This window comes from Miscanthus floridulus, chromosome 5, assembly GCF_019320115.1.
Source record: "Miscanthus floridulus cultivar M001 chromosome 5, ASM1932011v1, whole genome shotgun sequence".
NCBI classification, from domain to species: Eukaryota; Viridiplantae; Streptophyta; class Magnoliopsida; order Poales; family Poaceae; genus Miscanthus; species Miscanthus floridulus.
In genome coordinates this window covers 130,845,385-130,917,473 of record NC_089584.1, presented here as the reverse complement: position 1 = coordinate 130,917,473, position 72,089 = coordinate 130,845,385, and the positions used below count along the sequence as shown (strand labels likewise).

At 47.3% G+C, this 72,089-nt stretch overlaps 2 protein-coding genes and 1 pseudogene across 2 annotated transcripts; 2 read left to right on the top strand and 1 right to left on the bottom strand.

Moving 5' to 3' along the window:
* Positions 1-21,129: 21,129 nt before the first annotated feature.
* On the bottom strand, positions 21,130-27,259 carry LOC136455355 (uncharacterized; annotated as a pseudogene).
* A 14,951-nt stretch (positions 27,260-42,210) lies between these two features.
* On the top strand, positions 42,211-44,091 carry LOC136453613 (uncharacterized). Its single transcript, XM_066454172.1, has 4 exons — positions 42,211-42,568; positions 42,700-42,911; positions 43,013-43,289; positions 43,397-44,091. The coding sequence occupies exons 1-4, from the start codon at positions 42,311-42,313 to the stop codon at positions 43,739-43,741; spliced, it is 1,092 nt and encodes a 363-aa protein (XP_066310269.1). The 5' UTR covers positions 42,211-42,310; the 3' UTR covers positions 43,742-44,091.
* A 2,476-nt stretch (positions 44,092-46,567) lies between these two features.
* LOC136453612 (bZIP transcription factor ABI5 homolog) lies at positions 46,568-51,845 on the top strand. Its single transcript, XM_066454171.1, has 5 exons — positions 46,568-46,706; positions 49,873-50,992; positions 51,082-51,153; positions 51,283-51,312; positions 51,483-51,845. The coding sequence occupies exons 2-5, from the start codon at positions 49,958-49,960 to the stop codon at positions 51,573-51,575; spliced, it is 1,230 nt and encodes a 409-aa protein (XP_066310268.1). The 5' UTR covers positions 46,568-46,706; positions 49,873-49,957; the 3' UTR covers positions 51,576-51,845.
* Positions 51,846-72,089: the final 20,244 nt, after the last annotated feature.

Here is a 72,089-nt window from a genome sequence, read left to right as displayed (position 1 = left end):
AAGTCACTAAGGGCAGCCACAACGGCTCGGCCAAGTCGCCAGCTAACCTGGGCACGAGATCAAATAAAAAAAGGGGAATATCAAGTTGTGCAGCATGCATAGAAGAGAGATGCGGGAATGGGTTTTCTTGGGAGACGTGCGAGTCTAGAGCTTCAGTCCTCGCCAACGAATTCATTTTTTCAACTCTGTTTCTTCCGGATAGTATGAAAAAAGTGTTGTTTGCTAGTAGCTATTTGATAGTTTGTTGGGGACGCTCTAATTACTTTGGCACTATCCACCACGGGTCTTTGCCACCAAATAGGGGCTCCTATCCTCATAGGCTCAAACACGGTGCCTAAACGGCTCTACACCAATTTTGAAGGTGTTAGACACTAAAATTTGGCAAGTTTACACTAGAAAGAACAGGGTGTGGCAGATGACGTAAAAAAGAAGAAAATCTCTAATAATGACCGTGATTTGAAAGCCGATAAAATATATACGGTGAAATTATTGATACTTGTCCGCAGCAAAAGAACAGACAGCTGGCATCACCGGTACCTATCAGAGTTCTGATGTGCCTATATTATCGTATCTGTTACATACATGTATACGTGACGCATTATTGTGCAACCGGCAAGGCAAATAGGAAAGGATGAGGGCCCAAGTAATATACGAGCTATCATAGGCAAGTAAATAAAGGAAAGAGTCACATGCATGTGGAGTTGGACGTGGATGCTAGCAAGATTAAAGCAAAGGAGATATACATGCACACATAACACCAGACTTGCATGTTCAGCTATCAAAAGTGTCCATGCACGTACGGCCAGTTAACATATTGGCCACGTTTATTCCTATTTGCTCCAGTTGATATATAGATATAGGAAGCAAGAAGCGGACAGGAAAGAGAGAGTTTGGTTTCAATACTTGAGGAAGGAAATACTTTAATATTGTTTGGTCGGGCTACACAAAGAAATTAAATATATCTTTGGATGGATCATACTAGGAAGATGGGGCCAGCATGTATAAGCGCAGATGATTAGAATAATGAAAGCAAGTTGCCGCACCAGAAGGAGTCCAGGTTGATCACGTATTTGGATTGGTCTTTTTCACGGACGGGTCGGAGAAAGCTTCGTCGGCAAGGACTCTACGTAAGAGAAATTAAAGTCTATGTATTTTAATATTTTCTTTTATTTAGATATTATTGTCAGACAAGTTACTTGCAAGCTTATCAGGGGGGTCGTTCGTCTAGGATATAAATATGTACCTCTAGCTATTGTAATGGGGACATCACACATCAATCAAAATTAGTGTTTACTTTTTTGGCTTCACGCTAACCCTTAGGAGTAGGAGTAATGTAGATCTCGATGAGTTCTTCAGCAAATAGGGCTGCATCGATCCGGTCGATCTCTAGCTTGTCTGTAAGTATCGTCATGGCTTATACATTTATTTGTAAAGCTGCATCGGCCCGGCCGACCTCTTACAAGCTCTAGTATAAGTTAGTTATCGATCCTTATTTAGTTCAAGTACGGCTGCATCGGTTAAGTTCGACCTCCACTGCTCGAATTAGATCAAGGTCAAGTTATTGGCTCTACCTAAGGGTAGCATCCTTCGGGTAGATTCATTAAGTTACTGATCTTGCTGATGTTCTTGTTGTCATTAGTATCAGTAATATAAATCTGCCCGATCGAGATCGATCTAGATCGTCCACACATCTTTTTAGTCCATCGTTTATTTTGACACATTGCGATGGTTCTTACTTTAAACGATAGATTATGTTTTATCTGTCGTTCTACTTCGATCTTGATTGTGCATAGTACGCGGCTAAGGCATGTCTGATCTTGAGAAGGTTTACTAGCTAGTTGAATCTGGTCTATAGCTCGTTATTATGGCTGTAACGATCCCATCGATCCCCATTGTTGGCACTTTAAATCGAAGTATGCTAGTTGGTAGATTTGCTTTCGACCATGCGTGACCTTGGTTGTTTGCTATGCCTGCATCGGCTAAATAGCCGATTGCCTATACTTTAACACTTATAGTATGTTTTCATGATTTTGTTAAATGTGAATAGATCTGTTTACTTTAAAGGTTTAATTTGTTATCTTTATTATGGCTATCATTGATCCGGTCAAACCCCACTGTTAAAGATAATAGATTAGATTTAATGAGTTTATAAATCTGTTCATATTAAATAGTCAATTGTTCACATGCTATAATCCCTTTTCTACCTGAATCGGCTATTTTAACCGATTCGCCTGTGCTTTCACACATATAGCATATTTTTCATGAACCTGTCAATAGATAGATGGTTTTATGGATTCTTTGACTTTAATTTGTTATCATTATCATAGCTGCATCGATCCGGTTAAACCTCACTGTTGATGGTAATAGATTAGATTTAGTGTGTTTGTAGATTCATTTGTACTAGACAGTCGATTTGTTCGTATGTTATATGCTTTCTCGTTAAACTTATTAGCTCAATGCTTTACATTGGTTATATCCATCTGCTGATGATGTTTCTTTATATTACTTATATTTGGGTGTATAGTACTTATTCTGTCTGGATTAATCAATCATAATAAATCGCTATGACCCATGAGTATCGGTTATTTTGAATTCGTACTATCATCATAGATATTAGCCGATAATCTTCAATTCAGCGATCCTTGCTTTACTGATATGCTGGATATCGACTATTTAGTCGATAGCCCCATTGAATCGGCTATCTAGCCATATATCGGAACTGTTTGGTGCAACACCGGCATATTCCACCTTAAATTATTGATCTTTTTCTCCTATTCAATTGCAGGGTCAAATTGACTGGCACGCCTTCGGTCCCGAAACCGACCGATCCTGTGTTTGAAGCCAAGCGGATCTTCAGCCTTGCTCCATCAAGCAGATCTTTCTGGCTTGTTGTGTGTTGATCACATCGTCATATTTTTGTGTCAACACACTTTTTGGCACGCCCGGTGGGACCACATCATTTGATCAGAAGTCAGCCGGATTAATTAATTCAATTTATTGTTTGAGCTGAACCTACGGAACTTTTCTGAGAACATCATCCATATTGCTAAGATTTGCCACCACATAAGGCTTGCAAGTCAACCTTCTATACGTGTCATCTGCATAGGGCTGGTTTTGGCATGTGTCAACACGTTGACACTCTAGGTGATAAGCTCAAGAAGATTAAAAGCTGCTGCTCCTGCACCCCACCGCTCAAAGAATTATTGTATTGTTCGGTTAAGCTTACATGGAAATAGCTAGATAGATAATCAAGAAGCATCACATGGAAGGGTACCAAAGTACTGTGTTGCCAAAATCAAAATTAAATACATCGGCTGATTCTTGGAGGCATCGGCTGAGAAAAGGATGAGCCATTGCAATTATTTTGATCGTCGCCGCATCTGGCGAGAGGACGATTACATTCATTATTTCAAGACCAACGCCCAAATCTTATTTTGCGTCGGCTGAATTTAAATCAGCAGTTTCAAGGCCGATGCTAATCTTGGTATTGGTTGAACCGTGAAGGAAAGTGGACATCGTAGACAGAACCAATAACATGTAAAAACCTGCACGGCAAAACACGGGATGGGCTATTTTATTTACGGCAAGCCCAATGGTATGACTCTATTATCGGCTTGTCGTATGTGCATGACAGACAGCCGATTGATAGAAGAAAATTTCGTGACATCCATCGGCTCAGAATGGAAAATTAAGGCATCAAACTACTCAGGACATCAAGCCGATGGTTGTATTGAGATTAGATTGAGTTTTCCTCCATTGATTATTATCATCTGTTGTTCGACCAGGCATATTATTCGTGGAGCTAATTTATATAGAGATGAGCCGTGCAAATTCAAGGGGCCACATGATCTCGGAAACAGGATAATGGCCAGCTCCATTGTGGCCTAAATCTTGGGCTGGTGGTGGCAATTTCAGAATTAAGATACTTGGAGTAAAGCATGTTGTCTGGCTAGAATATTTTATCAAGGTTGCAAACGTCAGCAATCCAACGCTATCCTCATTAATCGAGGAAACGGTTACCTTACCAGAAACCAAGTGTTCGGGCTGCCACCGCCGATGGAAGGCGATCAGCAAGGACTGCTCAAAGGCCGATGGAATCAAAGCAAGCATCATAAAAATCGGTGTATATGCGGTGCTATCTTATCCGTGCACAAGACAGCTTGCAAGCGTCTCGGAGTCCAGTCGGAGACATATAATGACAACAAGGAAGCCAAGTCCGTTAGCGTGTATGTACATGTCATGCAAGGAGATTTCAAGGAAGATACAGGCATGCATATGACTGCAACTGTTCGGCTAGATAGCAACTGTTCGGCTAGATAGAGCCGATGAAGTCCAGTCAATTATTTCTGGACTCCAATTCTTTCGACACTTTGGCGTGCCCTGCTAGCCTGGTTGTAAACTTCTTTAACCAGTTCACCTGCCCCGTTGCCTCATAACACGCTACAAACTCGGCATACATTATGGACGATGTAGTGACAGTTTGCTTTGAGCTTTTCCATGAAATAGCTCCCCCTGCGAGAGTGAATACATATCCAGACGTAGATTTTCTATTATCTCTCGCATAATCAGAATCTGAATATCCCACTATATGGAGTGAATCAGATCTTCTATACGTTATCATGAGGCCTTTCGTTCCTTGCAAATAACGCAAGACTTTCTTTATCAATTTCCAGTGTTCTATTCTAGGATTGTTCTGGAATCTACCAAGTAACCCGGTAACAAATGCTAAGTCAGGGCGCGTGTATACTTGAGCATATTGCAAGCTTCCGACAGCTGAAGCATATGGAACCACTTTCATTTGATTGATCTCATATTGGTTCCTGGGGCATTGAAAATCCCCATATCTGTCGTCCTTGACTATAGGAGCAGGTGAGGGACTACATTTGTGCATACTGAATTTCTTTAAGATCTTTTCAATGTATGCCTTTTGTGACAGTCCTAATACCCATTTACTTCTATCTCGGTGAATCTCGATCCCTAGAACGAACGAAGCTTCACCAAGATCTTTCATATCAAACTTTGAGGACAAAAACTTCTTTGTCTCCAGTAGTAGACTGACATCACTACTAGCAAGTAAGATATCATCCACATACAGGACAAGGAAGATGAACTTCCCATTCTTAAACTTTGTATAGACACAATTGTCCTCTACATTATCTTTAAACCCAAAATTCTTTATTGTCTGATCAAACTTCAAGTACCACTGTCTTAAAGCTTGTTTTAATCTATAAATGAATTTCTTTAAGCGGCATCCCATTCTTTCTTTTCCTTCTATGACAAAGCCTTTCGGTTGTGCCATGTAAACATTTTCCTCCAAGTCTTCGTTGAGAAATGCCGTCTTTACATCCATCTGATGTAATTCTAGATCGTAATATGCCACTAATGCCATTATGATTCTGAAGGAATCCTTACATGAGACTGGAGAAAAGGTCTCATTGTAATCAATCTCTTCTCTTTGCGTAAAGCCTTTTGCCACAAGTCGGGCTTTATATCTCTCTATATTTCCTTGAGAGTCAAGCTTTGTCTTGTAGACCCATTTACAGCCTACCGTTTTGGCTCCTTTAAGAATTATCTCTAAATCTCAAACTTTATTGGCATTCATTGATTTCATTTCATCTTTCATGGTCTCAAGCCACTTTGATGAATGATCACTTCTCATGGCTTCTTCAAATAAGGTGGGATTATCCTCCATTTGAAATTTCTCAGTATTATACACTTCATAATCAGTAAAAATAGCTGATTTTCTAACTCTTTGAGACCTTCTAGGGGCCTCCACATTTGGCATATCTTCTATTTGAGGCTGTTGTTTGCTCCCCCTCATTTGTGGCAATAGGTTCCTCATCATTATTCATTGTTGCCACAGGCGGGATAACAACAAGTGCTGGCACCACAGTGTCTTGCACTATTGGTGTAGCAACAGCAGTCAGCAGGCAGTGAGAAAAATGGCTCATGAATCATCGGAGTGGGTGCATATACCCGCTTCTCTTTAAGGTTAATTTCTCGAGCCACCATGCTCTCCCTCATCATTTCATCCTCTAGGAAGACAGCGTGTCTCGTTTCTACAAACTTTGTATGTCTATCTGGACAGTAGAAATGAAAACATTTTGACTTTTCTGAGTAAACAATGAAATGGCAACGTACTGTTTTGGGATCTAGCTTCCCAATGTTTGGGTTAAATACTTTAGCCTCAATAGGGCTCCCCCACACACGCAAGTGGTTAAGTGAGGATACTCTTCCTGTCCACAACTCATATGGTGTTTGGGCACCGATTTACTTGGTACTCTATTGAGAATATGAATGGCGGTTTTTAACGCCTCCATCCATAGGCTCAATGGTAAGGTGGAGTAACTTATCATACTGCGCACCATATCCATCAGGGTACGATTATGTCTTTCAGCTACTCCATTCTGTTGAGGTTCACCCGATGTTGAATACTGGGCTACTATACCATTCTCTTGTAAAAACCTTGCCAAAGGTCCTGGAACTTGGCCATATGAGGTATGCCGACCGTAGTACTCCCCTCCACGATCGGACCTGACTATCTTAATCTTTAAGTTATATTGGTTTTCAACTTCTGCCTTAAATATCTTAAATTTATCCAATGCTTCTGTTCTTTCTTTGATTGGATAAATATAGGCATAACGGGAGTAATCATCTATGAATGTTATGAACAAATCATAACCATCCACACTCTTTACAGGAAATGGACCACAGATGTCTGTGTGAATAATCTATAGAATTCATGTGCTTCGTTTGGCATCTTTCTTAATTTTCTTTACATACTTTCCTTTTATACAATCTCTGCATTGTTCTAAATCTGAGAGCTCTAATGGAGGAAGAATATCATTCTTAACTAGTCTTTCTATTCTCCTCCTCGAAATATGGTCTAAACGATAGTGCCATAATTTTGACAACGCATTGTGAGCTCTCTTTTGTTTTCTGTTTACATCCGCAGACGAGGATACATTCACATTGTCGCACGCAACGTTCCCATCATCGCATACAACATTCACATCATCACGTAGTGATAACAAATAAAGCTCATTCTGTATGATAGCAAGATCAACACATGCATCATTATATGTTATCTTACATTTGCCATTTCCAAAATGGTAATCATAACCATCGTTGTCCAAACATAAAACACTAATCAAATTCCTTTGTAGGGAGGGAACATAAAGAACATCTCTAAGTATGAGTTTGAAACCATCAGCAAGCTCTAGAGAAAGATCGCCAATAGCTCCAACTTCTGCTTGGACTCTATTTGCGACTTTAATGTGTCTTTCGCTTCTTTACGTAGTCCTCGTCGAACGAAATCCCTGTAAAGAATTAGCAACATGAACAGTTGCACCTGAGTCAATCCACCAAGTAGACTTTGAATACTGTATATACAGGGATTCATTTATGAACGTAGTAATGTTCTCACCTTTCTTTGCCATAATCATCTTTAGATAATCAAGACAATCTTTCTTATAATGTCCCATCTTCTTGCAGTGGAGACATTGATCTTTATCCACTGTGAACTTATTTTGCTGAGGCTGATGCAGCATGGGACCTTTTCTCTTTGACTTTGAAGAGGAGTTAGCATTATTATTCTTTTTCTTATTATCTTTCGGATAATTAATAGTGCCACCTTTGGCAGCTTTTATTCTCTCATCTTGCACACACATAGCCATGAGCCTCTCCATATCCCATTTCTCGGGATGTATGTTATAGTTGACAACAAAAGTGTCAAACTCTTTTCGCAAGGAAGTAAAAATTAGATGGATAAGTAACTCATCCTTGAGAGCCAGATCCATTGGTTTTAGCTTGGATGCCAAATGGTTCATCCTCAGTATGTGCTCTCTTATGCCACCATTACATGAGTATCTCTCTGTCACCAGCTGCTTTATCAGCTGGGTAGCATATGTCTTTGAAGAGTCAGTGAACTAACTCTTTATTCTTTCGAGATACTCAGTGATGGTGTCACACTCTGGGATTGAGCCCATAATAACAGGCTCAATCGTGTTCTTTATCACTGCCAAATACTTCTTGTTGGCAGTAATCTACTTCCTATGCTCAAGGTCATAGGATATTCTTTGGGATATAAAATCCCTCTCTCTGGTTGCCCAAGCGGCATTAGCCTCGTTTGTCTCCTACACCGGTCCCACAGACTCTGTGGGACACGGTGTGGTGACTACCCAGTCCACCTTGGCGAGGATAAAAGCTAGGTCGATCTTTTTCTTCCACTCAATGTAGTTATCACCTTTTAGAGTGGGGATTTCTTTGATACAACTCATCAAGTTGTATCCGCCTGAAAATACAATTCAAATAATGTGAGAACATAAATGATAACAACAACAATTGCATACCTTAGTTCAATGTTGGTCAAAATTAAAACATACAATTGTTCTCTACATTAATTCTATATCACCGTTGGGCAGAAAATAGAATTGATGCAAGACAAAACATCATAATATTGCCATTAATCAGCGTTGGTCAGAATAATAACAATATTATAATCAATTAAAATATATCTATTTTTCAAAATTAAATTCTTCCGTTGGTTCGAATTTAATAATGAAAATAACATATTTACATACGCAGCGGAAAATCATTCAATTTGATGAATTTTACCCACAGGAAAAAATACTTTTCTATTTTCTTTTGAGCCAATTTCTATTTTCAATTTTCTGGAAAAAAAGAAAAGACGAAAATTGGGCTCATTCTTTACGGTTTCGGCCCAAAACCGACAAAAACCGGCTCGGCCCATCACTGCACGCGCGCGCAGGCCGCACCCAGGCCGCAACCTCGGCCTGGGCCGACAAAGCTCCACGCGCCCGCCTGGGCCGCGACGCTGGCCCGGACGATCTCGACCGTCCGTCTGCATGCGACGGCTGTGCGCGCATCTTGCTCGGATAAAACACCGTCATGGTCGCCCGAGTAGAAACCCTAGGTCATTTTCATTCGCTCTCTCTCTCTCTCTCTCTCTCTCTCTCTCTCTCTCTCTCTCTCTTCGCCTCACTGCTCTCTCTTCTTTCCTCAGTACAGCCGCAGCTGTCACCGAGCGAGCGAGCGGGTGAATCAGTAGAGCAGCGAGCCCCGACGCCGTCGCTGGCCCCCTCGCCGGCGTGCGCGTTCCCCAGTGGGTGAGTGCGCCGCCGTCAAGCGGCCTGGCCACGGCGCCCCTATGGCTAGATTCCGGCGAGCAGTGCCCTCGGCCGGCCCTTTCTTTTCCCCGCGCGCCGGCGTGCATGACGGCGAGGTAAGCCACCCCTTTCCCCTCTTCCCCTTTCGGTTTCTTTGGTTCTTGTGCTCGGATTTTATCTGATTTGGAGATTAGGGTTAGGGTTTGGGGATGATGTTTCACTGTTTTCTTTTTCCCGAATTTATTTCGAGTTTTAGGGTTCTATTTTGACATGAAAACGAGCTATGCTTCTTTAACCCAGTTAGGGTTATGGTTCATCCGAACCCTTTTCTATTATGATTTACTTAACCCAGTTAGGGTAAGGGTTCATCCGAACCCTCTTCTTTTCTCAGATATGAAAGGATCGAAGTTAGGGTTCAACCGAACCCTTTGTTGGCCGAAGCCCCCTTCTTCTTTTAGATCCGCACTGGATTTCCTTTTTGATAAGCTAGATCTATTCCTAAATGTGGCTTTGATACCATTGTTGTACTGTTGTAACACTAGGATTCATAGATCTAGCCTTTGACTGTTCTATTCGGTATTAAAAGATGAAGCAGTAGATCCTAACAAGTCCTAGTACATCTAGACAGAGAGATGGAGACAGAGAGATAGAGCGATAGGGGTTCGAACCTGAGACCGCAGGGGTGGAAGATCCAGTGGCCTCCATCAGGTTCGTCGATGCAGTCTGCGCACGGGCAGCGATGGTCGGGGAAGATATTGGTGTAGTTGCCGTCGTCGGAGCGGGGCGGCGCGGCTGGTGGCTTCCCGTCACTGGCTGCGCCCCTCTTGATCGGATTAGGGTTTGAGTGTCGGTGGAGAGGTCGGTTCAGGTCAACCTCGTGATTAGAGCCGCCGGCCCCCACCTCTTTATATAGCGCAGGGTGACAGGGGCCCTCCAGCCATGGTGGGCTGGGCGCCCCCGATCAGGGCGCAAATCAAAGGCCCAACTAGGCCGTTGGGTCCAGTTAGGTTAGAGATCAATCTAACAATTCCTACATGCCAGAGTTCTGCATCAGTCTGAGCCAGCTGTTGATTTCACGCATATATGTCAGTATTCTCGTTGTTGCATCTGCTCGTGGATAGAGATTATAACAAGGAAAAATCAGATGTTCATGATCCTACCTCTAGATAGCCGATTATAATTCTAAAGCTCAGGGGACCAGCTCCTAATCGACTAAAACAGATGAATGGTCAGAAGTTCAAGAGGATTGAATCCAAACAAGTCATCGAAGATATCGGCTCATGAAAGCCAATTGCGAGATGCCGAGGAGGATCAATTTTGCAGTTATCAAGACTAAAAGAAAATAATTTTGTAGCATGAGTTCTCATAGTTCGATCTGGGGGGCCTGATTGCACGCATGGTGCGAAAAGCATCGGCTTATGACAACTGATTTTCAAGATACAAGACAGTTTCGAGTGGAAACCCACGAATCAGGCCCTAAGGCCGATTATGTTGGTAGTGCTTGCCACGCCTGCTAGAGGTTCAGAATTTCTTGTTAAATCTGTAAGTTTTTCTGCTGTCAGACCCTAATAGGAATCGAGTCTCTTGCTATCTTGCATCATCGGAAGTTGCGGAACCCAAATCGAGGAACGCTCGGCTGGAAAGTTCAAACACAAATTGCGAAAGCTGCCTGTCAACGTTGATTGGCTGCTCAGAAGCAGGAAGGTGATACTGAATAAAGAAGAGCAGCTGTGCTGAGAGTCATCCGTGATATGAATCTACGTTCAGTCAAGGGAGAAGCAAATTCTGTTGACTCCAAGTATCGGCTAAGTTATTACGTAGCAGGAGCCGATATTATTGACATATCGAGCGATTCATTATGATAGATCAGATTGTCCGGTCTAGAAACCCGAAGGCTTAGGCGTATTCTGGGCTTCATCTTTGGTCTGTACTTTCCAGAAGATATGGGGAGTCCAAATGAGTCACGTTTGCATATGCATGATCTTGATCGACCATGTAGACCCGATACAGCCATAATCGGCTATATGGAGCTGACGCAGTCTTCATCATCAAAGAAGAATATGGTAAAAGATTTGAGTCCTTGGCTGTAAGGCCGATGTGATATTTGTATCCATCGAGTATCAAACAACAAGAAGCTGCAGTGTGCTCATATACGTAAAGAAAAAAGAATAGCCGATAGGTCCTCCAATAAAGGGACTTTTAAGCAACAAAGGAAATATCGGCTCCAAATATTTTAAAAAATAATGCTCAGATGCATATTTAAATAGTGTTAACATGGTCGCCAAGAAACGAGAACCGAAGCATCATGGATTATGCCTTTGAGAGCGCGAGCATTGGATGACCTTCCACTGCTGATGAGTCAAGAAGATGCGTACAAGGAGGCTTGGCGGCAAATTCGATTGCATCACTGTGGAGCAGGCAATGAACGATACTCCTCCGGTGAAGTACTCTGGCCGATAACTTTTCATAAAGTAGAATCGGCCGCCGAGCCAATGAACCGTTTGGTCCCCAAGAGTGGGCGGACAAATATGAGGATTCGGTGTATCACTTCATGCTGGGCCATACTAGGCGCCGACAAGTTCTCACTGGAGTTCTTGCTTGACACGCTCGGCATCTCGTCGGAGCACGACTTGCTGGTGATGGCCGACCAAGTAGAGACTACCATGCATGTATGGCGACGCAGGGCTAGCAGTAGCCACAGCAAGCTACCGTGGAGCAAGATCAAGGAGCTCGCAGCCGACGACAACAACAAGGACATGGTGCTGACGGACAGAGCCGAGAACCTACTCTGCATTAGCTGTATTTTTCTCGTGGAGGCGTTGAACTTGAGGTCTCTAAGAAGAGCAAGAAAAGCGTCAGTGAGCCAAAGCAGTTCATCGGCCTCTTACTATTGTGCACTGTTCGTACCACCGTGGCACGACAAACAAGACTGGTGAGGCTGGATCAGACGGTGTCGGCATCAGTCACGGCACGGAAAGCTGATGAGGTCATGGTGGTGCAGCGAGTGTCCCACGGTGCAGTCCGGGCGAGCGTCACCAACAGGGGTCATTTGGCACTCGTGCAATCCTGAAGCGATCGAACGGCATCATCGACTCAATTGATTACCCCGTGCCTGTTCTGCTGACAGTCGATTCGATGCGATGTGAAAAACAATACATGGCAGGGTTACAGCTAATGGATCAAAGAAAAGCAAAAATGTCAACACACATCAGACCCCAAGGCCGATTGTACATATCGTGCTTGTCACGAGCTGGTCAAGGACATTATTGAAGGCAAGATGATTTGCATGCTGATGATGTCCATAACCATGAAGGAGATCTTCTGTGACATCATCAAGTCATTCAAGCGGGCCGTGTTCGAAGACGTGCATTTGAAACTCAACCAGTTCGGCCCCATCATCTAGGTCACCAACGTGAAGCAGCTATGACATGCCGGGGCACGAGTATTTCCCCTGCTAGAGAATACAAATAGCAATACGGAAAGAAATAAAGTATTAGGCATCCCTCTGTCGAAGTAACTGAGCTGATGACCTCCCTAGAAGTAGAATCGGCTCCTAGTCCAGGACCCGGCTTTTCAAGTTGATGAATTGTTTATTCCTAAAGCCGATGAAGTCTTGATATCATTCAGAGTCACATCGGCTGAATATTTTAGTCAAAGATTTTAAGGCTGATTTTAACCTTACCATTCGGCCAATAGTAGTCTGATACTGCTTCAGGATTTAGCATCATGAATCAGGATTCGTCCATTTATCCGGGCCACTGCCACCTCCGACTTCTTCGGCGACAACCAGGACCGCCACGAGCTGTAAGAACTCGTCGAGTAGGCCGCAAAGCATGCCGAGGTGACTAGGCTCAGAGTGGAGGTACGAACATGCAGATACGAGGTATATGCCCCTGTATGCTTGGCTCGCATATTTTATTCCTTGCTTTTTTTATACTTGTGAACAATTTAATATAGGAAAAGTATACCATCTAAATAGTTGATGAATAAGATATGGTATGATAAAAGGAATCTTGCTTCTTTTTGCAAAGTACTTGAAAAAATTTGGCGAAATAGCCATATTCGTCCTTAAACTTTCATCCAAAGCTCAAATTCGTCCCTCAACTATTAAAAGGGCCGGTTTAGTCCTTGAATTTGCAATTTTGGTTCGATCTCGTCCTCTGTCGGACGTCGTCTGCCATAGTAGCTCACTCCGTTAACACACTTTGAGACGAGACAACACACTTGCAGATTTTGGCAAGTCTCTAGACATATCAGCATGTGCTGCAACCCGTGGAGCATGAGTAAGCATGGCCTGTATCTCCAAATCCAAAGCCGTTGCCTCCTAGAGTGAAGAAAATGCGAGGGCGCCCACCCAAAAAATAGAAAGAAAGACCCTTCAGAACCAGTGAAATCGGGCACCAAGTCATGGAAAGTCGGTACTATAATTAGATTTCAAAAATCACTACATGATTATCCACAGGCCTACAACCACTTACAATGCAAAAGCACCAGTGGTATTGATAACCCTCTGCTCTGATCCGCTCTGAATCCGAATTTTATGAATATGGAGAAGTGTTTTTAATATCCATGCGGATACGGATAATCCGAACCCGATTATATGCGGATGCGGTGTAGGATATGGAATTGGCGAAATCCAACGGATATAGATTAACCGATAATTGAACGGGCGACGCTTATAATAGGATAATTGGAATATTTTAAGGAGACCAAGCGGCAAGAATACAAGTCAGCCTGGCCCATGACACAAGCATTATTATATTGAAGTCCACAAACAAAGCTCGTCAACTATAGGTTGGTACATTGAAATTACAGGAGATGAAAGAATTATCATCTACCAAAGTGGAGGACTAGTACACGGCAAAGAGTGAAGGTAAAGTTTTGCCAAATTAAGAATATTTATTTTCTACACACTTGTTTTATACTCTTAAATTTAAACTGAGAACTTGTATTAATTTTGCGAGCTCTTAAATCGAAGTGGTCGATTGATGGTGATTATTTCGTGTGGTATTGCCGCTTTATGACTTTGGTTAATGAATTGTTTCTCATCATAAAAAATAACACATAAGCACATATTATCCGACTTAAAAAAGTCCGCTTCCGCTCCATCACCGGTCCAAATCCGTATCATTTCCGACATCTAAAAAATCTGTATTCGCATCTGAATCCGTATAATATCTGATCCGCTCCGAATCTGATTAAAAAATGGATTAGGATATGGGGAAGCCATTATCGGCTCCGATCCGATCCGTTTTCATCCCTACCATGCATAAGTTTACATATTTCTTTTCGCAACCTTTGTCAATCACTGTACATATCATCCCATTGTCCATCTGAATGCAAATACAACCGTGTCAAGCTATGATTCATGGATGCGAAGTCTTCAATCACCTTTTTTGGTCTCCCAATGGAACTGTGCTGACGGAGTGATCTTCCGTGTGGAAGACGGAATCAGACAGAGGATGAAATCGGACTGAAATTGCAAATTCAAGGACTAAACCGACCATTTTGATAGTTGAAGGACGAATTTGAGCTTTGGATGAAAGTTTAAGGATGAATATGGCTATTTCGCTAAAAAATTTCTAGCAAAAATTCAAAATCAATAGCTTGTCTCTTCGATGATGCTGAATTTCCTACCAAGGCCATATGTTATCAAAAACTTTTCACATAAACTGCTTACTTTGTTGAGTTTTGTCAAGTCTTGTTGACCATTGTTGAGAAATTTATCATGCTCCTAAGATCAAGGTCACATACACGCCACATATGTGTTGCTTCTATACTAGAAGTACGCAAAGCATGCTTTTTATCCACCCCAAAATATTCTGCTCCTACACTGGGAGAAGGCAAAAATATGTTTGTTAGGTTTTATCAGAATAAATGCTCTAAGTTCTTGATAATATTCCTCTCAAAAATTTGTTGTAAAAAGAGACATGGGTTATGCAAAAATAAGGTCCAAAGTAAAAAAAAAGATATGAGAATAAAGATAGCCCATGTTCTCATAAAAAATATTCCACAAGAGATAAATATGTTTCAGATAGCATAGTAGAGTTAGGTTAGCCACCAAATATTCCACGCACATGCACATCTCGGTCTAAGAGTATAACACTTCTCTCCTTGAATCCGGAATTTGACTTTACAATATATGCAAGGTAAGTATGCTACATATTTTATCCCTATCTGAACTCCACATAAGCCTTTAGCAGTAGGATGAAAAGAGACAAAACAATGCCTTGGTAAGGAACTATACACATTAAGCGATCTGAGAGAATCATTTGAGGAGCACAGCTATGTTTTAATTTAAAAATCTTTAAAAAAAACAAGTTTTCTGAGCAGGAGAAGTAAGGATAACTAGATTCTAATCCGTTTCATTCATCAACCACCCAAGATAGTGTGATAGACACTTCAAAGTTCACAAGGGTAGATAAGGTTTAGAATAAGGTAATATTGCTGTCAGTAAATTCATCAGCTCCCTAATAGAAGACCATTGACTAAGAGTTATTGGATTATATTGATTTGACGTTGATCAGTAAGGAACTTTTCCAAGAAAGACTTCATCGGCTGTTGAAGAGCCGATTGCTCTAGTAAAGATTACTACTGCTGATGTCGAAATCACATTACAATAAATTTTGAAATTATCAAGACCAAGAAAGGAGGTGATTGATATGGAGCCGATGCAGCCATGAGTATTGCGGTCAGATATCATTGATTCAAGAAAGAAGACTATTGGACCAAAATAGTTCAAAGCATGGAAATTCATATTTTGAACTAGGGGGGCCTATGTTGACACCAAAATTTGGTAAGTTTACACAAAAAGAAAAGGGAGTGGCGAATGACGTAAAAAAAGAAGAAAATCTCCGATAATGACCGTGATTTGAAAGCCGATAGAATATATACGATGGAATTATTGATACTTGTCCGCAGCAAAAGAACAGACAGCTGGCGTCACATGTGCCTATCGAAGTTCTGATATGCCTATACTATCGTATCTGTTACATACATGTATACGTGATGCATTATTGGGCAACCGGCAAGGCAAATACATGACGCACTATAATACTTGTTCTGTCTGGATTAATCAATCATAATAAATCGCTATGACCCATGAGTATCGGTTATTTTAAATTCGTACTATCATCATTGATATTAGCCGATAATATTCAATTCAGCAATCCTTGCTTTACTGATATGCTGGAAATCGACTATTTAGTCGATAGCCCCATTGAATCGGCTATCTAGCCACGTATCGGAACTGTCTGGTGCAACACCGGCATGTTCCACCTTAAATTATTGATTTTTTTCTCCTTGTCAATTGCAGGGTCAAATTGACTGGCACGCCTTCGGTCCTGAAACCGACCGATCCTGTGTTTGAAATCAAACGGATCTCCAACCTTGTTCCATCAAGCAAATCTTTCCGACTTGCTATATGTTGATCACATTGTCATATTTTTGTATCAACGGGAGGATCCTTAAAAGTCGTTGGTGAGCCATATAAGGCCAAAGGCCTCAAGGTCCCGTCAGTCCAAACTTAAACAGACCACTCAACTCCTGCTTTGCTTGTATCTAGACTAGCTACTAACCTGATAGAGAGTAATAGAGATTTATTTAAATTCGGCTAAAATCTAATAGACAACTACTAGATTTACTTGATGGATTGGGTCCACTCCTTCTCCCAGCCAACGAGCTCGCCGGCCGGCGGCCGGAGGCAAAAGCTACGAGGGCCGGCCTGCTGGGACTGGGAGACGGCGTCTGATGCTGTGGTTAAATTTACATATAAAACAAATTTCACCGGTTTTGCTTTAATTCTCTGTCGGTGTGAAAAGGCAAAACGCCTTCGGTCAGCTGCTTCTTTCTTTGCTTTGCATTGCCTCCCCCTTCCGACATTCTTTAGTTAAAGTCGTTCTTCTCTCCGTCTTTAATCATTCTATCCGTGAGCCTTCGGTCACCTGGAGAAGAATGGATTGTTTGCATTCGAAGTCGCTAGTGCCGACGATATGCCTCCCCTGCAAGAAAAGTAGTTCTACTACTACTACCTTGTTCTACGCTGAGCCGTTCTAGCTTCTGTCAATCGAATATGCATCATCACCCTCCTAAATAACTTAGCTGTATATAGTGTTTGAGCTAGGTTCATTGCAGCCGGCAGCCACCCCATCGCGCTATTCGTTCCCCGACGTCAACATGACGTGCGCTCTGATGAGCTGTGGTGGTAAATATAATACAACAACAGGTGTCCAACATAAGTTGCTGTCATCATCCGTACGTGCATGCTAATCATTCATGTGAACACCCCGAAGATTTGTGTAGCTGGCTTGTTGCAAATGGTCACTCGATCGACACTTGAGAAAACGTCGCTGCGACTTACGCGTATGCACGATCAAAATGTTGCTTGCGGCCGCAATGCAGATGGATCGCCCAGAGCTAGCCCGCTCGTCGTTCCCACACGCACACGCACACGCACACGCGACGCGCCACGCCCCCGGGCCCCGGCCGCGCGCGCCCGTGCCATGCATCTGCTCCGCTTGCTATGTGAACCGGTGGGCGGCGCCCTGATGGACCCGTGTGGGCGCGTGGATTCGTTGATTAATTACCTCGGCGAGCCCGACCGAGTGGGAAATGGCCGGTGGTATGTGTGCCGGGACGACGACGACGACAATCCTTCGTGGTGGTTTATTCGCAGCTAGCGAGATGGCTAGATGCGGCATGTAGCGCATGAGCACCCACACGCAGCAGGCACGGCATATACACGCCCGGCGGCGCACCACCAGGCAGAGGATTACATCACCGGTCAGGCGGTCACCTTCGGCGCTCGCCCATGGCTTCCTTTTTGACATTCCGTGTAACCTGCTGCTGCCCGTGGGCCGTGGGTCCGCTACCTGGTGATCTCTTCCTCCTCTTCTTCTTCCTCTTTCTCATCCATGCATAAAACTTTAGGTAAAAGAGGGTACCTAGCAGTCTACTCAACACAGTAACCATCTAATATGCTGAAAACAATTTTTATTTGGGTAAAGTATATTTCAACCTCCAACTTATTATATGATGGTCTGCTCTGATTTAATTTCCAACCATAAACTACAAACCGAGTAATGGACATACTGTAGCGGTCAAAACCAAAAAAATTTGGTCCTCTTGCTGGTTTCCAAGACAACTTTCTATTTTTTTTAAATAAATTTAAAACTAATTTGTTGTCAAAAATTCATAAATGGTTTATTTAAAATAGAAAAATAAGAAATTAGTATAATTTTCTTCTCAAAATCTATATATAGTTATTTGAAACTTGTTTATTTTTGTTCCTATCTTTATTGCTCGTAGTCATGTTCATTATTTATTTAAAATCAAGCAAATCAAAACAACTCTAAATAGAGCACCGATAAATAAATAACTTTTTTAGAGAAAAATGGCAGTAGTTTCATATTTTTATTTAAAATGAATTATTTAGGGCTTTTTAGATAGCAAGCACGATTTTTATTTTTTAGAAAATAGAAAAATACCTTTCAAACTAGCCAGAGTTGGAGGGTTTCCATCATCCAATCTTGTAGTTCATGGTTAAAAATCAGACTATAACTTAGAGGTTGATGAAAACGTACTTTAACCGAGTTTATTTTATGGCTCCCCTAAAGCAACTTATAGCAGTGGTGGTGCCATAATGTGTTAGGAGCCTAGACAATCTTTATTATGCAAAAATATTTATCTAGTATATTATAAATCTTTTTTTTTATCGCCAAGGGCGAGCCCGGGCACTCACTTATAGAGTACTACCGGTAGGATTGATCGTGTGCTGGAGTTGCTCTGAAGCGTTAGACGGGCCCTGGATCCATTGTTGTCTCGTATGTATGCAAACGCAAACCATTTGGACTACGCGAGCACATTTTCAGGTAGTCAAGTACGCAAATTGGAATACGTACATGTACGTGCGTCACCCTTGTGCTTTATAAACCTTTCTTTTTCTCTGCTTGCATACCATGTCACTCGCGCCAAATGAAGGCTGGATGAAGTGAACACTTGCATTGGGGTCTCGATCGATCTAGAGAGGTGCGAGAGGTCCATGGCGCCACAAGAGAGTGCTCGGCTGAATTGGATTATTTACTGTTCGTGCTGAAAAATACTATTTATGCTGAAATATTGTGAGAGAAAAACACTGCTCCGGCTGAAAAAAAAAAAAACCTAACAAGCGGCTGACCAGCCAACTCGGTCGAGAGAAAAGCTAGCTCGCCCGTCACCTTGCCCTGCCCTCCCAGGGCCGGAGGCTTTAGAAATGTGGAGACGGAAAGCATATCTGGTAAAGGTTCAAAGCTAATCCTCGCCATAATTACTCTTATTAGCTGGTGAGACCGGCCGGGCCCACTTGATAAGGTTAAGAGCTGTGTCTGTGTGTGAGTGCGATCCTTGTCCAAGTTAACCTTTGATTTGATTTTGTCTGCGTCGTCTGCTGCTGACGCGATATGATATGGCCCCTGTGCGCGTGCATCCGTTGCTTTCCCGGTTGACTTGCGCCCGCGTGTAGCCTTCCGCGAAGAATGTTGAAAATTTTGCTAGCTAACGCCACATCAGAGGCCAAATTCGCGCGGCATGCTCACGACTGTATGTTGTATACAGTACAGGGGTAGTACTGATGTGCATGGTAGCTAGCAGCTGGCGATGCAGCGTCTACAGCACACTAGTGGTCCTTGAGTACTTCGTCCATTCAAATTATACATCATTCAAGCTTTTCTAAATATACATAACTTTTATTATTATTATTATTATTATTATTATTATTTAGACATAATCTATACCTAAATTTGTAGCAAAGATAATATATATTTAAAAAATTCAGAACAATCTGTAGTTTAGAACGAAGGGGCAGCCTGTTCGTTTGGCTGTGACTTGTCGTAAATGATCATAAATTTTCAGTCGGAATAGTATTTTTCTCTCACACAAACCAGCCAGCAGTACTTCTTCACGAACCAGCAACGATACGAATCAGCCAACCGAACAGATACATATTGGTTGCATGTACTTAGTGATCGAACCTACAACTCATTCATGGTACCTGCGTCTGTGTTTTTGCTATAGCCAATTTAAGTTTATAGTTTGACGCACACACATGTTTCAATTAGACTGTTAAAATGGGTAAGATGGCACATTTGGCACAGCTCCAGCTCTAAGAATTTCTAGGGGCTACTCATTCCTAGTTCCAAAAATTTTGGAGCAAGAGCAGTGGACACTTTGAAAGTTATATATTTTTAAATTAATTTATTTTATACTATAAAATGCAAGTCTAACACGTACCCACCTAGATAGTTGTGTTAAATAGGCACTATTCATACGTGTGTCAACTATAATGGGGTATTCGTTTAGAGCTTGGGGCACCAAAAATACTTGTATCATTTTTTGCGCATAACCCAAAGTACTTGTATTGTTCACTCTAGATAAGCCAAGAAAACCTCTATACTTAATATGCAGAGATGGCTCCTGCAATGCTTCAAGACCCAACAACAACAGTCAAATAAAACTATGGGCCACTGTGGTAGAGCTTCACTTCCCAATTATTGAGCTTCACTCCTCTAATAAAGTGGTTCTGGTGCGGGGCAAGGTAGGAAGTAGGTGAGGAGTAATTCTGGATGATTCCGGTGGTAATTAAATGAGGAGCAGTGGAGAGCATCAGGTTTTTTAGCTCCTAAATCATAGTGTAAATGGAGAAGTGATTCTTGTTAACTCCCTACCAGAATCTAGAGTAATAGCTAGCATTTTAACTGTTTGATGGGGCTCCATAGAATTTGCTACGAAGGAGTTTAGAGCAGAGCTCTACTATACCATACCAAACATGCCCTATATAGTATTAACCGATTTTCCTTATAAGCTCCGTGGTCAGTGAAGATACAATACAAATTTAACTTTCTGCAAACAATGTTTCAAGATTAAATATGTAAGTCACATGCAAAATGAACTAATATATCTATATAAATTGAAGTGATAGTTACCGAAAATTTGATAAACGTAACCAGTCAAACAATATACGCCAGTTAACAATTAACAATGCCTCAGTATCCAGTATCCAGTATCCTCATCTCGTACATTTGCATATTAGATTGCAGACTAAATTTAATTAGCCTGTGAAGCTGAGAAATTTTCTCCATTACAAGCTAGAGCGAGGTTACATGGGCACACAGAGGCCGGGTTGCACAGCCTGTAGCCCATGATACTGGCAGAAGAAAATTCAGCTACTTCACAGCTTAATTTGGCACGAGCCATCTTATTGAGCTACATATAGCTTTGCTTTAAATTGTTTCCTTGGAAATGCTATATGTACTTGTGCTTAATTAGTTACCTTGATCATCCTCGATCGCATGGGCTGGTTGCATGGTTCATTCGCAACTACGTACACGACGGTACGAGTAGCTAGGAACAAACCTGCATCAGCCTCAGCCTGCAGACCACCTTAATTATCTTATGGGTGGGGAGATAGATACACTTTTATCTAGCAGCTATAGCAGCCGACAGATCGACCTCACCGACTGTGGAAACGTACGGTGCGGTCCTTCGCGGCGGCGGCGGCGGCGGCGGGCTCGTCGACGGGGCCGTGGTCGGCGCCGAAGGAGCGGACGTGATCGTTGCGGGATCGCTTGTGCTTGAAGTCGGAGCCGCAGGCGCAGAACCAGCGCTTGCCGCAGTTCTTCTCGTGCGTGCGCCAGTCGCCCTTGACGGCGAAGGGCTTGGCGCAGCGGCGGCAGCGGAAGGGCTTGGCGCCGTGCTTGCGCTTGTAGTGCGTCTGCAGGGTGCGGAAGTCCTTGAGCGGCCGCGCGCGCGGGTGCGCCACGTTGTTCTTGCACCCCGCCGCGCAGCAGTAGCACGGCAGCTTCAGCAGCGCCAGCGTCTGCGTCCCCTTGAGCGACTCCGGGCCCTTGCGGTACTCGCGCCCGTGGCCCCACATGTGCATCTGGAATAGTACGTATACGTACGGAGTATAATGCATGCACATGTAGATTAATTAGTTGGAGTAGTAACAGAATGGAGATTTATGAACATTTTTTTGTGTGAATTGAGATTTATGAACCCATGCAAACAAAACAAGCAAAAGATTTATGAACATTTTGCTTGCTTTGTTTGCATGGGTGGATTGTAGTACATCGAATTACTTACTACTGTGCTTTTGTTTTGAAGAACTACTGTGTAATTAAGTCACTGTGTGTGCATGCAGAAATGGTGTATGGTTGGTTGTACTTGTATATATATGATGGTTCATGGTTTTGGAGGCAAGGTCAAGCATGAAATTGAGTTCGATCGATCGACTTCCAGTTTCCAATAAAATATCATGATCTGCATCACCTATACAAGCTTCTTGTTGCCGCATATCATATATGACGTAGAAATGAGTGTACTGCTGTCATTTCTAGCTTATACACAATAAAACTCATCAATTATTGACTCAATTCTTGCAAGTCCATGCGGACACAATAAAACTCATCAATTATTGACTCAATTCTTGCAAGTTCATGCGGGCGGGGCACTCTCAATTGCGACATGTCTTTTGTTGTTTTATCGAAACCAACACGATAGTCGATAGATAAGTAATTAACTAGAGTTACGGCAGGGAAACGCAAACAAAGTGCCGTAACAAATAAGATCCAAGTTCAATCCAGTATATAGGCAAATAAACATGGTAACATACCTGCATGTTGTTGTATCTGTTGAAGGTCTTGTTACAGACATGGCAGACAAACTGCACCGGGCCGATGAGGATCTGCGCCGGCGTCGGGATCCAGTACCGGCAGCCGGCGATCGGCAGGCCGCTCTCCTCACCCACCACGCCGAATTTCCCCACGCCGACGACGATGCTGTTTGATCCTTCCACCGACGCCGGCACCACCTCGTCATGCTCCTGCTGCTGATCCGCCCCCTCCGCCTTGCAGCTGCCATGCATATGCTTCCACTCCTCGCTCTCGTCCTCACCCTCCTGATCCACTTCGTCGTCTTCCTCCTCCTCCTCGTCACCCTTTTCTTCCATGATGGCATCCTCAATGCAGGATCCACCAACCGGCAAGCCGATGTTCAAATCCACGCCGGACTGCGCCAAATCGCTGGTCGCCCCGCCGCCGCCACCGCCGCCGCTCATGATCTCTTCTTTGACGGTGCACTGCTGCTCCTGCTCGTGATCATCGGCCCCTTTCCCCTCACCGAACCTGCTGAGCAGCGGCAGGCACGTCATGCTGCTCACTGCTTCCTGCACAACTCCACCGGCTGCTTGTCCCTCTTCACCAAGCACTGCTAGTACATGATGCCCGGACGCCTTCATCGAGGTCGATGACGACGACGAGCTAGGTGACGACCGCGACGACGATGGCGACGAGGAGCGCCGCGGCTTGAGCCACTGGAAGAAAGGCGAGCCGACGGCCTCACCTTCCATGGCGGCACAAGTCCGCGGCCACATGGATCCTGATCTATCACCGATCGACGACCCTTATTATATATAGCCACTACAAAGTAAGTGTGTTCTGGCTCTCTTGATCTTGGGGGTTTGGTGGAGTGGAGAAGATGGGAGAGGGAGGTGTAGCTAGCAACAACAACAGAGAAGCAGCAGCTTAATGTCAAGGCGTGCCTGTCACGGCCCTGCGGAAAACGAAGGGTCTGTGGCCACCAGTCCGTTGCCATATATATGCTCGAGTCTAACGCTTCTCGCTCTAAATACATATTGGTTGTACTTAGTGATCGAACCTACAACTCATTCATGGTACCTGCGTCTGTGTTTTTGCTATAGCCAATTTAAGTTTATAGTTTGACGCACACACATGTTTCAATTAGACTGTAAAAATGGGTAAGATTGCACATTTGGCACAGCTCCAGCTCTAAGAATTTCTAGGGCTACTCATTCCTAGTTCCAAAAATTTTGGAGCAAGAGCAGTGGACACTTAATTTGAAAGTTATATATATTTAAATTAATTTATTTTATACTATAAAATGCAAGTCTAACACGTACCCACCTAGATAGTTGTGTTAAATAGGCACTATGTATACGTGTGTCAACTATAATGGGGTATTCGTTTAGAGCTTGGGGCACCAAAAATACTTGTATCATTTTTTGCGCATAACCCAAAGTACTTGTATTGTTCACTCTAGATAAGCCAAGAAAACCTCTATACTTAATATGCAGAGATGGCTCCTGCAATGCTTCAAGACCCAACAACAACAGTCAAATAAAACTATGGGCCACTGTGGTAGAGCTTCACTTCCCAATTATTGAGCTTCACTCCTCTAATAAAGTGGTTCTGGTGCGGGGCAAGGTAGGAAGTAGGTGAGGAGTAATTCTGGATGATTCCGGTGGTAATTAAATGAGGAGCAGTGGAGAGCATCAGGTTTTTTAGCTCCTAAATCATAGTGTAAATGGAGAAGTGATTCTTGTTAACTCCCTACCAGAATCTAGAGTAATAGCTAGCATTTTAACCTGTTTGATGGGGCTCCATAGAATTGCTACGAAGGAGTTTAGAGCAGAGCTCTACTATACCATACCAAACATGCCCTATATAGTATTAACCGATTTTCCTTATAAGCTCCGTGGTCAGTGAAGATACAATACAAATTTAACTTTCTGCAAACAATGTTTCAAGATTAAATATGTAAGTCACATGCAAAATGAACTAATATATCTATATAAATTGAAGTGATAGTTAATTACCGAATATTTGATAAACGTAACCAGTCAAACAATATACGCCAGTTAACAATTAACAATGCCTCAGTATCCAGTATCCAGTATCCTCATCTCGTACATTTGCATATTAGATTGCAGACTAAATTTAATTAGCCTGTGAAGCTGAGAAATTTTATCCATTACAAGCTAGAGCGAGGTTACATGGGCACAGCAGAGGCCGGGTTGCACAGCCTGTAGCCCATGATACTGGCAGAAGAAAATTCAGCTACTTCACAGCTTAATTTGGCACGAGCCATCTTATTGAGCTACATATAGCTTTGCTTTAAATTGTTTCCTTGGAAATACTATATGTACTTGTGCTTAATTAGTTACCTTGATCATCCTCGATCGCATGGGCTGGTTGCATGGTTCATTCGCAACTACGTACACGACGGTACGAGTAGCTAGGAACAAACCTGCATCAGCCTCAGCCTGCAGACCACCTTAATTATCTTATGGGTGGGGAGATAGATACACTTCTATCTAGCAGCTATAGCAGCCGACAGATCGACCTCACCGACTGTGGAAACGTACGGTGCGGTCCTTCGCGGCGGCGGCGGCGGCGGGCTCGTCGACGGGGCCGTGGTCGGCGCCGAAGGAGCGGACGTGATCGTTGCGGGATCGCTTGTGCTTGAAGTCGGAGCCGCAGGCGCAGAACCAGCGCTTGCCGCAGTTCTTCTCGTGCGTGCGCCAGTCGCCCTTGACGGCGAAGGGCTTGGCGCAGCGGCGGCAGCGGAAGGGCTTGGCGCCAGTGCTTGCGCTTGTAGTGCGTCTGCAGGGTGCGGAAGTCCTTGAGCGGCCGCGCGCGCGGGTGCGCCACGTTGTTCTTGCACCCCGCCGCGCAGCAGTAGCACGGCAGCTTCAGCAGCGCCAGCGTCTGCGTCCCCTTGAGCGACTCCGGGCCCTTGCGGTACTCGCGCCCGTGGCCCCACATGTGCATCTGGAATAGTACGTATACGTACGGAGTATAATGCATGCACATGTAGATTAATTAGTTGGAGTAGTAACAGAATGGAGATTTATGAACATTTTTTTGTGTGAATTGAGATTTATGAACCCATGCAAACAAAACAAGCAAAAGATTTATGAACATTTTGCTTGTTTGTTTGCATGGGTGGATTGTAGTACATCGAATTACTTACTACTGTGCTTTTGTTTTGAAGAACTACTGTGTAATTAAGTCACTGTGTGTGCATGCAGAAATGGTGTATGATTGGTTGTACTTGTATATATATGATGGTTCATGGTTTTGGAGGCAAGGTCAAGCATGAAATTGAGTTCGATCGATCGACTTCCAGTTTCCAATAAAATATCATGATCTGCATCACCTATACAAGCTTCTTGTTGCCGCATATCATATATGACGTAGAAATGCGTGTGCTGCTGTCATTTCTAGCTTATACACAATAACACTCATCAATTATTGACTCAATTCTTGCAAGTTCATGCGGGCAGGGGCACTCTCAATTTGACGTGTCTTTTGTTGTTTTATCGAAACCAACACGATAGTCGATAGATAAGTAATTAACTAGAGTTACGGCAGGGAAACGCAAACAAAGTGCCGTAACAAATAAGATCCAAGTTCAATCCAGTATATAGGCAAATAAACATGGCAACATACCTGCATGTTGTTGTATCTGTTGAAGGTCTTGTTACAGACATGGCAGATAAACTGCACCGGGCCGATGAGGATCTGCGCCGGCGTCGGGATCCAGTACCGGCAGCCGGCGATCGGCAGGCCGCTCTCCTCACCCACCACGCCGAATTTCCCCACGCCGACGACGATGCTGTTTGATCCTTCCACCGACGCCGGCACCACCTCGTCATGCTCCTGCTGCTGATCCACCCCCTCCGCCTTGCAGCTGCCATGCATATGCTTCCACTCCTCGCTCTCGTCCTCACCCTCCTGATCCACTTCGTCGTCTTCCTCCTCCTCCTCGTCACCCTTTTCTTCCATGATGGCATCCTCAATGCAGGATCCACCAACCGGCAAGCCGATGTTCAAATCCACGCCGGACTGCGCCAAATCGCTGGTCGCCCCGCCGCCGCCACCGCCGCCGCTCATGATCTCTTCTTTGACGGTGCACTGCTGCTCCTGCTCGTGATCATCGGCCCCTTTCCCCTCACCGAGCCTGCTGAGCAGCGGCAGGCAAGTCATGCTGCTCACTGCTTCCTGCACAACTCCACCGGCTGCTTGTCCCTCTTCACCAAGCACTGCTAGTACATGATGCCCGGACGCCTTCATCGAGGTCGATGACGACGACGAGCTAGGTGACGACCGCGACGACGATGGCGACGAGGAGCGCCGCGGCTTGAGCCACTGGAAGAAAGGCGAGCCGACGGCCTCACCTTCCATGGCGGCACAAGTCCGCGGCCACATGGATCCTGATCTATCACCGATCGACGACCCTTATTATATATAGCCACTACAAAGTAAGTGTGTTCTGGCTCTCTTGATCTTGGGGGTTTGGTGGAGTGGAGAAGATGGGAGAGGGAGGTGTAGCTAGCAACAACAACAGAGAAGCAGCAGCTTAATGTCAAGGCGTGCCTGTCACGGCCCTGCGGAAAACGAAGGGTCTGTGGCCACCAGTCCGTTGCCATATATATGCTCGAGTCTAACGCTTCTCGCTCTAAGGCCGCGTTTAGTTGCGCCCGGAATTGGCGCCGCCGGATTTCCAGCGACACTGTAGTATACTGTAGTATTTTGTTTGTATTTGGTAATAATTGTCCAATTGTTGACTAATTAGGCTCAAAACGTTCGTCTCGCAAAGTACAACCAAACTGTGCAATTAGTTTTTGATTTCATCAACATTTAATACTCCATACATGTACCGCAAGTTTGATGTGATGGGGAATCTTCTTTTTGCATAGTGTCAAAGTTGAAAGTTGGGGGTGAACTAAACATGACCTAATGTTTACATGTGTGTCCCTCGCGGTTGAAGTTTGGAGGCTTTTCACACCCGAGGCAGGCAAAGAATCAGGAAACCTGCGTCAGATAGCGCGTGGTGGTGTGAATGAACTCCGATCAAGCGCAGGCATATAGCAACACCAATACATATGTAGTGCACCTTGTTGATAAATTTGTGTGCGAATGCATGCTGAGTGCTGCATATACTGATCAAAACCAGCTTGGGACTGATGGTCCCTGGCCTTGCATGCCGCCGTGCATCAGGACTGAAGGCCCGGCGAAGGCGGTCAATTGTTGCGATTAGTGGACTAGTGAAGGTGTATAGTCGTCGGCCAGTGCAGAGGACCTGAGGTATTGAGTTTAGGTGAGGTACACCGGGACGAGAAATTAAAACAGATCAAGATGGAACGGTTATTGTGTCCTCTACATCAACACCGGGGTCCGGCAGTCCGGCCATGCATGTTGACGCATCGTCGATCGTCGTCCAAAACCAGCTGTAATATTTTTGTCGCTAGCAATTCATTTCTTCCTTTGATTCTGAATAATCTTTTCTCAAATACGCAAAAGATTTACGTCTTATTGTATTAGGTAAAAGAGAGGTCGACTTAAAACAGCCGTAGCTGGACCATCCTAGCAACATACCTCTAGTTTCGATATTACATAAATAAAAAACAACCAAAACCAATACAGCGGTGAAACCTTAGAGGTGGCCTTGCGCCTTCGCGGCTGCCTAGACACACCCTTACCACCGTCCGAAAAGAGCATGTCCAGTGCTTCGACGTTAGACGCAGCCAGGTTGCCGTCGAAGATCTTGTCAAAGGCCTCTAGCTCCGATGCGGATGGCGCTGATGGACCCCTAGAGTAGCCCATACGCTGCATGATCAGCACCTCACCTCGCTTGGAAGCAGGTATTCGAGAGAGTCTCTGGGCCGCCAACCGCCTGCTCCGCCATGGCAGCACCGGCATAGCAGGAGGCTGCTTGGGAGGCTCACGAATAACCGGATAGTCGACCTTCTTCACCACGCGCTTGGTGAAGCTCTTGAGGCGGCGTGCGGCGGAGCTGTCGCTGATGTCGACTGTGTAGTCCTTCCGAGGCGACGTACTGAATATGTCTGTATCCGCCGTAGGGCTCGGCCAGACTGAAGCCAGGCGGACCACCCACCTCGTCCTACGTAGGCACGTCAGCTCTTGAGGTGGTGGTCGGCGTCGCCTGTGTAGGCGTGACCTGAGAGTCTGAGACTGACCGTGCTCAAGTGGCGGTGGAACCAAGTCCGTTGCCAGCTGAGCAGGGTGGGAGACCATCGTCGAAGTGGCGCATGTGCACGCACAAGTGGCCCCGAACGAGGCTGCAACCTCCTCCAGCATCGGGTCCTTCGAAACTTCGCGTGTGTCATGGGTGGCGTTCGGGCATGGTGAGAGCAACAACATGTCGAGGTCGGAGAGGCCCCAAATATGGCACGTCCCACTGTTTGGCCCGCCATGACCATCACGGGCAGCACTAGAGACACTGAACTTTGCCGCAGCGGTGCTGTCCCCTTTCCTCCGTCGACGACGCCTCAGACGTCTCTGACGTCGGCGCCCGCCACCGCCGCGCTCAGCCGCACCCGGCACAGCTCCAGCCGAGCTCAGCATGTCATCCTGAGTGCGTGAGGGGTCGCGGCGACCCTGGGCAGAGTGTCGAGCAGGCGGCCGGGTGCCCGAGGTACGCTCCCGGTCAGGTTGTCGCAGCCGACCTTCCTTAGCACCAGATGTGCTGGAGCTACAAGAAGGCACCGTCTGCCGTCACTTGCAGTCCTACGCGAGGTGTCCGAACCCCTTGCAATGAAGACAGCGTGGAGGCAACTTGCAAGTTGCCACCCTGTGCGCGGAGGAGAGACAGTTGAAGCACTTTCCGTGTAGGTCCGCCGGATAGCGGGTACGGGTGTGCTGCCAGCGCCGCTTGGCGGCCCCTGCGATCAACTTTTTACAAGTTTAGTCGACTTGTTACTTGAGCATTAAAAAATAAGGAATGGATATAAGATGACCACGTTACCCGTTCACCACTTTACAAGCACAGTTAACAAAGCTTGAAACAGGCAAAAAAAAAAGATTTTTAAAATGTGTCCTAAATGTAAAACGACTTTTATTCTGCAAACGATAATGAAGTTTAAGGTGTCTCTCATGTGACAATTGTTAACACTAGACAATGAACTGACAACTCACAAATCGCCTTCCACCTCCAGCTCAATCTATTGTTCAATTTTCAACTAAGGCTATGTTTGGTTGACCTTCTGAAAAGTACTTCTGTTGCTAAAAAAAACAGAAAGCCAACCAAATACGTGAAGCTTGCTGTTTTTTCAAAAAAACAACTGCTTTCATGTAATACAATTTTAGAAGCATTTTTTACCTGCTTTTGGCTTCAGCTTTTAGAAATTTATGAAAATAGATAGTTGTTCCATAGTTATTTCAAAGGAGATAGAGAGAGAGGGGTAGGTTTTATACTTGTTTTAGCCAAACAACTTATAACTTTTCCATATCACGTAGCTCACAACATTTTTTTATAGCTCATGGCTAAACTAAACAGACCCCTAAACACCACATGTCAAGGCAGCTTGTCACGGTCCCCAATGTCTCGTCTACCTTAAAAAAACTCGATCCGCGGTGGCTAGACAACCCCGGGTATTCCGGCTTAAGAAGAAGATCTTCTCACGCAAATCGAGAAAACCCCCGAACCTCTGCCCTCCCATACACAGCTGTGGCAGATCCGTCCTAAAATAACTCACTTCTGGAGGTGTTTGTCTTCCATTAGACACTAAACACCCCAAGAGTGAGCTAATTTAAACAGTTCTGTCGAGCACATCCCCATGGGAGAACCCGAAAATCCTATATTTTTCAACATGATTATAAATGGGAGAATAAAGCTTACAACATTTTAGATATTTCTTACATCACTTTCCGTACAACATCAGAGTATAATATTTATTGTTTATAACAGCGGAATATAACCATGTTATCAGAGTTTCAACGGAAATAAAATCATTCAATGACAAGTCAAACATTAACATAATGATCTGTTATGTACATCATAACATATTATAAGTTTTTCCTTGTAAAATATTTTGGGTGAAAGTTTCAAATAAACTATATGTCCGCAACGTTAAGAAAATCCTCGCTAAGCCCACCAGGAGGTTTCCGCACACAAGTGTCAGCTCCAGCATCCACCTGTCACATGCAATAGATAGAACAAATCCTGAGTACTCAATTGTACTCAACAAGACTTACCCGTCAGGAGGAAAGAAAAGACTCCAAGGATATGCAAGGTTATCTGGCTTGTGGATTTATTGCATCTGTAGGAGCATTGCTAAACATGTGTCCTTATATTCAATTTTATTAGCAGTCATCATTAGTTCATTAACTAACCATTCTATGTAGGCACCTATGCTACTTTCAAAGCAGGTGGTAAGCAATCAGAACTATTTTATCATCTTTCATATTCCAGTTCTTACTATGGTGCTAGATCATAGACTAAGTCTTACCGTATTATACGGCGGTTCACGAGCCAATGTATCCCTAGCTCGGTACGCCGAAACATACACCCCGCTTATACCCCAGGCACAAGCAAGATCAACCCACCACTCTCCTGTCAAGGGGTACAGGTCCCCGTCCAAACTTAGGACTCCAAGCCTCCACTCATGAAGTCCTGGACTCAGTGTGACGCTTAGACCTCCACCATCCCACCTCTAATCAATCGGTCCGGAAAGAGTCCAGAACCTACGACTAGAGAGCAACGAGCCTTTCCGCTCCCATAATCAAGTATGTGCTCAGGAATAATAAGTATGTGACCTGACTAGAATCCAATGCAATGGACCGGTCCTTAATCGTACACTGACGGAACAAATGCAACCCGAGCCTCGCTCGAATGCCTAACCAAGTCCAAATCCAAAGTACCATTCCGCCCAGTCTCTAGTTATCATTCATATATATTCCTGTGATAGTAATATAATAACAACAATAATATCTTTTCTATCTCTCGCGAGCGACAGGCAATCACTCGACTTCTACCGAAGTCCTGTAGCATAGCAATTTACATGATCCTATCATACTAGTAGGACTCATAGAATAAGGATATATATATATATATATATGCAAGTGGTTTTCATTCAACTCCTTAAAACTTAATGCACAAGCATAAGATAAAGTACAAAATAATAGGGGTTATGCACCGGAGCTTGCCTGAGTAAGATATAACCAAGAGTTAGCATTCCATCATTGTGACACGATCATCAAGGCACCATCTTTTCTGCTACCTTGGTTGACTCTATGATCCATTGTTGTTCCTATTATGATATACGTGAATGCAACGCAGAGATGCCATTAATCAACGGCAACTGCAACTCTTAAATACGATTTCGCTCCGCGATCTAACAAGCTAGCTTAAATGACTAACGTACTAGTCTACGTATCCACATCATCAAGTAAGGCTTTGTCTCCGAAAAAATATTCTAGTTTTAAAATCCCATGGTGTTTCGGTATTTTATTGATTAAACATATATTTTTGAACTATGGCTCATTTAGCTACCTTAGCAAACTAATTATTATGGAGCTACAGAAATTACAATGAGCACCTAATAACGTTAGAAATCTACTATAAAAATTTTAGGGCCAGTACTACTATCAATTCATCACCATAATAATTCCTACAAGTTCATGTTTTACCAATTTTAAGTGCTTCAAATTGATTAGTCTACTCTTGAAAATTCTATGAAACTAAGTGAACAAAATACATTAACAGATAGGTCATGATTTTAGGAACCTAACAAGATTGGTTTCAAATTTTTGAATTTCTACAAAATTTTATATTAAATTTGCAAGATTGCCTTAAAAACTAATTTAGAAAGTGTTTTAGAATTCGAAACGGGCTGGCGGCAACCACTTTGGCCCAGCAGTCCAACGCCGCCCGCGCGAGTCGCGATAGCCCAGTGCGGCCCAAGCCCAGGGCGTCCGCACGCGCTTGGTGTTTTGCAAAAGAGGACTCGCACTCTTAGAAAATCAAACAATACGGTGTGGCACTATTCCACTAGTCTCGAGTTTTGCACAAAGCACCCCGAAATACCTCGTCTTCGCAACGACCGGGTCCCAGACGTGCCCGTGCACGTCGACGCGGCCCTGGCCGGCACCGCCCGACCACGTCGGCCTACTGAGGCCCACAATGACGCGTCTACTAGACCGACATGGACCTCTGGTCCTACACGCAAAAGTAGAAGGCGGCGGCACGTTCAACGGTGTACTAATCCCACCTATCCACGTCGATGGAGGATCCGTGTGGTGGCGTGAGTGCTCCGACGAGTCTACACCCTATCGGACGAGTCGTGATGGCAGAGAAGGGTCAGAGGCTCACCATGGTGCGCGCTATGGAAATGGTTAAAGCAGGGGCGGGTTGAGGCGGCCCGGCCACGTGCGCCCGAGCACGACGGCGACGTTCCATGGCGGCACCAGCGCGTCACCACGTCGTCGATGGGTTTTCTGGCCAAATCAACGCGAGCATCGGATAGAGGTCAAGGTGAGCCTAGAAACACCACCAATTGAACCCTTACCTCCGGGTTAAGGATTTACCCCCAAACCACAGGTCGCGTAGGCGCTCATTTCCGGCGGTGGTAAAATGCCAAATTGGCGGCCCACAGTGCACCGATGGACCAGGAGAGAAACAAGGCGCTTAGCCAACCTTCTAAGCTATCCACAGGAGCGATGGATTTCGCTACGAAACTATAACTTGGCAATGGGAAGAGGGAGAAATGATGGCGGCTCTGCGCACGGTGAGGCGGTGGAGTGGTCTAAGAGCGAACCGAGCAGTTAAGGTGGGCAGCTCTGGTTGGTGGCAAAGCGAGCACGTGGTACAGTTGACGAGGTGGGAAGGGTTGTCGCGAAGTGCACGGCATTAAGCGACAAGACCGAGCGGGGTCGCTGGTGGCGGCTAGCAGCAAAGCAGAGCAGGGAGGTGTCCGTCGCCACTGTGACCGGGGTCATCGTCGTGGTAGGTGAAACAAACGGCGGGGCGATCGCCACGTCGGCCTAGCCACGGCAGCCGCCGCAGAGCGGCACGGTGGTAGGACGGCCAGACACAAGTGAGCGTCGGGCGCGGCGGCGGGACGGCCAGGCGCAAGTGAGCGGCGGGCGCGGCGGTAGGACGGCCAGGCGTAAGTGAGCGGTGGGCGCGGCAGCTCGCGGTGTGCCCATAGCGGCCAGGCTGCGGTAGCAGCAACCGGCCAGTGTGGCCACTTGCGCGCGTGCCCAGCGCACCGACGCCACGACGTCGGGGCTGGATGGCCTGTGTTCATGTTATGCACGGATTTTAAAGCGTTCAAAACGTCTAAACCGTTGATCCAATCTTCAAACCACTTTTACTATACCTTAGAGGGTATATTAGGCTACTAAAACAAGCCATAATACTACCCTACTCCTAACCCAATTTCTCTTTAAAAATTGCTAAACATCACAATGCCTAACCTTCCAAAAGTTCATTAAATGTTTCTAAGTGTTAAATGGATTTCTATTTCTAGTTACACTTTTAAGCTATTGAATATAATACTTAACAACATTATCTCTCAACACCAAGTATTTCATTGTCATATACAAATCTCATTTCAAACTTTATTAAGGTGCCACGTACATGTTCTATAGTATTTTTGTTCAATAAAAATTAGTTTTAAACCCTAAGTGATATAACATGACTATTGAATCAACTTTTATTTCGCATTTTTGTTGACCGTTTCGAGTTACAGAAATTGATTTACACACTTTATCACATGCATTAACACATAAACATGATGCTCATGATATATTTTAGTAAATGATTTACGGTGTAACACCAAGGGTGTTACAACAGTGGCACCTTAGCTCCATGAGATAAGCTGACCATAGACCTGTGCTTTGGATGTGGGGCAGACGAGGGAGTTTTTTTCCCTGTTCATTGCGGCCGAAGCCACAAATAAAAAATGAGTCCCTTGAGACTCGAACTCTAACCACCCCAAAGAGGAGGTACTGAGCCTATACTAACCACTCAGTCAGCAGATTGTTCCCCTTGTCTACCTCTAATAATGTCCCACTATTCATCTTGGACCATTTAAACACTATATGGTGGTCTATTGTTTACATTTTAGGCTTTTTGGCCTATTGAAATGGTAATTTCATCAACTTAAAATTTTGTTTTATTTCTTTATCTATATCTATATTTCTTAAATCTTAAACCCCACTAAAAGTTCTATGCAAGTCGTCCACCTTAGTAGCCACTATCAAATGCAATTATAGATCACTAGCATATGCAATTATGACATATATATCAATAAGACACATCATCCACTAACATGTATTTAGTTGTTCACGTCATTGTCTATCGGAATAAATTTGAGGACACATATTTGGGTGCTGCTATTGGAGTGAAGAAAAAAAAACTATGCCGACAAAAATAGAAGGAGCATCCAAATCAAATATAGTGGCTCTGATTTGGGTGCCCCTGCTAAAGTTGCTCTAAGGCAATAGCTACCTCTGCAGGAATTATTGGCATCCTACAAGTCACTGCTTCGTGCTTCTCTCTTTCACGAGAGATTCCGATGTGGAGTGGTGAGACCACTGTCGATGCTGCAGCGTTGGACCTGGCCTTGCGGTGCAAAAAATCGAACTTGCAATCATTATAACAACAGCAATGCGAGATTTGTTCGGTCAGTTTGTAGGAAGAAGTCGTTATTTACCCAACTTTATAATGGAAAATTTTAGTGTCCAAACTGGATGTTGTTTGTCTACTCCTAAACATGGACCAGCTAGCAACACGGCTTCAAACTTCTGAAGATATTCAAGGCATACCGCATACGTGTCTCATTCCTGAAGCAATTAAGAACTGCGCCAACTCGGAAACTTTCAGGTCACCAGTGTCGGCCCTGCTGTTCTTCCACTAGCGTCGCCGTCGGCCTCCCCAATCCCCTGGAATATCCAGATTGCCCCACAATGCAGGTCACTTGAGCCTCTTTCCCCTCTAGTAGTCTAATCCGTGCGCCCTCGTGACTGGCAAGACGAAGCAGAATTGGGAAAATCACTTGGTGCCGACATAGCCCAGTGCAGCTTTACCTTACTTTGATGGAACATGAACATGATGAAGCGAATTGGCAAGACGTCGTCAAAAAGCAGGAGGGCCGCCGGCTGCGTGACCGGACCCGCCGCTGATCCGATCACCTGGAGCGCGTGCTGCTTGCTGGTGGCGCTACATGACCACGTTGCGCTACGTGTCCAACACACCGGGGAGCCACAGACGCAGGGCGCCGCACGCGCGCGCGTGCCGGTCGATGCTGGCGAGAAGTAGGCGGGCGCGTGCGCTCCAGTCCAGCTGCCCAGGCGCGCGCGAGGTGCATGCATACGGGGCTCGTGGATCGCTTTTTGGAACGGAGGCGCCGCATACGTAGAGGCGCCAGGCACCAGACATCATTAGCCTGGACCGGCACACGAATCGGCCGTGTTGGACTCGGTCGCCTGGGACTGGGGCTCCTGTGTCTGGGTGGCTCGAACCTGGTGGGACGGAAACACGGAGTGGACTCGAAAGCGGAAAGGAGCTCGGCTGCGAGACCCGGGACGGTCGCGGCGGACCGGCGCAGGGCTCCTGCCTGCGGCATCGGGCCAGGCGTTGCACGGTCGAGCCCAGCTCCGTGTAGCCCGTGTATAGTTAGAGGGCTCGTTAGTTCCAGCCCTGTGGGCTGGAAGCTTGAACTCGTTGGGCCATTCTGGTATCCAGCACCACTGTGATGGCTCAGTCCGTGCTCGCGTGCGACAGGCAGCGGCGACCACAAGAAGCCGCAAGGCGATGAAACGTCGTGAAAGATCCACGTTCACTTCGCACGGCCAGCTGGGATGAAAGCGGTCGGGAAAACACCCTAACCATTTTTGTTACTGTATTTTTTTCTCGGAAACGGGAACGGGAGCGGAAACGCCGGTCGGGAAAACAAAATCGGATATACGGGATGTCGGAAACGAAACTATTCGATCGGGAACGTGTCGATAACGGGTGGGAATCGATAATTCAAATCAGGAAGATCAATGCAAATAACCACATTAAATGTGCAACTCATCGGAACATACATAATACACAAGCAATAGTAATGTAAATAACTAATGCAAAGAAACAGAACAGCAGAACAGAGAGACTGCAAAGGAAAAAAGGAAATAAAAAGAATGGCCTAAGCTACTCCGGTGGATTTCTGGGCTACCGCTAGCGGGGCATGGACCACGTGCATGCATGCACGCGCAGGAAAGTAGCAGGCCTTGACCCACAACTAGCAGGTCGGCAGCACCGCAGTGCAGTAGCAAGCTCCGGCGTTTAGTCCCACCTCGTCCATCCATTCACTACTGCAAACGCTAGTGAGATATAAAGAGAAGTCAGGGCCAGCGTACTTGTCTGCAGTTTGCTGACGGGAAGGAAATCGGGAAAATCCGGGAATTCCCGAGTAACAAGCGGGATCCGAAAAAACGGTCGGGAAAATTGCAAAACCAATCCCGTTCCCGTTCCCGTTCCTGTGACCTTGCTCCTGTTTCCGACCAGATTTTGGATTTTTCCGACTAAAACAGGAACGGGCAGGAATTATGGGAAACGGTGTCGGTTGGTGCCGGAACTTTCCTGTCCTGTTTTCACCCCTGGGCCAGCTCCGTGGTGAGTCGGACACCGCTCGGCGCTTGCTTGTGACTTTACACAGCATCTGTCCTCGACCAATCTTGTTCATGGACGACGACCCTAGTGATGCTCTAGACAGTCAAGACTCAGGAGTCACAGTCATACAGCGATACGGACGCAATAGTCTTCGCCGTTGTTTATTTGCCGAAACAAGGGGAGAGCAAGACGCGAGCGCCCACCGCCTGTTCACGGCCAGTGAAAAGACTCGAGCGTCATGGGATGCATCGAAGGTTCGCTATCATTACCCGAACAGCACAGACCCAAGACCGAAATTTTCTTCGGGCGGTGCAGCCTGTTGGACACGATCGAGGCTACGGACAAACTCGACACCGGCGAGATCACGCCGTGCAGTAGCAGGCCGACACGTGCCCACCACCGGCCCTTCTCCTGTGGGACAGCCGACGGCCGCTGCCGCTTGGAGTATATCTTGCAGCGGTTGCCTATAAGATCGCTAGCTGTACGTAACCAGCCGCGCCGTCAGGACACGGTGCCCCATCCGCGTGCTGGCACGGGGACGATGGACACTTGACAGCCAGCACGTCCTGATCGGCAGCTGCCTGATCCCGAGACTGCCTAGCTGAATCACAATTCACAATCCCGAAGTTGTCTCCTGTGCAGGCAGTAGCGCACTTTGAAACTGTATCACTACTGGAGACGTTCTCTTTGCCGAGGGCTTCTGGGTTTGTCGAGTGCTAGATCTCGGGCACTCGGCAAAGGGGGTCTTTGCTGAGGGCCAGCCCCAGGAGCCCTCGGCAAACAAACGGCCCTCGGTAAAATAAATCTTTGCTGAGGGCCTGGCCCTTGGCAAATATGGCCGGATGGGTCACGGCGGCCACTGGCGTCAGTCTTTGTCGAGTGCTCGCCGTCAGGCCCTTGGCAAAGATTTTTTTGTTTTTTTAAATATTCTTTGTCGAGGGCCATTGGCCAGGCCCTCGGCAAATTTTTTTTTTTGTCCGTGGGCGGGAAATTTGGGCCGCTGGCCGATTTAGGGTTGGGTCCTTTGCCGAGGGCCCAGATCCAGGGCCCTCGGCAAAGATTTTTTATTTTTTTTAATATTCTTTGCCGAGGGCCAGGCTAGACCCTCGGCAAAGAGTTTTTTTTGTTTTTTGAACCCAGTTTTTTTGTGGTGCTATAATATATTATTTAAATCTTAATTTTAAAATTTGGGCCAAATTTGACTTTTTTATATATTTCCCTAATCTATTTCTTTTCGTTGATTTTTTTTTGAATATTTCAAATTTGAACTGCAGGTGGATGGATATAATGCAATTTAGTGATTCGAAAAATGTTATTCATGGTATTTGGTGTATGTTGAGTCCCTATCTACGAACTCGCATCAAATTTCGGGCATCTTTTTCACGTAACATGACGAGGAACTTGTCGAAAAAGTGTTTTTAAATTATATAAAATCCATACGAAATCCGAAAATCATGAAACTTGTTGAGGTGTCATGTTATCGCATGTGTAGGCTGTGGTAAAAATTTGAGAAGATTTCGAGCAAGTTGTGACGTCGGATGTCTAAAACCCAGACATCTCCACGTGTCGCGCTGGCAACAGATGGGTTCAATCCTTATGAAATAATGGCTGCCCCATACACATGCTGGCCCGTTTTTGTTATCCCCCTCAATCTCCCTCCCGGCATCTCCTTTCAATGGCATAACGTATTCTTGTCGTTGATAATTCCTGGACATCCGGGGAGTAATATGGGTGTGTTCATGGAGCCTGTGATTGATGAATTGATCCACGCTTGGGAGAAGGGGGTATGGACATACGACCGAGCTACAAAGACAAGCTTCAAAATGCACGTTTGGTACCACTACTCCCTGCATGACTTCCTGGCGTATGGGTTATTTGCCGCCTGGTGTGTTCACGAGAAGTTCCCATGCCCAATATGCAAGGAAGCTGTGAGGTTCATTTGGTTGAAGAAGGGTGACAAGTATTCGTCGTTCGACCAGCATTGTCAGTTCCTCCCTCTAGACCATGAATTCAGAGAAGACATCAAGAGCTTTACGAAAGGTGTCAAAGTGACATACCCTAAACCGCACTTGAGGACTGGTGCCGAGGTTCATGCTCAGCTAGATGCTCTCGTGCCTAATGAAGAAGGTGGTTTTGTGGGATATGGTGAGGAACATATGTGGACTCAAGTCCGGCTTGACGAGGCTTCCCTATTTCGATGACCTTCTTCTGCCACATAATATTGATGTAATGCACACTGAAAAGAATATCGTCGAGGCACTTTGGGGAACTCTTATGGACACTGACAAGTCTTAGGACAACGTTAAGGCTAGAGTGGACCTAGCGACATTGTGCGATAGACCGAATCAAGCGATGCAGCCTCCTAGTGGCCGAAACAAAAACTGAAAAAGGCCTAAGGTCAATTTTGTCTTACAAATCGATCAAAGGAGGGAAGTACTAAAATGGATCCAGACGTTAATATTCTCAGATGGATATGCAGCGAATCTTAGCAGGGGAGTGAACTTAGGCACTCTGCGAGTCAACGGGATGAAGAGTCATGACTACCACATATGGATTGAGCGGCTTCTTCCGGCGATGGTCCGAGGCTATGTCCCTGAGCATGTTTAGCTAGTGCTGGCAGAGTTGAGCTTTTTCTTTCGCCAGCTTTGTGCCAAGGAGATATCTCGGACCGTCGCTCAGGACTTGGAAAAAGCGGCACATGTGTTGCTCTGTAAGCTGGAGAAAATCTTTCCACCTGGCTTCTTCTTGCCGATGCATCATCTAATTGTGCACCTCCCGTCCGAGGCACATTTGGGGGGCCCATGCAGGCCCGTTGGTGCTATCCAATCGAGAGATGTCTAAAGACTCTTCGCAAAAAATATACAAAAAAAGCCAGAATTGAGGCTTCCATTGCAGAGGCATGCATTCGGGAGGAGGTGGCAAACTTCACAACGCAGTACTACAAGCCGAACCTTCCTAGCAATCATAATCCACTCCCTCGTTACAATGCTGGCGAAAATGAATCGACCCTCGGCTTTTTCCAAGGCCAACTCGACAGCGCAAGTGGATCAACCCCGAAGCTATTGGGAAATGAAGAGTGGCGCAGTATCATGCTATATGTGTTGAATAACCTTACCGAGGTGCAGCCGTTTATCAAGTAAGTTCTCAACGAACTTGTTTCAATACGCCGTCACTATTCTGCATCCAACCCCATTGATTCTCGTTCGGACAGAGAATTTGTTCGTGAATTCTGGCATCAATCAAGGGATCCTACCTCGCATGAACAAGACACCCTTGTTTCGCTTGGTGCGGGAGCGGGGAGGCCTGATTTTATTTCTTGGTTCAAACAAAAGATAATGTCCAATTTAGCTCGTACGTTCGATCGTCCAAGGTGATCGTACGTTTGATTAATATAACGATCTATCATGCTTCACCTTGCAGGCCCAGACCGGTTCATCCATGAGTGACGAGTTGAAACAGGTTGCAAACGACTGTGACATTAGGGTGAAGTCATTTACCGGCTATGACGTGAACGGATATCGCTTCCACACAACAAGTTACGAGCAGATTCGGCCCAAACGAAAAACCACAAATAGCGGAGTTTGTACGCCCGGCACTGATGGCCTCGACTATCATGGTAGAGTTGAGGAAATCTATGAACTCTCATTTCATGGAGACAAACCTCTTAAACCTATCATGTTCAAATGCCACTGGTTTAATCCTCGATCAACGAGACGAACCTCTCATCTTGGGCTAGTCGAGATTCGAGAAGATTCCATCTATCCTGGAAAAGATGTCTACATTGTGGCTCAACAGGGCGTGCAGGTGTATTATACTCGATAAGCCAACCAAGACAAAGAGGATCTTAAGGGTTGGGCTATTGTGCACCAGGTATCTCCACACGGTAAACTACCTGCCCCAAACAATGATGATTACAACTTCAACGCAAACACATATGATGGACAGTTCTATTAAAAAGATGGGCTACCATGCACGTTTGAGATAGTCTTACCCGAAGCAATCGAAATGGAAGTAGACAACGAAATGGTTGATGGCGAGGTCGATGGAGATGTGGTGGTAAATGCCAAGGACAAAGCAATGCTTGAGCAATTACTTCTAGGCAATGACTACGATAACAACATAGAACCTTCGGATAGTGTTGCCCATTTGGACAATTTTGACAGTGATGATGAGACCTATGATCCCAATCACGAAGATTATTCCTAGTACATGTAATACTATGTTTTTTTAATTTGTGCTTTGTTTATATATTTTGAATCTATTTCTAATATATGTACTAATTAGTCTTGTTCATTCTTTGTGATTGCAGGTGATTGAACAAAGATGGCAAGCAGACGTCCACGTCGTGACACGCCCTCGGTTTACGGGAGAGACCGCCCTCTCCTTCGAGGTGAGAGGTCGTCGTCCGGGGCAGCGTCCGTAGGAGGTGACGTGAGGAGGACCAGGGGCAGCAGCCGCAGGAGGCAGCGGTCTCCTCCCTCGCCGCATGACGAGGTGCTGGAGGAGGAGCACGTGACGGCCACGGCCACATCCTCGTCGGAGGACGAGAGGGGTCAGCAGATGGGCGAGGGAGGCGAGGCGCTCGAGGGTGAGGGAGGCGAGGGGCTCGAGGGCGACGGAGGGGGTACCGCTACCCGGACTCCCTACGAGCGAGGTCCCGCGAGCCTCCCTCCGGTTCCGCTTCCTCACAACCGCCCAGTGATTCGGCCTATGGCAAAGAGGTAAGTAACTATAGATGTTATCACAACTACTTTATAAGATATATTGGAAATCAGAAGAGAAACTGATAAATTTTCTTAATCACTTGTGCAGGCCCTCGGCAAAAAGGCCGTCTCCAGTAGTGTATGCCCCTCCTGTTGGCTCAGTATCTTCAGTCGCCAGCTTAACGTCCTCTCCTCCATTCGAAGAGAACTCTGATCGTCTCGTGTGCGGCTGACCGACGAGTGGAAATGGTCGCTCTCTCCAAGCTAGCCTTGGTGTCTGCAGTGGCGCTGCTGGGCTGGGCGTACCAGGCCACCCGGCCGCCGCCCACGGCGATCCTGGGCGCCCCAGGAGGGCCGCCAATCACCTCCCCTCGAATCCGGCTCAAAGACGGACGGCACCTGGCCTACAGGGAGAAAGGAGTGCGCAGGGAGAACGCCAGGTTCAGGATCATCTTCATCCATGGCTTCTCCTCCACCAAGGAGAGTGGCTTCCCCGTGTCCCAGGTAACAACCGACTGTTCCTGATCGCTTCGTAAACTGGAATTGAGCAGCTGTTGTGTTGTGTGCATGTTCGGCTGTTCGTATTCCAGAGTTCGTTGGGTTGTTAACGCTCGGGCCTCCACGACTGCATGCAGGAGCTTGTGGAGGAGCTCGGCATATACACGCTCTTCTTCGACAGAGCCGGGTACGGTGACAGCGACGCCAACCCGAAGCGTAGCCTCAAGAGTGACGCCACGGACGTCGAGGAGCTCGCCGACGCGCTGCAGCTCGGGGACAAGTTCTACGTGGTAGGGTGCTCCATGGGCGGCTACCCAGCGTGGAGCTGCCTCAACTATATTCCGCACAGGTCGGTTAAAGATAGGGATAGCCGCTTGCACGCCACCATCTCCATTCAGGTGATCGATCAGCTTGTATCTTCTGAATGGGTGGCTCGATCGGTCGTTGCAGGCTGGCCGGAGTGGCTCTGGCCGCGCCGGCGGTTAACTACTGGTGGCCACTGCCTGCCAACGTGTCGAGGACCGCGTACGGGAAGCTCGACGTCCGTGACCGTAGGACCTTCTGGATCGCGCACCACGCGCCGTCGCTGCTCCACGCCTGGCTCGCGCAGAAGTGGTTCCGGGTGTCGCCGATCGTCAGGGGCGAGCGCGACGCGTTCACCGGCAAGGACTGGGAGATCCTCACCGAGCTCTGGAGGAAGCAGCGCGAGAGCGGCCAGCTGGTTCCGGTACGAATTGAAAATCCACGATGAATCCAGACACGTTCGGTTTCTACGACTTTTACCCGTAGATAGGAGTACTACTGACGTGGGGAAAAACTACTTGTTTTCTCTAGGCCAAAGCAACGCAGCAGGGGACCTACGAGTCACTGTGCCGCGACGCGACGATCCTATTCGGCACGTGGGAGTTCGATCCCACGGAGATCAAGAACCCGTTCCCCGAAGGGGAGGGCGTCGTCAGCATCTGGCAGGGGTACCGGGACAAGATCGTCCAGGTGGAGATCCAGCGGTACGTGGCGCAGAAGCTGCCGTGGGTGCGGTACCACGAGCACCCCGAGGCCGGGCACGCGCTCCCGGACATGGACGGGGTCGGGGACGAGATCATCAGGGAGCTCTTGCTCGGCGACGGCGAGGCGCCGCGAGGCTTGCGGTTGCAGAGCGACCTGCGCCAGGATGGCTGAACGTGGGGAAAAGGTTGGTGAAGAAATTATAAACGAGTAGATATTATTCGCATATAACTGGAGAATAAACGGTGTTGCCCCAAGTCAGTGCGACGATGGCTTGACGAGAGTTGGGCAGTGCAAGAAGTCAGTGGTTGATGAACTTCAGTTGATGGATTTAGCTGGCAAGTAGTGTGTCACGCTACTTGGTCCACATTGATGGGTTAAGAGACGCTACCCAGTTAAAATGTTAGGCGGGCCGTTACGGTGATTTAAATTAGGCTGTGCCAGACACATAAATTCAGATTCAGGCTGTGATCTGGACAATGGCATATCATTCGTCAGAGAAAGCTGTCATAGTTTTGTGTGGCGTTAATAACCCATATATACCAATTCAGCCTGTTCGTTTATTGGTTTCAACTAGAGCTTATCAGCCATGATACGATATTTTTCTCTCACAGCAAACCAGCATCAGCTGGATTTATCAGTCCAGAAACCAACCACCGAACAGGCTCCGCGTCTTAAAGCTTTGATAGTCTGATTTTACACGGTTCGAACCTCCGCTGAGAAGTAGTATGGCCATCCGACCACCCCGTGTCGGGGATCCGTAGCCTGTGCAGGTTTGCAGAGCAAGGGCCTGTTTGCAATGCGGGATTTTTTTCTCATTCCTATATTTTTCCTGTGAAATTAAACTGATTCCTGTAAAATTTCTGTGAGATTCCTGTAAAATTCCTGCGTTCCAAATAGGCCCTAAATGATCAGCTTGTAGAACAGGGCAAAGCCGACAGCATCGCTGTTGCTGCAAGCTCTGCGTCACCGGAGAAGCACGGAGCGGGACACCGATGCCCATTGGACAGTGTTTCAGTTTTTATTATCCGTGGAATTTGTGACGAGCAACGGCCCACTACTATGACGATTCGTTTTGGGGCCATATCTTACCGAGCATTCGTAGCCTGAGCATGTCCATGTCATAATCCAACCCCTCTGGCTGAGGCTGCCACAGAACACAAAATCCAGCACTCTCGGCCCATGGATTGTCGAACGAAAAGTGTTAGAAATATAATTAGTTGATCAATTAGTAGATAATAATTGTATCATTCAGCCTGTTCGCTTGATCGTATTCGGCTTAAAAGTCATGTCTTATCAGCCAATGAACATTTATTTTCTCTCACACCAAATCAGCCAACGGTACTTTCAGCCATGGCTTATAAGCCAAACAAGCTCAGGCGATTAAACATATGCTAAGTGCTATGGGGGCACATGCTAATTAGAATTAGTGCTAATGTAATATCATACTGGACCTTTTCGGTGGGGTGAACGTGCATGAACTCATCCCTTGAACAGATATCATTTATTCATTTGGACAACACATCAGTAAACACAATCGTTCATTCCTTTTATCTCTTGTTCAATTTACATTAAACTCTACTTTCAACACTTTATCACGCACGATGATCTGCAAGAGTAATCGGCCACATGCTCTTTATCGAGTACAAGAAAATTCTCCTGCCGAACGATAATGCTGAATTATCTTGCCCGTCTCAAACCAAATGCGCCCTAACTACGTGAAATTCATAGTACATTTCATCATGCAATGGCTAAACCTTCCCTGCAGTCATTCTAGGCGTGCCAATCGGCAGCTTGCAAGCGGCATGGCATTTGGTGGGAAGCTGCAAGCGCCCGACGGGGCAGTGGCGGGATGTGGGTACGGGTACCTGCTTCTTGTGGAGGCGCGGACAACGGATGCTCAGGCAAATTGATTGTGCTGAACGACGGAGATTGGACCGGCGACTGCAGGCACGGGGTGGGGATCACCGTCGCGGCACGGCACGGCACGTATCCTGCACGTGTCCATCTCTCGCGGCCTGTACGTTTTGGCCCCGATCTCCTTTCCTACGACCACCCGGCACGCATGCATGTCTTTTCCCACGCCGACGTGATACCCGCGGGGAACTGCAGCTGAAACCATGAGCCTTTGCTTCCTTTCTGTGCTGAAACCGTGAGAGTACCTCTGTTTGTAAAATACTTAAATACGTAAACAGGTGTGTGAATAACCGGTGTGTATTGAACTGCAGTGCAGCTGGGTAGAGAGCGTGGACAAGGTTGGAATTAACACCTGCCATGCAGGGATGCCCCAGCTCTTGGTTAAGCTCCTTTTTCAAATACGGATTATTCTTTTTTCCATTCTTCTTCTTCCGTAATTCGAACCGATCCTAAACTTGGCGCAAATCGGTCATGCAGAATTGCAGAGTGTATCACACTCCAAACGTTCCTCCGGTGTGCACCAGCGCTTGTGCCCGAAGCAGTGGCACTGTGTGACGCACAACTCGGCAGAGTCCAAGGAGATAAACGCGCAGCAGACTGTGGACAAGGAGATAAACGCGCAGCAGCCTTGCCTGCGCCAGCTGCCTGCTGCCTGGGCAGCAGGGCCTGACAAAATCCCGAGGCGGAAGCAAGCTGCATGCAGGGGCTGAGCCGTAGGCCCGTAGCGGCCCCTCGGAACTCGGAGCCCATCGCCCTCCCTGTGACTCCCTCCCTCCCTTCCCCGGAAGGAAAGGAAAGGATAGCGATTGCTGCTGGTGGTGGAAAGGCAACGTGCCGACGAGCCCGACGCGTCCAAACTCCAAACGACAGGGGGGGCGAGCAGCAGCAGGCGCGCCGTCTCGCCCCACGCGGCCGCGCCTATAAGTTCAGCGCACATGTCTAGCTAATTGCCTCCGTTTCGGCGCCGCATCCATTCCAACCCCCCGAACCCACCACGCCCCGGCCCCCATCACACGCCAACATATGCCCGCGTCCCCGCGGCAGCAGGTCTCGCTCCCCGTTTAGCACTGGGTCGCTTCGGCGGCTCGTTTGGCACTTTGCCGCGGCAGGTGGAGAGCAAAGCTTGGCCGCTTGCGCGTCGGCTGCCGGCAAGACGGTGTCGCGCGCGCGCAGCCGCCTCCGGTGGCAGTGGCTCCCTTGCGCGGCGTCTGCGCCTGAGGAGGTACGTACCGCGTCGTCGCCTCGTCTTTGCTCTCGACCTCCATTTCAGCATGCAGCCATCTTTCGCTGCCATCTCTGCTCGTTTGGGATAAATGCGAGGTGTTTGTCTGTTTGGTACTGTTTGCCGCGCAATTCGTGATTGGAGCTGACAGCAGCATTCGGTAGAAATTAGCTCCGTCGATGGATTACTGCAGGTGTTATTGATTATTCCTCTTTTGCTGTATTCATGAAGAAGCAAACTTCTCTTGCTGCATGTTTGGTCCTCCATTCCTTTTCATACTTCGCAGTTGAGCGAGGTAGCCTATACAATGTGAACAGTGCCATTCATACGGCATGCCGGTAACCCGTCAAAAGAATCTTTGACGAAAGGAAACCCTACACGATCCATCAAACAGCCTGATCTTTTAGTGCTGAAACGATCGTATATGATTGTGGATTATTACTGTTAGCTGGTTTAATGTGAGAGAAAAATACCGACCGAGCAAATAGGCTAAAAGTATCGTACTAGGTAGACTTTACCATTGACAGAGGACTGCACAGGACTAAATTATGTACCTTCGCCTATAATAGGTGTTTAAATGGTTTTGATGAGATATTTAAAAAACTACGAGAGGTTAAACAAAGTGGAGAACGTATGTGTGCATAGCACAATGGTAATGGTAGGGATCCTGAAGTGCGACTTACGGGTTGGAAGTTCGACTGTCTGTTCTCTGAAAAAGTCCGCTCATGCTATTTTCTAGTGTGTCGCCTTATTTAATAAGAATAAAACTTCCATTAAATCTGGCCGCATTGCCCTGTTGCTTATTGTTATTGATATAAAGTGAATCCACGTTTGCTTTAGGATATAGGATAGGAACAGCACGAGGAGATAAACAGTACATGTATCTAAACCGACCAAGGGTGGTGCCGCCCAAAATCTATATCCATATCCATATCAATATCAATATTTATATATACTCTATTAAAGCTAATCCCTATGATGTTCAATCTCTTCCTACAAAGGTGCACATCATTTGCCACTCTCACTAACTTAATTCTTTCATGCAAGGTATCCATGTAGTCCCTTATTAATTATAAATATTCCACCTCATCTACATCATATACAATACTTTTTAATCTTTAATCTATTAACGTGCAAGCCATCTGCATATACTATTTGTTGAATCATCCTATCCTTCTATAATTGATCTATAATGTTCAATTTACTTTTCTTCCATTAGTTTACCGATTTTTATCAAATCCTTATCAAAATCCGATGCGATAAGATAACATACAAGCCAAGCTCATATATACACACACAGTACCCATACCATATAGTAATGCTACATATATAGAACAAACTAATTTCTTCTAAAAAATCAACTTGTGGGGTATTCTTCTAGTTACCACAAAAGAAAAATCACAACCTAAATAATCTAGGACCTAACCAAGGCATGGTGCCACACTTAAAGAGTACGGCGAATCCATCAGAAATATGAATGGACGGATAGTGCAATTATTTATGCACATCAAGATTTAAACTTGAACAAAAAATCTTGTGAAAAGAAAAAAAGAAAGAGAAACCTGCATAGGAATGATTGGGGATTGCAGATTTAGACATGGAAAACTGTACTGCAACAGTCCATGTCTTGGTTTCTCTTTTTATGGTGTTTGTACCGAAGCTTAAATTTTCCATAATACTAGTATAAAATATAAATTGATGATTCTATAGGCACGTTTTTTTTTTTTGGGCGGGGGGGGGGGGGGGGGGGGGGGGGGGGCAGACAAGGTACGGTAATGTAAGCTCCCTCCAGAATTGTTCTGGTAAGTGTTATCTGCTCATGGGCCTACAACGGGCCAACATGGGTTTTATGGGACCAGATGCGAGTTTGTAACAATACACAAGCATATTGTGGGCCTTCCTTCTAGAACAGAGACGGTCCAGGCCCGAGCAATGTATTCGCAACAATTGCCCTGCACTTTTGCTCAAAAAAAAAAAAAAAAACTGCCCTGCAGTACGGATTCTGGACACAGCCACACAGATGGATTCTGGAGATGGAGCAGTAGTACGCCAGTACTACGTTCTCTCTTTCTACGGTACACTGTACCCGGACAAGTACGTCATGCACATACAAATACTGGGAGGGACGACGGTACGTAGCGCACCCTTGGAGTTTGAATAGGAGTAGACGATCACGCTACGTCCGCGCTAAGGTCTGAGGTGTCTTCGCGGCGGCCGAGCTAAATGTCAACAGCGTGGCGCTTCGCGCAGCGCCCGGGTTGGCTGTATCCCCACAGAAGCCGTAGGAAAACGGTTCAGATGGTCACGCCTCCTCGCGCTCTATCAGAAGTGACCTGTTCCGTTTGGGAAACGGCTGGAGAGCAACGTCACCCGCGCTATTTGGCTTCTGCCAGACAACAGAACAACAGAGCACGCAGACCTCGCTGATATATAAAAAATACATATAAAAAGCTGAAGAAAAGGAGCCCGAGTCTTCGTAGAAGACTGCCAGTGTCTATCTATCTGATTCTGATCCCGTGCGGCAAAAGATAAGCCGACAACAAGCACGTGCTGAATGTCGTCAGGGTCCTGCACTGGAGTGCGTAGAACTGCACTCTTTCCTCTGCGTAGCATGCGACGACGCGTAGAAGATCCTCCTACAAGAAGCTGTTCGTAATTCCCTGAGCAAAACGAGGAAGAGTCTATCCAGCGTCCAGTCGCTAGAGACGATCAGTCATCAGACCTGAGCGAACCGCACCGAATATTTGGGAGAGAAAAATATTTCAACATGAGGCGTTTAGTTGTAGGAATTTGGATTTCAGATCTACTGTAGCACGTTCGTTTTTATTTAGCAAATAATGTTCAAACATGGACTAATTATGCTTAAAACGTTCGTCTCGCAATTTCACACCAAACTATGCAATTAGTTTTTCTTTTCGTCTACATTTAATGCTCTATGCACGGACCACAAATATTTGATGTGATAGGTACTGTAGCAACTTTTTAGAAATTAGGGGTGGAAAGCGGAACGGGCCTATATTATTGAAGCGGAACGGGTCTACATTATTGAAGCCCTTACGACAAGCACCAGCCGGCACCGCACCTGGGTTTTCTCGATGCATGCACCGATGTGACCCATCTAGCCCGAACCGTCTCTAAAATCACCACGCCTGGCTTTCGCATGCAGGCAGGCTATAAGGACCGCGTGCCGCCTGCCGCGTCCAAGAACGCATCAGCAGAGTGCTAAAGCAGTCTTGCAGATCGAGTGAAATATGGCGTCGGAGAACGTGAAGGCCCTCGACGAGCAGGAGGTCACCTCGCAGCAGCGCGACCAGGGCGCTCGCGCCCGGACCAGCGCCGCCGAGGAGCTGCAGGTGGTGGATCCGCTGGCGCGGCAGTCGTCCATCATGTCGCTGACGCTGGAGGAGCTGCAGAACTCGCTGTGCGAGCCGGGGCGCAACTTCGGGTCCATGAACATGGACGAGTTCATGGCCAACATATGGAACGCCGAGGAGTTCCAGGCCGCCACCGGCACCGGCGGATGCAGTAAGGAGGGCACGGAGCGGGAGACGATGATGATGCCCGTGGCGACGGCGGGGGCAGGTGAGAACGGAGCAGGAGGAGGGAGCGGGTTGGTTCGGCAGGGGTCGTTCGCGCTGCCGCCGCCGCTGTCCCGGAAGACGGTGGAGGAGGTCTGGGCCGAGATCAACCAGGACCCGGCGGATTCCCAGGCCAACGCCAACGCGGCGCCGCAGGCCGTGGTGCAGCCCCAGATGGGGAGCGGTGGCGGTGGCGTCGCGGCCAGCGGGCGGCAAGTGACGCTGGGCGAAATGACGCTGGAGGACTTCCTGGTGAAGGCCGGCGTCGTGCGGGGAGCCTTCGCCGGCCACGGCCCCCAGGCCGTCGGCATGGTCCCGGCCGGGCCGATGGGCATGCAGCACGCGGCTCCCATGATGTACCAAGTGGCGGCGCCGGTGCCGCCCAACGCCGTGTACCCGGTGATGGGCGACGGCATGGGGTACCACAACGGGTACCCTGGGGGCATGGCGGTGGTGCCGCCTCCGCCGCCGTCTCAGTGCGTGGCGGCCGCCGCCGTGAGCCCGGGGTCGTCGGACGGGATGAGCGCCATGACGCAGGCGGAGATGATGAACTGCATTGGCAACGGAGGCATGGTCCGGAACGGCGGCGGCGGCGCGCGGAAGCGCGACTCCCCCGAGGACGGGTGCACCGAGAAGACCGTGGAGCGCCGGCAGCGGCGCATGATCAAGAACCGTGAATCCGCGGCCCGGTCACGCGCCAGGAAGCAGGTGTGCTAGTTGTTCTCGTCAGTTTCGTGTTCTTTGTGTGTCATTGACAAACTCGGTGTGCTCTGAATATGATGCTGGTGCTGGTGCAGGCATATACCGTGGAGCTTGAGGCTGAACTGAACCATCTCAAGGAGGAGAACGAGCGCCTCAGAGCAGAGGAGGTACTGAGAAGCGAAACATTTGTTCATCATCTCCTTTTCCTATCTAGTACTACTATGCATTGATATTTTCCTATCTACTATGCATTGATCTGATCAGACACAACGTCTCTGTTCCATTTTTTTTCGCAGATGACAATTCTGCTATCGAAGAAAAAGATGGTAATTTACCCTCAATCGCGCTATCCTTTTACGGAGTGTCGATAATTTGCTAGTTGTCAGTGTAACAATCGACATGCTCGATCATTTGCTAGTTGTCAGTGTAAAATCGACATGCTTTGTCAAGACAGTGCGCTGATGGGAACTTGCCATGGCTTTTGTGTCTGTTTCAGCTGGTGGAGAAGATGATGGATCAGGCAAGGGAGAATGTGAGCGCCAAGAAGGGCGGTCGCGGGCTGCGCCGCTGGGGCAGCGCCATGTGGTGAACTGTGACGAGCGACTCGCGTTGTGCAGTTCCAATTCGCTTGCTTCCATGGGAGTGCTGTACCTGACTACCTGTCGGTTGCAGCACCGTTAGTAATAGTATGCGATGTGGTTGATGCATGGGACGTCTGCGAGGGACTAGAACAAGATATGGGCAAGAGCTTCCGCGTTGGCCTGCTGCTGTTCATATAAGCCTGGGGTTGTACAAACAATAAACCGGCTGTAAGATAGTAACTCAACACAATCGTCCATGTTTATTTGACATGGCCCATACTATGCCGTATGTATGTTTGTGTATCTCTTGCATTTTATTCTGGTATTCTCATGCGAGTGGCTGTCTAGCTTGGATTCGGTTGTTTTGTTTCAGACTTAACAGGCAACCAACAACCAAGTGTTCAGAAGCAAGAAAACAACCGGCAAACAGAAACGTAAAAGGTCGGGTGCTTCAGCCGTACGAAGGGCGTCTTTGGTTCCACGTCACAGGATATCACGCCAAAGCTTTGGTGTAGCCACAGAAAAAGTAATGTGTTTGTTTGGTGAAATAAGTGTGGCGGCCAAACATGGCGCGGCGGCGTACTCTGACCGGCAACCAAGCATGTTCCAAACACACCATTTACAATCCATGCGATCTCGAATGATTTTGGCCCACATTGCTGCCCGCAATCTAAAGGTGTCTGGTATATATGAGGGCATTCAATGATTTTGGCCCACATTGTTGTCCTACGGAGTAGAGCGAAATGCAACATAAGTATTTTTTTAGGAAAAAAATCCAAGTTACCCTTTAATTTTGACGTGTGTCTAGATAACCTTGTAAACTAAAATCTGATTCTATGCGCAAAACAAAACTAAAATCTGATTCAATTTACTCCTTCCAACTATCTTAGTGGCCCCAATTTACACCTTAAAAATATTTTTCTCTATGTACAAAATGTGTCTTAGTTTCAATCTTTTTGAGGTAGTGTTACAAAAACATTATGATTTTTTCATCATTATGTTTTGTATGACATTGTATCTCTAGTGTAATTTAATATTAAATTTCATAACCTATCAAACAATGGCAAAAAAAAGTAAGATATATTTTTCAACATAACTTATGATGTGTCGGTGTGAAAAGTGACCAACAAGTAAATATTTGTAATTTTGCCGTACGTTGTGATCGGATGTGGCCTGGTACTCAATGGCACATGGTTTATACTGGTTCAGGCAATGTGCCCTACGTTCAGTTTGAGTCGGTCGGTGACTTTATTGCTGTTGCTGAGCCCAGGTGCTCAAAGTTTGCAGTGGGGTTACAAACGAGAAGAAGTAAGATAGAGGTGCAAGAGGTCCGGTGGAACTCTGGTCTGAAGGACCGAGAGTGATAAGAGCTCCTACGTGCACTGAGTATTCGAGAGTGTGCTTGAGGTTTGAACCTGGTGGTTCTGTTATTGTGTGTTGAATCGATCCTCCTTGTTGAGAGGGAGCGCATCCCCTTTTATAGATGAAGGGGGCGGCCTTACAAGAGAGAGAGAGAGTACGCATGCTACTAAGTCTTGTTGCTCACGCCATCGGGTATAAGATAATGGTAGGCGCCTATAATACTGTTGATGTTAGACGTAGGTGGGAGGTTTTCACCGTGGTCACCAGGTATGGTAAATGCCAGCGCCCACAACCCTGTGGATGCCCAGATGCATGTGGGTAGCCTTACCATATTTGCCTGGTATGGAAATTTTTGGCGTCCGCAACACTATAGGACAAATGACGGCGCCCTCAACACTGTTTGGATTCTGACATGTCCGGAAGGTTGTAGAGCCCCCTTCTGACATGTCTTGTCGGTACTGTCCTACAGGTATGCAGGGTACGATCCTCGGTATTGCATTTGTCTTGAGCGCCCTGCCTTACTTGCTCTGCCCGTTTCCTAGGTCCTTATCGAGCGGGCGTCCCCAGTCGGTTGGTCCCAGTCGGCTCCGACTGCGCCAGTCGGAGAAGAGCTGTAAGCAGAGGTTCAGTGTATCTCCGGTCAAAGACGCGGTCGGAGTCGGAGAAGCGAGCGTCTTTTCTCTTTGGCCAGGCCTTCTAGTCGAAGAGGCGGGCCGAAGTAGGAAGCGAGCGTTGTTCCTCCTTGGCCAAGCCTTCCGGTCGGAGAGGCGGGTCGAGGGTGGAAGCGAGCGTTGTTCCTCCTTGGCCAGGCCTTCTGATCGAAGAGGCGGGCCCGAGTCAAAGGCGAGCGCTGTTCCTCCTTGACTAGGCCTTCCGGTCGAAGACTGGATCGCCCTTCTGGCCCGTCGTTAGGTTTTTGGGCCAGCCCAGGAATTGCGCGTTGTTCGCAACGTCGTTTGATGGGCCGAGCTTATGCTAGGAAGCTGGTCCATGAGGGACCCCAGGTTTATGAACCCGATAGGAGCCCTCAGGCGATTCGGGTGTAGAATCGTCTAGGAGATTTTTCGTGTTGACGGCGGGTGCGCGTGAGCGCACCCGCGGGTGTAGCCCCGAGCCCCCAGGCGATTTGGGTGGAATCATCTGGGGGTATTTTGTTTTGACGGTGGGGGAACTTTTTTGTTTTGACAGCAGGTGCGCGCGAGCGCACCCGCGGGTGTAGCCCTGAGCCCCCGAGCAATTTAGGTAGAATCGCCTAGGGTTATTTCGTCTTGTCAGCGGGGGGAATTTTTTGTTTGATAGCAGGGTGCGCGCGGAAACACATCCGTGGGTTGTAGCCCCCCGAGCCCCTAGGTGATTCGGGTTGGTAGAATCGCCTGAGACGTTTTGTCAGTGGGTGTGGGTGTGTGCACCTTGGGTGAGACAAAGTCGGCAACCAAGGCGTCAGCCGCAGCTGAGGGACAACCAAGGGATCAGGCGAGAGTCTAGAGTCACGGATCTAGGCATTGGGCGTGTCGAGGGATTGGGTGAGTTGGAGTCGCACACCTAAACATCGGGCGATAACGGTCCTAGGCACTGATTGCGCCAAGGGATCGGGCGAGTCGGAGCCACGGATCTAGGTGTCGGGCGCACAGAGGGATCGGGCGAGTTGGAGTCACACACCTAGATGTCGGGCATTCGTGGTCCTAGGCGCTGGTGCGTCGAGGGATCGGGTGATCGGAGTCGTGGACCCAGGGCCCCATTGAGCTTGGTACGGGTCAGTTGAGTTTCGTACATTACCCTATCCATGGTTTTCGCAATCGGAGGGGCTGAGCTAACGTCGCTTGCCTCGATGGCTCGAGTGACGCGCTCGGTGAGCTCGCTAACGGGCACGTTCGAGTGAAATCCGGGTCCGTTGTTCGTGATGGGGTTGGCATAGCCCTCATGTGGCACTCCACTGCTCCTTAACCTGCGTCCCGATAGATGCTTGGATCGTTTCGGAGACCGACCCAGGTGGCCCACTGGCCTCCCCACGATGGAGATTCTATGGGCATGGCTCAAGGTTAGGATCGAACGAGAATGTTGAGATGACCCTATCTGCTTTGGAGCAGACTAGGCGAGGGCCGCTGGGGCTCATCTATGTTTTCTCTCCTGGCTCTATTTGACATGAGGTGGCCTCGAGCCCTTAGTGGGCTGGCCTTCGAAGCCCGATCGGTTGTTGCTCATGTTGAATGAGGCAACTACCACTTCGTGACGCAACACGAAGCGTTATGATGCATCAACTGCATATGCGATGCTTTGGATATATGGGATGAATGAATGAATGCATGCATAGATGAATGTGTGAATGCATGTATGAGAGATGATGAATGAATGATCTTGTAAAATAAATGGAATAAAAGGTTTTGGTAAAGTTACCTTGATGACTTGAGTGACGGGTTTGAGGGGTTCTTGTCGGATGTGTCCGATCGGGACCCTTATTCGTTGTTTGTGATGGAGATAGCCTGACCCACATGGGGCGTCTGAAAGGTCCTTGTTTGGTTTTGGTAATTAAGTGACAACCTAGGTGGACTAATTGTGTTTATGTGAGATACACAGGTGATTAGTCCACAGGTACATGTGTGTGAGCAACATATGCCATGAAGGTGAAAATGGCTTGGAGATGTTGCAAAGCTCACACATGTGATGATGAAGGAGCTTAAATACACATGAGACATGACATTGAGTCATGTGATCAAGGTGGAGAAGATCAAGACAAGACTTGGCTTGATGGACCGGTTGCAAGCGTGAAGGGCAAGTCGAAGGCTTTGGAGTGATGGACCGCGTGGCGGTGAAGCTTGAGCAAGACTTGGCGCCGATGGACGATGACAACGGTGAAGAGCAAGTAGAGTCAAGATCGATGAACCAATATGATCATGTGATGATATGAAGTGGATCATATCATTGTTGATCGTGTTGGTGCATGTGTTGCATCGACATTGAAGGAGATGGAATGGAATGCGCAAGGCAAAGGTATAACCTAGGGCATTTCATTTCACCGGTCATAGGTGTGTAGAGAAGTTTATGACCGGGTTTAGGATAGATGGCCGTACTATCAAGAGGGGCAAACTTGTTTGCATATCGGTCATCTAGTGCCACTCGAGTGATCTAACTTTGCATTGTCGCTAGGATCGAGTGGCGTGGCAAGTTGAGTGGCTAACATCCTTTGGGAAATGATTGTGAAAATGCTAACACACATACACATGGTGGTGTACACTTGGTGGTGTTGGCACATTTACAAAGGCGGTGGTGTTTGCAGGGTTGAGATGGGTTTGGGTCCCTCTCTCCCTTTCGGCGCTTTCGGGAAAATGGAATGTCTATTTTCTATTGCGCCGGATGCAAATTCTTGTGGTTAGCACACTTGAGCAAGGGTGAAGAGAATGGAGAAGATGCTGGCGTCGGTCAACTAACCGGACGCTGGATCTGAATGCACCGGACGCTGGCAGGCTGCGTCCGGTCGCGCTAACGTACGGTGACGCAGTAGCTGGAGAGTGACCGGACGCTGGCTGCGTCCGATCGCGTTCGACCGGACGCGTCCGGTCATGCTCGGGAGCTTACTGGAAACGACCGGACACTGGGGGTTCAGCGTCCGGTCAGTTGAAGCTGGAGCGTCCGGTCAGGTCAAGTGACCGTTGGAACCGGGACACGTGGTCGTCTGTGGGCGACCGGACGCTGAGGTCCAGCGTCCGGTCAACACGACCGGAGCGTCCGGTCGTCCTGACCGTTGCCCAGTGAAGGGGTAACGGCTAGTTTAGCCCTTGGGGCTATAAATAGAAGTGGCCCTCGGCCATGGCTGGTGCTGAGCACCTTGGGGGACTTTGTGTCCATGCTTGAGAGTGCTTAGGAGCCCTCCATCACACATATACTTGATAGTGATCATTCGATTGTGTGAGTGAGCGATTCTAGTGCGATTGCATCGTGAGGTTGCATCGAGTGGCACTAGGTGATCGAGTTGCAAGCCGGTGGTGCTTGTTACTCTTGGAGGTTGCCACCTCCTAGATGGCTTGGTGGTGGTCTTCGTCGAAGCGCGCAAGAAGCTTGTGCGGCGCTCCGGAGAAGTGCTTGTGAGGGGCATTGTGCTCGCCCCGCGGGAGCCGCGAAGAGCAACTCTAGTAAAGCGTGTCATTGAGCTACCCTCACTCAAGGGGTAGGTTCTTGCGGCGCCCGACGTGCGGGCTTAGCGGGTGATGCTAATTAGCCGCCGAACCACCAAGTGAGCGGTCGACACAACAGGGACTAGCGTGTTGGCAAACACGTGAACCTCGGGAGAAAAATCATCGTGTCAACCTTGTTCTTCCCGTTGGTTTGCATCCCCATTACACAAGCTTGCAATTACTTTTATACATATTAAGCTTGTGTAGTTGCTCTTGTAATTAGATAGCTTGTGTAGCTTGCTAATTACCTTCTTGCTTGTGTAGCATAAAAGTAGCTCCCTTGCGTGGCTAATTTGGTTTTAGTAACCTTGTTAGTCACATTGCTTAGTTTGTGTAACTAAGTATTTGCGCTCTCTAATTAGGCATTAGTTGCCTTGTTATTGAGCATTGCTAGTGAGCTTAGTTAGCTTTGTGCTTTTGCTTACTAGCATGTGTAGGAGCTCCCTTTTTGCTTAAAGTACTAGTGGCATAGGTTTGTGTAACCTTGCTCCTAGAATTGTTTAGGAGAGATCTAACTAGCCCGGCACCTTTGTTGCATAATTGTTATCCTTGCAAGGTGCTAGTGAACATATATAGTGGGGTATAGTCTTGGCTAGACCGATAGTTTTAATTCCGCATTTGTATCGGTTAGCCGACGCGATTAAGTTTTAGAAAAGACTATTCACCCCCCCTCTAGTCGCCATCTCGACCCTTCAGCATCCCATTGCCCCTTACCTGTCTCTCAGTGTTTGCCTGAGCAGTCTGATCGACTTAGGAAGCCCGTTGGTCTCTCATGGATGGAGATCCCATCGTTGGGCCCTTCCAAGGCTTGCCTAGGAAGATGAAGGGCCGCCTACATGCGGTTGCACCTCGCTTCACACGCCTGGCATGCGGTAGTGGTGGGCCATGCCTAGGCCACGTTCCGTCTGACCAGGCGCCTTCTCATTGAGCAAGGCGTGTCCCATCGGTTAGGACGCATCCCACCACATCCCATCCGCATTGAATGGGGAAAGGAAGAGGGTTTTTTGCTCCAATCCTTCGCCTTTCCCCAACTGTTGTGCCTCCTCTTTAAATAGGGGAAGGGAGAGGGCTTTTTGTCTTGTTCCTTCGCCTATTCTCCAACCGCCGCCTCTCCACCTTCTTCCTTCTCACCTAGAGCATTTGTGTGCCACGACGGTTCCTAGGAGAAAAAGGGTAGAGCGAGAGAGTGGAGAAACTCCTATATCCATTTGTGAATCCAGAGCGCAATGTCGAGCTAGAAGTCATCTTGTGTGAGTGAGTCAGTGTTGGCCGCCTTCACCGCAAAGGGGGGCCACCGCCGAAGGAGGTGGCGAACTGGAGGGCTCCTATGGGGGAGGCTTTTCTATGACCTTGGGATGGCGAGATCGTCTCCTTCCTCACCTTCCATGAGCACAGGCTAGGATACCCCATGCACTGGTTCCTGTGTGGGCTCCTTAATGAGTGGGGCCTGGAGCTGTAGCACCTCAATCCGACTGGGGTGCTGCATATCGTCAGCTTCGTCACCGTTTGTGAGGCCTTCCTTGGGATGGAGCCGCACATGGACTTCTTCCGGTGACTCTTTTCTAGGCGAGCCTTATTGGAGGGGGACCCACCCAGGATCACACCGGTGGGGGGCTTCGCGCTGTAGAAGAAGCCAAGTTTGTCGAGCACCTACTCCGCGTACTCCCCCTGCAACTCCAACCAGGGGTGGCATGGGGAGTGGTTCTACATCAGGAACCTAGAGGAGGCGCCATTCCCGCCGTTCACTAGCAGAAGGCCAAAGAGGCGAGACAGATGGTCGTGGGGCCCCCCAGTCGGTATAACAAGTTAGAGATCATCGAGGCGGAGCTCTAGAAGCTGGTGAAGCATGGCCTTGATGGGGTGCGGGTGTTCCACACCTTCTTCCACTATCGGGTCACCCTGCTAGTGGAAAGGACATGACCGATATGGATGTACACTGGCCCAATGGACCCCGACCGCGCATCACCAGAGGAGTTGCCGAATGACGAAGTCTGGAGCTGAATGGATCGGGTGCTGCAACTGAGGCCCAAAGAGTCCCTTGATGGAAAGCCTAGACCTCTTCATGCCTCGAAGCTATCCAGTCTGGTATGCTCCCTTCTCCTTATCCCATGCTCTCTTCCCTTTTTGCTTTCCTATATCTTGACTTTGAGTCATCCATTTCATAGGGACTCGAACGTTACAAGTCCTGGCCGCATCTTTCAAAGGGGCTGGAGGGTGTGGCCTAGCAAGTCACCCTAAAGGAGGCGGCGGACGGCTGGAAGAACAAGAGATCTAAGAAGGTTCATCGTTGTCACCATAAGGAGAAGGAGATCGCCCGGTGAGTGCGGGTCGACAAAAATAGGAGCCACATAGAGGCAGAGTTCGAGTCTGAGGATCCCACGGAGATGGGTGACGATGTGATCTCCTCTGAGGATGATGGAGGCCGAGAGGCCGTCGTGACCTTGGCAGTGTATCGCGAGCCTACGACCATGTCTGCCAGCGGCAAGCGGGACATAGAGAGGCATGGCAACATTCCTGTGCCAAGGAAGTGCATTGCGAGCTCGGACGCCGTTGGCAAGCAGGAGGTGAAGCAGAGGCAATTACCACACCCTTTGGAGGAGTAGGCTTGCACCCATGCATTATTAGGGCCAGCGTTGGCACACGACGCACAACGAGGGGACGCCCCGCTAGCTGCTCTAGTCAGCGCACCTCGAGCCGGCGATCATGGTAACTCACGGGCTGATCGGGGGTCGGCTAGGACGACTCCCCCCTCGGTCGAAGTGAGGGGGCACGGGTCACAACCCATGACCAGCCCTTGTCCGACGGGCCCATTGTCGGTGGGTCAGGGCTTTAGAGCTCTACTACTTACGTCCTGGTATGTATTCTTTGTTTCTTTTTTATCTCATAGTTGAGCTTTGGAGTGTGGCTGACCCATTCTTTTTTACAGCGGCCAGATGCTGAGGGACTAAGCATTGCCCCAACTCCCATGTAGGTGGAGTGGACACCCAGCCTACATCGAGCCATGACGAGTGGCGAGGAGAGCAGGCCAGTGGTGGCATGTCCTTCTGCTCTAGGGGTGGTGCCTTCACCGTCATTCGTAAGTACGGCGGCGGTGGCAGAGGTGATGGTGGTGATCCCGGTGGCGGTGGAGGATGCATTGGAGGTGACCCTTGTGATCCCTCCCACATCGGCTATGGTGGAAGAGGGGAGGGTGACCGGGCTCCCTGCCTTGCCGGTCGGAGGGCCACACGGCTTACCCTCCCGGTTAGAGCTAGAGGTGTCGAGGGGAGACGCGGCCAAGCCAGAGGTGGGACGTCCACCACCAAGCTGTGAAATTGAGATAGTGGTGGTCTCCTCCAACGATGAAGTAGGTGATAGGGTGGAGCCACCAGCGCCATCGTAGGAGCTAGCGGTGGTCCGATCGTCGGCTAGGCCTTCTAGTGGGCTAGGGGTGACCACCGACCTGGTGTGGCCCTGTCCTGAGGACCTGAGGAAGGTTTGGTTTATCCTTCAGGATGAGTAGGAGGATCAGCTTTGGGACATGCTTGGGGGTGAGGACTTGCGATGGAGTCCGATCTCGCCCAAATCACGGTGAACCTCGAGGAGGCCTTGGAGCGGGCCAAGTCCATCCAATAGGCAGTTACTGTTGACCTACCTCAGGTCGCAGAGGCAGGTTTTCTATGTTCACCCTTGACTCCTTGTTCTTCCACTAGTTATCTCAGCATGCTTGCTTCTCATTTTGCAGGGTCTGGAAGAGGTGTGGAGCCGCAAGTCTCGTTTTGTAACACCCTCTATGTTACATTATATAGTTTTTGCTAAAACACTACATGAGCATCATACTTGTGTGTACATGTGTGTAATATAGGGTATAAATCAATGTACGGCACTTGAAACGTTCGTCGGAACACGAAACAAATGTTACATTCTATGTCGCTTTATATTGTTTAGGGTTCTAAGTGAATTTTTATCGGACAAAAATGCTATAGAACGCTTATGCGAGACTTTGATAAAGTTCATAGTACGAACTTCATAGGCAATGATAAAATACTTACGGTTGAAGACGGGGTTCGCTAGCTAGTGTATCAAGTAGCTTGGAAAAGGAATTCAACGTGAAACCATTTGAAGCTTAGTCATTTCGCGTAAGTTTGAAAATGGGTCGACGAAGCCATGTTCGGCAATTTTTATAGAACGATCGGGTTAAGAAATGGCGAGGTGTCTTGGCTTAGTTTGATAGCCCTAGGTACCCGCTTGAGGATAGAACGACTGGGTTGGCTTTCAGATCATCGAATTAGTTGTTGTAGTAGCTTTAAAAAGCGTGCAAGTCACGTGTTGAGCAAATACCAGCGCCTAGGCTCTCGGCATTGCCACGCCAGCCACCCGTCGCGCCTGCGCACACACTACGTGTTTGGCTCTATGTGGTTGTCCATGACCTCCTGCTGCCATGCTCTAGCACACGGCACACGCACACGCTAGGCCTGGTAGGCCTGCCTACTCTGCCCCTTCCCATTGCATCCGCCTGAGACTGCTACTTGCCGTCGCATCATGTTGCTCACACTGTGCGCTGTCCGGTGCTGCCGCACAGCTACTGCTCCCATTGACAGTCGGTTGTGCGTGCGCGTGGGCTTGCCCAGCTTGCCTCGTTCTCACGTTGGCGCGTGAGGCCATGCCAAAGGTTCCCGTCATGTTGCCTAGAAGGTCGTCGGCTGGTCAAGATGCGCTAAAGCCAAACCAATATGCTGGCCCCTTCCTTGTTACCGAGCACGTTGGGTGGTCGAGTGGAAGGACAGCTTTGTGCCTAATCGGCCACTATTGTGGTGGTACAAGGGAGGGGTGTAGTCACCGGCCGCCATAAGTCCATAGGTGCCGCCCCTGAAATTGGCCTCGCATACTCCACAACTTTCCAATTAATCATGCACACTACAAGCTAGAGTAGTTAGCTTCCGATTGGAGTCCTCTTACTGGGCTTCCTTCCTATGGTGAGGTAATGGGGAGATTTCCCCCTCGGTGGTCCGCCATGGCCAGCGAGGCAAGCGCTTGGCTAGGGCAATGCTCATTGCTCTATTGTCTCAATCGGGCAAGGTTGTTTCCTCTCCTTGACTTGTTCGCCTTGCCCGTGCAGTGGATCCGCCGATAGAGCAGTAGGACGTCGAGAACGCCTTCACCGTGGTTGGCATGAACCAGAGCAACCTCGCGCACATGGCCAGCCCATTGCCGTTATTCATGACTTCGCCTAGACCATCCACCACATCTCTAGAGAGGTCCTCTTGCTCCTAGGATAGGCAGTTGAGCCAATTAGTGGCTAGGTAGCCCAGAGCGCATTGGCGGCCACCGATGAGCTGGCTTAGATGCTGTTCCTATGGCCAGCTCAGTTGGGCGCAGTAGTGATTCAATTAGGGCTTCAAGGTGGTTACTCTTAGCCTGTAGATGGTTACCGAGTAGTAGTAGAGGCGTACAGTTAGGTGGTTTCACTGGCATAGGGCTACCATGGCCAGACTCCACCGCGACGCGTGGCCACGCCTACGTGATGCGCCATTCTTAGCGTTTGTTACCTCAATTTGTCGCGCATGGCACATAGAGGCTCATGGGGGTGCTGGTGGGTGCTGAAGAGGTCTATGCTTGCTGACGTTTGGCATAAATATATCTACCCATGAGTCCTACTAGTACAGGTCGAGTAGTTGCTATGCTCAGGATATTGGTAGCGTGAGTGACCTACCGTTACTCGCAAATAGGTGATAAATGTGATCACTCATGATAAAATGGTGGAAAGGAAAAATGGTGACCGGGTAGGGATATGGTTTGGGTACTGGTGAGTGTAAGGGGTTGTGTCTTGTGGCCAATAGGGCATAGCTTGGTTACACTTTTTCCCTGCCTATGTCAATTAAGGACCAGTCATTACCTAAGTCTCGAGGCAAGTCACAGATCTATTATCTCGAGCACATACTAAGGTATGGGCGCAGGGAAGACTTATTGCTCTCTTGTTGTGGATCTGACTCTTTCCTGGCCGACTGATTGGAGGCGGGGATGGTGGAAGTCCTTGCACCGCACTGAGTCTAGGACTCAGGAGTGGGGGCTTGGAGTCCAAATTTGGATGGGGGCCTAGACACCCAGGACAGGAGGGTGATGGGTTAGTCCTGCTTATGCCTAGGGTACAAGCGGGGTGTGTGTTTTCGGGGCACCCAGCTGGGGCATTGATTTACGAATCGCCGGGCAATCCAGTACGGCTTGTTTTTGGGTCTAGCACCGTAGTAAGAATTGAAAGATGGAAGAGATTGAAAGAACTGATTGCTCAACCCTTGCTTGAAAGTAGAACATGCGCTTATATAGACTAGATAGATAATAACTTAATACGGCCGATAATAACAACATAAATAAGGACTCACTATTAGTATTGCTTTCTGCCAAAAGTATACTAGCTAACCATAAAGCTTATTATATTCCTTGGAGTCAGAAAATTATTCCCGCTAGTCGGATAAGTCTTGTGAGTACATTATGTACTCAGGGTTTATTTATCCCTGTTGCAGGTGATGCATGAGAAGTACCTTTGTGTGGAGGATTCTTCTGGTGGGCTCAGACGGATCCTTGTTCTTATTGCTAGATGTTTATTTTAAATCACATTGTTTATCATTCCGCACTCTGACATTTGGTAATGTAATAATGTAATTCTTAAGAAACTCTAATCTATGAAATGGATCAGTATTGTAACTCGTTCTCATTATTGGATCCTTGGGAAAAATGTGGATCTTTTGGGTTCTCCCTCGGGGTGTGCCCGATGGATACCACCCGCTGTAGCCTGCTTTTGGGGTGCTTAGTGTCTGATGGAAGATGAGCACCTCCGTAAGCATGTTATTTTGGGTGATTCTACTATAGTTGGTACGAGAGCCAATAATGGTTACGAGTTTCATCACTCTTTTTCAAAACTTAAAAATTTGACCAACAAAAGTTTTGCAAAAAGTAGGATGCGATTAAGTTAGTTAAATAAGTATAAGCCCTAGCAATGTGGTCTATCTAGGATAGCGGCACTGGTTTTATCTAATCAGTTTTCTACAGGTACACTGACTTACGTTGCATAAGAAATCGTCTAGCATACGGAAAGTAAGTGAGTGATGTGCCAAAATTTTTTGCGAATGTCACTATATTTCGGCTTGAGTGAACATACACGACGATACATGCATCATGATAATAGCATTTTGCTTAAACTAAAACCCCCTACACGTATAAATGGATTAGTAAAGTGTTAGGATTAATTAAAAGAATGCTTTAATTAAATGTGATGTCATTTCTCTAATCCCTTGCTTTGGATTGAGAAGGTTGTTCTAAATGGATGGTTCCTATCTCTTACAGATGAATCTAAGGTCTAGACATGGGAGCACCAGTGCTGGGCAGCTCATGGTCTTGGCGATGGCTAAGGCGAGAGTGGCTAGGCCAATGAGCACAATGGGGAGAGCCATGGGGCTCCACTTCTGGCTCCTCCACCACCACCACCGCTGCCTCCGATGACTCATGCTGAGATGATGGCGAAACTGATGGCTGCTCGCTGCGAGTCAGCCTATGCCATAGAGTTAATGGCACAAGCTGTCACTGGCTTTGCCCATGGTGGCCACGGGGGCAATGGTGGGAATGGGGGTGGTGCCCGCCATCCTGAGGGATCCTCCTCTTACCAAGATTTCCTCAAGACCCACCCACCCACTTTCACACTGATAGATGAGCCCCTTGATATGGAGCACTGGCTTCGCATTTTAGAGCAGAAGTTTATGTTGCTCAATGTGGCCGACGAGCAGAAAGTGCACTTTGCAGCGCAACAACTATTGGGGTTCGCAAGTGCATGGTGGGATACCTTCCATGTCATGCAGTAGCCAGATCATCCGACAACCTAATAGGAGTTCACCATAGCATTCAGAGAGTTCTATATTCCTGTTGGTGTCATCAATCGGAAGCTGGCTGAGTTCCTAGAGCTATGATAGGGGAGTATGATAGTGATGGACTATGTGAATAAGTTCAATCACTTGTCCCAGTATGCTAGCATCCATGTGGACACTAACAAGAAGAAGAAGGATCGCTTCTTTCGTGGCCTCTCTTATATCCTTCAGGAGAAGCTGCACACTACAAACTATCAGACTTTCGAGGCAATGATGAACACTACCATCACCATGGAGGGCTTGTAGCGGGATTCCTAGGTAGAGTGGAAGAGGAAGTGGGTGGCTATGGGGTCTTCTAGCCACCCTCATACTCAGAAGGTACAGGTTGTCCGGTGGGGGCCCTAGAAATCATCAGGCGGGCCTTCATTTTGGTAGCCCTAGCAAACTTCTTAGACTTCTTCCACATAGTACGGTGCTCCCACATAGCAGGTGCAGCCCTAGTAGCCTCAGGGATAGTAGGTCCCACCTCACCAAGGGTTTGGAAACAAGACAAGCACTTGCTTCAAATGTGGCAAAGATGGCCACTATACCCGAGCGTGTCCCCAGAACCAGCCAGCTCAGTCTGCTCAACCATCGGTGAACTCTAGACTAGTTAGGAGGACCGTGGTCAAGAAGAAAGTGCCCAACAGATCTAGACAGGTACATTTCACAGATGTTGGGTAGATATTGCAGTAGGAACTAGTGATGGCTGGTATGTTTACCATCGATTCCCATCCAGCTTATGTGTTGTTCGATTCTGGTGCATCACATTCCTTTATAAGCATGGGATTTGTAAACTGATAGAACTTACCACTTATGGCTATACCGTATGCCTATAGAATCCGTACTATGGGTTCACAAATGTTCATCAATACCCGAACAGACATAGTAAGCTTGGTATTAGCCATCCATACTTACCTCCTATAGTTCATGATAATGCCTGGGCAAGACATTGATGCTATTCTTGGAATGAACTGGTTGCGGGTGTATGGGGTAGTCTTGGATTTAAAGCGGAGAAGTGTCGAGTTATAGCTTCCTTCTTTTGAGGATAGGATGTCTCTGCTTGTACCCTCAGCCTAGTCTTACCTATTGCTACCCATGCTGAAGCCTCTCCTGATCTTACCTCCATCCCTGTGGTATGTGAGTTCCTGGATGTTTTTCCTAAAGATCTTCCTGGGTTGCCATCGGATAGAGAGGTAGAATTCTCCATTGAGCTAGAGCCTGGTACTGCCCCTATCTCTAGACGTCCATACCGCATGGCTCTAAGAGAATTGGCTGAGATGAAGAAGCAACTAGAAGAGTTGATGGAAAAGGATTTCAGTCATCCTAGTTCTTCACCATAGGGTTGCCTAGCTATTTTTATGAAGAAGAAGGATGGCACTCTATGGATGTGTGTAAATTACCACCCTCTTAATGTGGTAACAGTTAAGAACAAGTATCCTTTGCCCCGCATAGATACTTTGTTCGATCAGCTAGCTTATGCTAAGGTGTTCTCAAAGATTGACCTCCGATTAGGCTATCATCAGATCAAGATCAGACTACATGATATACCAAAGACAACTTTTTCTACTAGGTATGGGCTGTATAAGTACCTAGTGATGTCTTTTGGTCTCACCAATGCTCCTGCCTTCATCATGTACCTGATGAATTCAGTCTTTATGCCAGAGCTAGACAAGTTTGTGGTAGTATTCATTGATAATATCCTAATATATTCCAAGAATGATGAAGAGCATGCCCAACACCTTTGGATAGTACTGGCTCGATTAAGGGAGCAGAAGCTGTATGCTAAATTCAACAAGTGCGAATTTTGGTTAGATCGAGTGTTGTTTTGGGGGCATGTGTTGACACCTAACGATGTTTCGATAGATCCCAACAAGGTGCAAGATGTGTTGGATTAGAAGTCTCCCAAGTCTGTGCATCAGATTTGTCAGTTCCTTGGTCTCGCTGGGTACTATCGGTGTTTCATCCTGGATTTCTCTAAGATAGCCCAGCCAATACCAAGCTACTCCAAAAAGAAGCTAAGTTTGATTGGAGCCCAGTGAAAGGTCCTAATGGCTAGAGGGGAGGTGAATAGCCTATTAAAATTTTCTACAACAACACTTAACAAACCGGTTAGACAATTATGAGGCAAAGCAATTATTGCGCTAGCCTACTAAAAATACAAGCCACCTACCATAATTCTAGTTTATATAGTTTCTATCCACACAATAGCTATGACACTACACTAAGTTAGTGTGCTTTCAAAAGCTAACTAAAGAACCACACTAACCAAACTAACAAGTTCTCACAACTAGCTACACTAAAGAGCTTGACAACTAGTTTATGGTAATGTAAAGAGAGCGAGCAATTTGTTTATACCACCATGTTGAAGAAGGAGCCAAACAATCATAAGAATGAATACCAATGAAGACCAATCACCTCGGAATCAAATGATGAACATAATGATTTTTTACCGAGATTCACTTGCTTACCGGCAAGCTACTACTCGTTGTGGCAATTCACCCACTTAGAGGTTCACGCGCTAATTGGCATCATACACCAAACCCTCAATAGGGTGCCGCACAACCAACACAAGATGAGGATCACACAAGCCACGAGTAATTCACTAGAGTACATTTTGGCTCTCTACCGGGGAAAGGTCAAGAACCCCTCACAATCACCATGATTGGAGCTAAAGACAATCACCACCCTCCGCTTGATGATCCTCGCTACTCCAAGCCATCTAGGTGGCGGCAACCACCAAGAGTAACAAGCAAATCCCGCAGCGAAACACGAATACCAAGTGCCTCTAGATGCAAACACTCAAGCAATGCACTTGGATTATCTCCCAATCTCACAAAGATGATGAATCAATGATGGAGATGAGTGGGAGGGCTTTGGCTAAGCTCATAAGGTTGCTATGTCAATGCAAATAGCTAAGAGAATGAGCTTGAGCCGGCCATAGGGCTTAAATAGAAGCCCCTACGAAATAGAGCCGTTGTACCTCTTCACTGGGCACAACACGGGGTGACCAGACGCTCTGATCATATCGACCGGATGATGGACCTTAGCTTTTAGTCATGCGATGCATGCCACGTGTCCCCTCTCTTCAAATGTTAATCGCCCAATCTCAATGGTCAAGTGATGACCGGACACTGTAGCTCAAAGTGACCGAATGCTGAACCCCAGCGTCCGATCGTTTCCAGTAAGCATCCAGAGATGACTTTTCATGACCGGACGCGCCCAGTCATGCTCAATTGAACACCCCCAGCATCCGGTCACTCGATGACTCCTCTGTGTGTGACCATGTCTATGTGACCGGACGTAGCTAGCTAGCGTTTGGTCGTTTCAGCGCTGGTGTCCGATCGATGACCGATGCTGCGCTTTTTCTGCTGCTATTGACCAGACACGCCGGTCCTATAGAGACCAGCGTCTGGTCACTTATAGTGACCTCCATCTTTTCTATCTAGGGTGCCGGTGGCACTGTTGAACTATCCAGTAAGCATCTAGAGACAACTTTTCATGACCGGACACACCCAGCGTCCGATCACTCGGCGACTCCTTTGTCCACTGCCACGTCAGCAGGACCGGACGCACCCTATCAGTGTCCAGTCAATGAGTGACCTAGTGTCTGGTCAGAGACCAACTCTGCGTGCCCTCTGCTGCCACTAACCAGATGCACCAGTCCAACCGAGACCAGTGTTCGGTCACTCATAGTGACCTCCGTCTTTTCTGTCTAGGGCGTCGATGGCACCGTCAGACTGTCCGCACTCTATGAGCGAACACTCCACCGGTGAAGTTCCTAATCCTTGCTCAAATATGCCAACCACCAAGTGTATCACCTTGTGCACATGCGTTAGCATATTTTCACAAACATTTTCAAGGGTGTTAGCACTCCGCTAGATCCTAAATGCATATGCAATGAGTTAGAGCATCTAGTGGCACTTTGATAACCGCATTTCGATACAAGTTTCACCCCTCTTAATAGTATGGCTATCAAACCTAAATATGATCACACTCTCTAAGTGTCTTGATCACCAAAACAAAATAGCTCCTACCATTTATACCTTTGCCTTGAGCCTTTTGTTTTTCTCATTCTTCTTTTCAAGTCCAAGCACTTGATCATCACCATGGCATCACCATCATCATGTCATGATCTTCATTTGCTTAACCACTTGGAATGTAAAATGTGGGCAATCATTGTTACTTTGGTACAGAATTCATCAAAGTGGCTCGAGAACATGTCACCATTATTTGGAGTCACTTGAAGGCAGCTCAGAGCCGATAGAAGTCTTATGCGGACAAGCGAAGAAGGCTTTTGTAGTTTAGAGTGGGAGATTATGTGTATCTCAAGGTGTCTCCTATGAGAGAGGTGCATCGGTTTGGTATCCATGGCAAGCTAGCTCCCTGATATGTGGGTCCCTATAAGGTTTTGCCATAGTGTGGCCTAGTGGCGTATCGACTCTAGCTCCCCGATATCTTATCTATGGTACATGATGTGTTTCACATCTCCTAGTTGAAGAAATATCTACGAGTGCCTAATGAAGCTGTGGAAATTGAAGGGCTTCTCCTCTAGTTTGATTTGACTTATGTTGAGCACCCTGTCAAAATCCTGGACGAGAAAGAAAGAGTGATCAGAAATAGTGTGGTAAAGTTCTATAAGGTGCAGTGACAAAACCACTTTGAGGATGAGGCCACATGGGAACATGAGAGATATATATTGAAGCATTACCCCCACCTTCTCTCTAGCCCTGATAGTTAGTTGTTACGTTAAAATGTACTCCTATCTTCTTCTCGCACTAGGCACATGAAATCTCAGGTTGAGATTTTATTTTAGGGGGGTAGATTTGTAACACCCTCGATGTTACATTGTACAATTTTTGCTAAAACACTGCATGAGCATCATACTTGTGTGTACATGTGTGTAATATAGGGTATAAATCAATGTATGACACTTGAAACGTTCATTAGCAACACGAAACAAATGTTATATTTCATGTCGCTTTATATCGTTTAGGGTTCTAAGTGAATTTTTATTGGACAAAAATGCCATAGAACGCTTATGCGAGACTTTGATCAAGTTCGTAGTATGAACTTCGTAGGCGACGATAAAATATGTGCGGTCGAAGATGGGGTTCGCTAGCTAGTGTATCAAGCAGCTTGGAAAAGGAATTCAATGCGAAACTGTTTGAAGCTTAGTCGTTTCGCGTAAGTTTGAAAATGGGTCGACAAAGCCGTGTTTGGCAATTTTTGTAGAACAATTAGATTAAGAAATGGTGAGGTGTCTTGGCTTAGTTCGATAGCCCTAGGTACCCGCTTGAGGATAGAACGACTGGGTTAGCTTTTGAGTCATCGGATTGGTTGTTGTAGCAGCTTTAAAAAGTGTGCAAGTCACGAGTTGAGCAAATGCCAGTGCCTGGGCGCGGTCATCGCTCGGCTCTCGGTGTTGCAGCACCGGCCGCCCGTCACGCCTGTGCACACACCATGTGTTTGGCTCTATGCGGCCGTCCATGGCCTACTGCTACCGTGCTCTGGCACACGACACGTGTGCGCTAGGCCCGGTAGGCCTGCCTACTCTGCCCCTTCCCATCACATCTGCCTGAGGCTGCTGCTCGCCATCGGGTCATGTCGCTTGCACTGCACACCGTCCGGCGCTGCCACACAGCTACTGCTCCTGTTGACGTTCGGTTGTGCGTGCACGTGGGCTTGCCCTGCTTGCCTCGTTGTCATGTTTGTGCATGAGGCCACGCCAAAGGTTCCCGTCACGTTGCCTAGAAAGTCCTCGGCCGACCGAGCCATGCCAAAGCCAAACCAATGCGCTAGCCCCCTTCCTTGTTAATGAGCACATTGGGTGGTCGAGTGGAAGGCTAGCTTCGTGCCTAATCAGCCACTATTGCGGTGGTACAAGGGAGGGGCATCAATTTAAGTTTTTTTCATCGCCGACCACCATAAGTCTGTAGGCGCCGCCCCTACAATTAGCCTCGCATGCTCCACAACTTTCCAATTAACCATGCACACTATGAGCTAGAGTAGTTAGCTTCCAATTGGAGTCCTCTCGTCAGGCTTCCTTCCTACGGTGAGGTAATGGGGAGATTTTCCCCTCAGCGGTCCACCATGGCTAGCGAGGCGAGTGCTTAGGCAGGGCGATGGTCATTGCTCTGTTGTCTCAATTGGGCAGGGCTATTGCCTCTCCTTGACTCATTCACCTCGCCTATGTAGTGGCTCCACTAACGGAGCAGCAGGACTCTGAGAATGCCTTCACCGTGGCTGGCATGAACCGGAGCAACCTCACGCACATGGCCAGCCCATTGTCGCTCCTCACGACTTTGCCCAACCCATCCACCACATCTCTGGTGAGGTCCTCTTGCTCCTAGGATAGACGGTTGAGCCAATTAGTGGCTAGGTAGCCCGAAGCATGTTGGCGGCCGCCGACGAGTTGGCTTAGATGTTGTTCCTATGGCCAGCTCGGTTGGGCGCAGTAGTGATTCAATTAGGGCTTCAAGGTGGTTACTCTTAGCCTGTAGATGGTTATTGAGTAGCAGTAGAGGCATACGGTTAGGTGGTTTGACCGGCGTCGGGCTACCATGGCTAGACCCCACTATGGCACATGGCCACGCCTACGTGATGCACCATTCTTAGCGTTTGTTACCTCAATCTGTCGTGCATGGCACATAGAGGCTCATGGGGGTGTTGGTGGGTGCCGAAGAGGTCTGTGCTCGCCGATGTTTGGTCGGCAAGGCTGTGGCCCCTATTCGTCTGGCCTAGGACTTTGTAAAGCGTGAATTCAAATAGATGTAGGGTCCTAGATGCGAAGCCAGTGACTCATTCGAATAGTGCTTGGGTTAACTTCACGAATATGAAAAAGAACGAGGACTCATTTGCAAAAATGTCGACACGTGTGTGGGTCTTCTGCGTTGGGCTGTTGTCATAGGAATGGGCCATCACCTGGGCCACACTGGCACGCGAGCGTGGGTCGCTGTGGTGGGCTGAGCCGCATTACGAGTTGGGCCGCGCTGTGAATTCATTTTCCAATTTTCCAGCGATTTACAAATGTTTATTCAATATAGTTTTTAGCTGAACTTTGATAAATGGTAGTAAATCTTGTAGATGTCCAAAAATAGTAAAACTAAGTTTATTA

What these genes read in the sequence shown, in the direction of transcription:
- LOC136453612 (XM_066454171.1), top strand. Translation starts at nt 49,958, where the DNA reads ATGGCGTCGGAGAACGTGAAGGCCCTCGACGAGCAGGAGGTCACCTCG. An exon ending in AGCGCCTCAGAGCAGAGGAG is followed by an intron (nt 51,154 to 51,282) that starts GTACTGAGAAGC and finishes TTTTTTTCGCAG; the next exon opens with ATGACAATTCTGCTATCGAA. An exon ending in TGCTATCGAAGAAAAAGATG is followed by an intron (nt 51,313 to 51,482) that starts GTAATTTACCCT and finishes TGTCTGTTTCAG; the next exon opens with CTGGTGGAGAAGATGATGGA.
- LOC136453613 (XM_066454172.1), top strand. Translation starts at nt 42,311, where the DNA reads ATGGTCGCTCTCTCCAAGCTAGCCTTGGTGTCTGCAGTGGCGCTGCTG. An exon ending in GTGGCTTCCCCGTGTCCCAG is followed by an intron (nt 42,569 to 42,699) that starts GTAACAACCGAC and finishes GACTGCATGCAG; the next exon opens with GAGCTTGTGGAGGAGCTCGG. An exon ending in CTCAACTATATTCCGCACAG is followed by an intron (nt 42,912 to 43,012) that starts GTCGGTTAAAGA and finishes CGGTCGTTGCAG; the next exon opens with GCTGGCCGGAGTGGCTCTGG.